This window comes from Zingiber officinale, chromosome 7A (assembly GCF_018446385.1).
Source record: "Zingiber officinale cultivar Zhangliang chromosome 7A, Zo_v1.1, whole genome shotgun sequence".
Taxonomy (NCBI): domain Eukaryota; kingdom Viridiplantae; phylum Streptophyta; class Magnoliopsida; order Zingiberales; family Zingiberaceae; genus Zingiber; species Zingiber officinale.
The window spans coordinates 82,749,616-82,821,343 of record NC_055998.1 but is presented as its reverse complement, the minus strand read 5'-3'; the positions used below and the strand labels follow the sequence as shown (position 1 = coordinate 82,821,343).

Sequence of the window (71,728 nt, the reverse complement as noted above, 5' to 3'; positions counted from 1 at the left end):
TGATTATCTCGGCAAAATCACGACGAACAGGGAAGGAAGTTGTTCGGTTGACCGAAAGGCGTGATCGGTCGACCGAACCATTAAAGACTAGTAAATGCAAAAGATCGAGCCAGCTTCGAACTTCAGCCAGGAAGGAAGGGAGCGGGTTCGGTCGACCGAACAGAGGGATCAGTCGACCGAACCTCCAGTACTCCTATCAAATTAGGCTCAAAGACAGAGGCAAAAATACAACTCTCTGATCAAAAATCGTGTTCTGCAAATGACTTGTCCTCATCAGCTCAGTAAGCTACTGCATCCGGAAGTGTCAACCTAAGCTTCATCTACAATTTACTTGTTGGTATATTTTAATTTCAGCTTGCATTGTAATTTCATTTAAGCAAGATAGTAGGGTGTTACTATCTTGCTCTATTGTACGATCTACTTCTTTCTGAAGAATTTCGAAAAGAAGAGTTATAGTGTTTTTTCCATCGGTGCGGTCAAGGACCGCGGGCCTTCGAGTAGGAGTCGAGCTAGGCTCCGAACAAAGTAAAAGACCTTGTCCCTTTTCTTATTTCCGCTGCACGACTTTGGTTTCAAAAGGTTAAAAGAAAAAGTTTTAAACGCGCGATATTCACCCCCCCCCTTTATCGCTCCAAACGATCTATCAGGTCACACTAGGTCATTGAGCCTTAGATCCTACACTGATTGGCACTAGTGCTAGTGGGAGATTGTTAGTTAGAGCCCTAGAGCCAATCATATGATGGTTGTTGTATGGACTCATTGTATCATATTCTTATGTATGTAAAGGCATTTGTTTTGGTTATTATACTTACTTGTATTGGTGCCAAATAACTAAGTATAATAGCGTCCTTGAGTAGAAGGTTCTTATCTATATCAATCGATTGGTTGAATCGATAGTGAGATGATATAGAGAACACTACTCTTAATCATTCCTAGTCAAGTATTAACATTCAGGGACAATGCTAATGTGACAAGACTAGCATATAGGTCAACTCGATGACTTGATCTCATAAGTCATGGATATAGAGATATCAAGTTGACACATGGGTATGCATTGGAGAATGTATACTGAATGACCCACCATGAGAAAGTATCATGGATCGTTATATGAGTGTCATATACTTTCTCATGTGGCTATTAGTATGACTATTAGTCCTTGGACCTGAAGTCACCATGGTTCCCTACATAAGGAGTTGCATACTTTGGCTTCGTCAAACGTCACCCGTAACTGGGTGGACTATAAAGGCGATTACTGGGTATGTAATAAATTATGCTGAGGGATGTGAGTGATGTAGATGGGATTTATCCCTCCTATATAACGGTAGTGACATCGTTATTCTTGATAGAGTGAGACCACTAAGTGCATGACCATGCACAAATGAGTCAATATGAGATATTGAGCTCATTTGATTATAGTGAGTCTACTTGGAGTTTAAGATTTAGATTGATCAGAGGATGACACCGTCTATACCTCAAATTGATCAATCTAGATGTCAAGGATAGAAGGACATTTGTCATATATTGTGAAGAGTCACAATTAGTAGTCACAAAGGTGATGTTGGATCTCAACATTCTTGTAACTTGGGTAGTAATGATGTGTTGCTAGATACCGCTCATTACTTATGCTTCTAAATGAGTTTAGGAGCATTGCCAACGTTACAAGAACCTATAGGGTCACACACAAAAGGCAATTAGATAGAGATTAGGTTTATTTGATGAACCAAGAGAATTAGGTTCGTGTGATGAACCAAGTTGGATTAAGAGTAATCCAAATTAGACTAATTAAGTTGGACTCAATTTGATTCATGTGTTGAATGAGTCTAATTTAGATTATGACTCATTGAATCAATTTAATTCAATGAATACAGATTCATTAAATTAAGTTGGCATGAATCAAATGGTTGGATTTAATCAACCATGGGAGGTAAGAGGTCAAGTTTGACTTGACTTGAGAAGGAAGATTAAGAGTCAAGTTTGACTTGACCTTGACTTGACCATATGCCTTCATTAGATGACTTGGCATGAGGGCCAACCAATAATGATGTGCCACATCATCAAGACTACTTCATGGTATGCCACCTCATGAGGGAGACCAAGAGTTGTGACCCTTGGTATCCCATGGAGGTTACAAACCACCATAAAGTGGTTGCCCACTTAAAAGGTGAAATTAGTGCATTTGTGTGCTAATTCAAGGCAATTGATTTTCATCTTCTTCCTCCTCTCTTCTTGTTCTCCCTCTCCTCCACCTTGGCCGAAACCTCCTTGAGTGCTAGCACACTTAAGAGGTTTTTTCTCCACCTAATTGTTCGTGTGGATACATATAGAGGGGTGTTCACTTGGCACCCTTGAGATCTGACATTTTCTTGGACGAGCGGGATAAGCGAAGGGATTCGCATCAAAGGTATAAATATCTACCATGTAGATCTAGAGTAGATCTATGTTAGAAAACATGTACACGAATTTTTTTTTTCCTTCACACGGATCCAGTGGCATGGGACTTCGGGGTTTTCGCAACGCAAAAAGCGGTTTTTGCGGCTCGAAAGTCCCAACATCCCCCGCTCTTGATTCGCCTGTGTGATTTCCGAGAGCATTTGGAACAATGCCCGGTGGAATGGTATTGGGGCAAGCAGTGCCTCTCCATGGGTGTCGGTCGACCCTTTGTTTTGTCCCAAGATGGAGAGCTATTCCGACCGGTCCTCGTGTGCCGCTTGACCCCCCGATACCGATGTTGCCTGCTACGCCAGTCGATCGGCTAGCGCCCTTTGTTGTTGTTGCTCGACTATCCTCTGGGCTCTAGCATGTACGAGCATGTCAAGCTCCTCTTGTGAGCGTAATGGTGTGAAGTCGTCTAGCATCTTCCATTTTCTCGGCTCGGATACAGGTTACGTTCCCACAGACGGCGTCAAATTTGATCCTGTCCGAGCGTCAAGGTGATGGATGCTAGGGGAAGTGGCGCTCTTGTCGACCGTTGGTGGACTCCGAGCTGGAGGATCCTACAATCACAGCAGTGTCAGTGTCGAGCCAGGGAGGGGTTCCCCGATGATGGCCCTCTGACGCTCAAGTCAGTCTCCGATGATGTGTAAGCAAGGAAGCGGAGAAACAGAGTAACAGTGTAGCTACAGTAGAAGTTATGCATCCCTCCATCGAAACTTGGGGCCCTTTATATAGGGCTCCGAGGGCACGCGTGCATGCTACTTGAGGCATGCATGCTTCTCAAAGCTTTCCCTGAAAAGAATACATGTTAGGAAAGCTGTAACACCCCACCCTCCTCACTACTAGTAAGTGAGGATGGGGCGCTACTCGACTACTAATTTTTCTTAACTAACTAATATTGCACACATGTAATTATCAATACATAAACTCTCTAAACATGCAACTGATAGCAGCGGAAAACATAAACAACCTATCTCTACATTCTACTCCAGCATATGAACACAACTAAAACTATACATCAATCTAATCATGCTGAAATATATGCATTAATCTGAACATGCATGTAACCATTATACAACTCAGATAATAGGTCTAATGTGCATAACAATAAAAAGAAAGAATTCTAAATACATGGCAATTTAATAAATTCTTATGCTAAATCCCAAGGTTTCTATAGTCCAGGCATCACACATCCATCCGCACCTCCTTGTCGCCTTCCTTTGCTATAGCTTTTCCTTTCCTTTATCTGCAGTAAGAGGAAAATGCATCTATAAGCAAAATTGCTTAGTAAGCGCTATCTAACTCACAAAACTCGAATATGCATGTGAATATACTGAAATCTAAAAACAACTGAATGCTCAAAAGAAGATACTACTCATGCTCATCTAATAGCAAAATAAACTTACTAAAATGCTCAACATGTAAAGCTAACCAGAACAACATGCTAGCATAAAAGAAACTAAACTTACTGAATTTTAAACTTATGTGAAGCTTGTTTTACTTGTTTAAAAACTTATACTTTAATACTTCAAAATAATAATCAATCTCTTCTTGGGCCCAGACTTAGTACCAAAACGCGCTCCCTAATAGAAACTGGGGTAGCGACCCACCAGTCCTATGAGGGTAAAGACCTTGGTCTTACTAGGGCCAAGACCTCGGAATTGGTCACCTGGATTTGTTTAACAACAACCTCGGAAGTCGGGTACTAGCCTCTGAAAAAAATAAAATACTTGTTATCTTTTATTACTTCTAATATATAATGCCTCGGCATTTTAACAAGCACCTTGTGTGCCAAAATCCCTAAAGTCTTGACTTTGGGATCTACTTAAGGCCTTGGCCTTTTTCTTTCTTTTCTTTATCTTTATTATACTTGTTAATACCTCTAATAAAAGAATGCTTCTTTAAAAACTAAAATGTTTAAACAAATTCTAACATTGAAATGCATAAACAAAAATCTGCATACTATGCTAATCAAAATTCTGTATACTATACTAACAAAATTCTGCACTTGTAAGCTTAATAAAATTCTGCACTTGTAAACTTAATAAAATCTGCATTATAAACTTAATAAAATCTGCACTTGTAAGCTTAATAAAATCTTCACTTGTAAACTTAATAAAATCTGCACTTGTAAGCTTAATAAAATCTGCAAATCTAATTAAGCTACTAGAGATCTAATTGGATCTTCCAATACTAAACCATCAAAACTGCAATGCTAAACAAATCAAAATATGTAATGCTACACATAGCTATTCCACACTAAAAATCTGTTAAAGCTTGATGTCTATGTAAAGCTTATACTTTTATAGAGCAATAGAGATCTTTAAGCATGTTACAACATGATCTAAACTGGAATACTAAGCCAAAATCGTAAACTGAAAACTAAATCTGCATACTATACTAATCAAGATTCTGCATTCTATGCTACACAATTTCTGCATACTATGCAAATATAAATTTTGCACTATAATACTTAACCAAACTGCACTATAATCTTTTTTAAAAAAATTACACTATAAGTTCCACCAAAAATCTACACTACAAGTTCCACCAAAAATCTGCACTATAAATTCCACCAAAAATCTGCACTACAAGTTTCACAAAAAATTTGCACTATAAACTTAATTAAAATCTGCACTATAAGCTTAATTAAAATCTGCACTATAAGCTTACATAAAAATCTGCACTATAAGCTTAATTAAAATCTGCACTATAGGCTTAATTAAAATCTGCACTATAATCTTAAATAAAAATCTGCACTATAAGCTTAATTAAAATCTGCATAAAAATCAGAATTTCTGATTACAAGGGAAAAACAAATCTTGTATCTACTCTAAATTCCCAAGCAACCACAATCCTTTACAGCATATTCCGAAAACTAAAAGAAACACTAAATCAAAGCTCGAAACTACCCTTACCGCAGGTGAGTAGCACTTACCTTGGCGTTCTTGGACTCACTACCGAAGAAGAAGGCTCCTAGGGCTTCGGCAAAACTCAAGCTCTCGTCAACTTCTTCGCATCTACTTGTTCTCCTCGCCAAGGTGATCGCGATGGTGGAGGAAGCCCTCAGATTTGGTCCTTGGCCGGTCGCCGGAAACGATGCCCTAGCTTCGGCTTTGTTTCCCGCCCGAGCACCGCCGTCGCGAGCGAGAGGAGAGGAGAGGAGAGGATGGTTTAGGTCACGGGAAAAATAGAACATCAACTTATCCCTCTTTATAACTTAGTATTTCTGTTATGGCTTAAGACTAATTCGTTATTAATTTATTCATGAAATACCTGGTGAACGTTTGGTTATTGCGCTTCACCTAAATCTCTGACCGGGTCAGAGGTTGCGGGTTCAAATCTCGGATGTATCTCTTTTATACTTAATTATTTTCTGTTATTAACTACTACTTAAATAAACTTCATTCTTTCTTTAATCAGCACCGTCCGCTTGGGCACTTGGCTATCGCGCTCCGCTTAAGTTGTGGACTGGGTCGGAGGTTGCGGGTTCGAATCTCAGTCGAAACCTTTTTATTCCTAATTATTTTCTGTTTACTACTACTACTTAAAATATTTCCACTCTTTCTTTAATCAGCACAGCCTGCTTGGGCACTTGGTCAGCTGAGACAACTAAAGGCTTTTCTTAACCAGAGGTCTCCGGTTCGAACCTCGGCTTAACCTCTTCTTTTTTTTTTTTTTTTGCAACTTGTTTCTTTTGGTAAAAATACCAAACAAACTCCAAAATTTACATAAAAATACTCTAAAAATTTCTAAAAATCTCTAGAATATTTCTAAAGCATTTTTAAATATTTTTAAGCACTATTAGGACTCGTAATGAGGAATTTGGGTCGTTATAATTCCTCATACCTTATAAAAAGTTCGTCCTCGAACTTAAAATAATTCTGGATATTTCTGCCTCATGCTGTCCTCACGCTCCCAAGAAATTTCCTTGCGCTTCTGATGTCAAATGACCTTAACTAGTGGTACTTCTTTGTCCCTTAGTCTTCTTAACTTCTCGGTCCACTATCACCCATATTGTATCGTACCCATTAGTGGTCCTTGGAAGACCTGTTATAAAGTCCCTAGAGACCGTAGGTGCATTAGTCACACCAAATGGCAAGACTACAAATTTGTAGTGTCCATATCTGGTCCTGGAAACTGTTCTGGGTGTATCACTTCTTTTCACTTCCAACTGATGGTACCCAGAGCGCAGGTCTATTTTAGAGAACGTTGTTGCCCCCCTTTAGCTGATCAAATAGATCATCTATTCTGGGAAGAGGGTACTTGTCCTTAACTGTTATTTTGTTCAGCGCTCCAAAATCTATGCACATCTGCATAGATCCGTCTTTCTTCTTAACATCTAATCATGTAGAGAGAGAAAATTTGAAATTGTCTCTATACTCTTTAGACATATTAAAAAAAACATAGAAAGACAAACAAGAACTTTTATCTAGCTTAAGCACATATAAACAAATATTTCTAAGAATTTCTCTATACTACAAATAATAAGGAAAAACATACTAAATAAAAGAATTTTAAATACTTTCTTACTTGAAGATGGCAAGGCTGGTGCTGATGTGTGATGCTGGAGAATAGGAACTGCTCTGATACCAACTTGTAACACCCCACCCTCCTCACTACTAGTCTGTGAGGATGGGGCGATACTCGACTACTAAGTTTTCTTAACTAACTAATATTGCGCACATGTAATTATCAATACATAAACTCTCTAAACATGCAACTGATAGCAGCGGAAAACATAAACAACCTATCTCTACATTCTACTCCAGCATATGAACACAACTAAAACTATACATCAATTTAATCATGATGAAATATATGCATTAATCTGAACATGCATGCAACCATTATACAACTCAGATAATAGGTCTAATGTACATAACAATAAAAAGAAAGAATTCTAAATACATGGCAATCTTAATAAATTCTTATGCTAAATCCCAAGGCTTCTATAGTCCAGGCATCACACATCCATCCGCACCTCCTTGTCGCCTTCCTTTGCTATAGTTTTTCCTTTCCTTTATCTGCAGTAAGAGGAAAATACATCTATAAGCAAAATTACTTAGTAAGCGCTATCTAACTCACAAAACTCGAATATACATGTGAATATACTGAAATCTAAAAATAACTGAATGCTCAAAAGAAGATACTACTCATGCTCATCTAATAGCAAAAGAAACTTACTAAAATGCTCAACATGTAAAGCTAACCAGAACAACATGCTAGCATAAAAGAAACTAAACTTGCTGAATTTTAAGCTTATGTGAAGCTTGTTTTACTTGTTTAAAAACTTATACTTTAATACTTTAAAATAATAATCAATCTCTTCTTGGGCCCAGACTTAGTACCAAAGCGCGCTCCCTAATAGAAACTGGGGTAGCAACCCACCAGTCCTACGAGGGTAAAGACCTTGGTCTTACCAGGGCCAAGACCTCGAAATTGGTCACCTGGATTTGTTTAACGACAACCTCGGAAGTCGGGTACTAGCCTCTGAAAAAAATAAAATACTTGTTATCTTTTATTACTTCTAATATATAATGTCTCGGCATTTTAACAAGCACCTTGTGTGCCAAAATCCCTAAAGTCTTGACTTTGGGATCTACTTAAGGCCTTGGCCTTTTTCTTTCTTTTCTTTATCTTTATTATACTTGTTAATACCTCTAATAAAAGAATGCTTCTTTAAAAACTAAAATGTTTAAACAAATTCTAACATTGAAATGCATAAACAAAAATCTACATACTATGCTAATCAAAATTCTGTATACTATACTAACAAAATTCTGCACTTGTAAGCTTAATAAAATTTTGCACTTGTAAACTTAATAAAATCTGCATTATAAACTTAATAAAATCTACACTTGTAAGCTTAATAAAATCTACACTTGTAAACTTAATAAAATATGCACTTGTAAGCTTAATAAAATCTGCAAATCTAATTAAGCTACTAGAGATCTAATTGGATCTTCCAATGCTAAACCATCAAAACTGCAATGTTAAATAAATCAAAATCTGTAATGCTACACATAGCTATTCCACACTAAAAATCTGTTAAAGCTTGATACCTATGTAAAGCTTATACTTTTATAGAGCAATAGAGATCTTTAAGCATGTTACAACATGATCTAAACTGGAATACTAAGCCAAAATCGCAAACTAAAAACTAAATCTGCATACTATACTAATCAAGATTCTGCATTCTATGCTACACAATTTCTGCATACTATGTAAACATAAATTCTGCATTATAATACTTAACCAAACTGCACTATAATCTTTTTTTAAAAAAACTGCACTATAAGTTCCACAAAAAATCTGCACTACAAGTTCCACCAAAAATCTGCACTATAAACTTAATTAAAATCTGCACTATAAGCTTAATTAAAATCTGCACTATAAGCTTACATAAAAATCTGCACTATAAGCTTAATTAAAATCTGCACTATAGGCTTAATTAAAATCTGCACTATAAGCTTAAATAAAAATCTGCACTATAAGCTTAATTAAAATCTGCATAAAAATTTGAATTTCTGATTACAAGGGAAAAACAAATCTTGTATCTACTCTAAATTCCCAAGCAACCACAATCCTTTACAGCATATTCCGAAAACTAAAAGAAACTCTAAATCAAAGCTCGAAACTACCCTTACCGCAGGTGAGTAGCACTTACCTTGGCGTTCTTGGACTCACTACCGAAGAAGAAGGCTCCTAGGGCTTCAGCAAAACTCAAGCTCTCGGCAACTTCTTCGCATTTACTTGTTCTCCTCGCCAAGGTGATCACGATGGTGGAGGAAGCCCTCAGATTTGGTCCTTTGTCGGCCACCGGAAACGATGCCCTAGCTCCGGCTTTGTTTCCCGCCCGAGCATCGCCGTCGCGAGGAAGAGGAGAGGAGAGGATGGTTTAGGTCACGGGAAAAACAGAAGATCAACTTATCCCTCTTTATAACTTAGTATTTCTGTTATGGCTTAAGACTAATTCGTTATTAATTTATTCATGAAATACCTGGTGAACGTTTGGTTATCGCGCTTCGCCTAAATCTCTAACCGGGTCAGAGGTCGCGGGTTCGAATCTCGGCTGCATCTCTTTGATACTTAATTATTTTCTATTATTAACTACTACTTAAATAAATTTCATTCTTTCTTTAATCAGCACCACTCGCTTGGGCACTTGGTTATCGCGCTCCGTTTAAGTTGTGGATTGGGTCGGAGGTTGCGGGTTCGAACCTCAGCCGAAACCTTTTTATTCCTAATTATTTTCTGTTTACTACTACTACTTAAAATATTTCCACTCTTTCTTTAATCAACACCGTCTGCTTGGGCACTTGGTCAGCTGAGACAACTAAAGGCTTTGCTTAACCAGAGGTCTCCGATTCGAACCTCGGCTTAACCTCTTTATTTTTTTGCAACTTGTTTCTTTTGGTAAAAATATCAAACGAACTCCAAAAATTACATAAAAATACTCTAAAAATTTCTAAAAATCTCTAGAATATTTCTAAAGCATTTCTAAATATTTTTAAGCACTATTAGGACTCATAATGAGGAATTTGGGTCGTTACAAAAGTGTCTCTGACACCATACCTCAATGACCCGAGCATATCTCTAACATGACAGTGGAAGCTTCCGTCATACGATCCTCTGCTTGGTCATGCTTCCAACCATGCCGTATGTCAGTGGCACGAGTTCTTACAACGATATCAGCTGATCCTCCTTTTGTCTGTTAGTGGGTCGAACGGGATGGTCATTTAGCCAACCCTCAGCCATCCGGGTGGTCTAGCCTTTGGACCGAATGGAGTGGCCGCTCGGCCAATATTCCACTGTCTGAGCTTCGTTGTTGTGTCGAGCTATATCTGAGTGATTTCTTGGCTACGATCCCATTTCGCCAATTTTGAGGTTCAATGTAAGTCTGAGCGAGCTGGTCGCTCGACATATGCTTCGCCAGCACACGGTTCTCTCAGCATCAGAAGCTCGGTATGTGACCAAGCTGTGATAACATCGGGTTGATATCGGCTTGGCTATCCTTCACCGTGGTCGAGCAAGTGGGTTATGATATAGGGGTGTTGACCGCCAAGACTTTGACTTCCACTATGGCAACGACCCTTTGAAGGGTGGGCCTTTATCACCGGATCAGACTCGATACCAATTGATCAATGAAAGTATTAGTCGACTGCTCCATATGGGTTGAGCGAATAGAGATATTCTATTCGCTGGCAGTTAATTGATGAAAGCATCAGTCGATTGTTATAGTAACTGCTATAGTAATTACTACAGTACTACTGCAGTAACTGCTGCAATAAAATCCTAAACCTAGGATTTTATCATAATTATAATCTCTCATGTACTCGTCCTTTCCTGCACAACCTAAACCTAGTCTTCTAGCCTCCTTCATCAGCCTTGCATCCCTCGGATGCCTTCTTATTCTTCACGCCTTGCCTTCCAGAGCTTCCATCGGGCTTATCGTTGTTGTCAGGTCTTCCTTTGCCAAGAGGTCGCGCCTCCGAGACTTCATCCATTTCCAAGTCACATTTGAACTTATGTTGGCAAGACTACATGCTTGGACTTACACCGCCAAGACTTATCCTTAGACCTTCCTCCTTTGCCAAGATCACACTTGGGCTCTTCTTGTTATACCTGTATCTTGCACACTCAATGCATATCAAATACAACAATAAACATAACTTAAACCTTTGCTTAAACATCAAAACCTAGGGTACCCAAATTGCTCCAACAATTACGGGTGTGCCCTAGGAGTGAGAGGTGAATTTCTCTATTAAGCTGATGTCAGACATTGTACCGGTCTCTAAGTCATCATATCATCTAGCCCCTACAGAAATGAAAGAACTAAAGGACCAGATTCTGGAACTACTGGACAAGAGTTTCATTCGACCGAGCTTTTCTCCTTTGAGGGGTGCTAGTGCTATTTGTAAAGAAAAAAGATGGCAGCATGCAACTCTACATTGATTACCAGGAGTTGAACAGGGTGACAGTCAAGAACAAATATCCACTACCAAGAATCAAAGATTTGTTTAATCAGTTGCAAGGGGCATCAAAGTTCTCCAAGATAAACCTTCATTCAGGATATCACCAGCTGAAGTTGAAAGAAGCAAATGTTCATAAGACTGCCTTCAGAATACAATACGGACATTATGAGTTTTTAGTGATGCCCTTTGGAGTGGCGAATGCTCCAGCAGTCTTCATGGATCTCATGAATCGCATATTCCAGTCGCTCCTTGATCAGTTTGTCATTATTTTCATTGATGACATCTTGGTCTACTCCAAGGACAAAGAGGAGTATGGACAGCATTTGAGAGCCATACTGGAGGTCCCACATAGCCGTAAACTCTATGCCAAGTTTAGCAAGTGTGGGTTCTGGTTAGAGAGGGTGGTCTTCTTGGGTCACATTATTTCGGGCAGATGGGTGGAGGTGGATCCGTCGAAAGTGGAGGTTACGAAGGGTTGGGCAGTGCCTTGAAATGCGTCTAAAGTGCACAGTTTCTTAGGCTTAGCAAGCTATTATCAGGAATTCATCAACGGTTTTCTAGTATTGCAGTGCCCCTAATAGCACTGACAAAGAAAAATGCTAAGAATATGTGGGAAACTGATTGTCAGGAGAGCTTTGACAAGTTGAAACAAGCTCTTACCATCGCTCCGATTCTAGCTATGCCAATGGAATGAAATGACTATGTGCTGTATATGAATGCTTCTAAGTTAGGTTTATGCGCTGTTTTGATACAATAGGAGCGGGTAATTGCTTATACTTCCCTACAATTAAAGGGACATGAGAAGAATTATCAACTCACGACCTTGAGCTAGCAGCGGTGGTATTTACCTTAAAGTTTTAGAGACACTACTTGTATGACAAAAAGTGTAAGATATTTACCGATCACAAGAGTGTAAAGTACTTCGCCACTTAGAAGGAGATAAACATGAGGCAGAGGCGATGGTTAGAACTTGTGAATGACTACAACTGCGATATTGGTTACCACTTGGGGAAAGCTAATCTAGTGGCGGATGCCTTGAGTCGAAAAATAATAGTTATGTTAGTTGATAGTATGCATGCCTCTTCAGATGGAGATTCAGAGGTTTGATCTCAAGATTTATGCTAAAGGCAGTGCTCCTAGATTTTCTAGTTTGACGATGTAGTCTACACTGAGAGAATGAATTGGCAGTGGATAGTTGTCCGACGAGCAACTACAGATGTAGAGACAAAGGGACTAGTCCATGGGATGCAGGTTGTATACCGAAAAAGATGGTGTGGTAAAATATAGAGGTCGTTATTGGGTTCCTAGTACAGACTCTCTCAGGACCGAGATTATGACCGAGGCTTATACTACCCTATACTCCGTTCATCTAGGAAGCATGAAGATGTGCAGGGATTTGCAATTGTTGTATTGGTGGCCTAGTATGAAGCGAGACATAAGGAGGTTTCTGTCTGATTAAGGTGGAACATCAGTGATCAGCCAGGATGCTTAAATTGCTTCCCATTCCGGAATGGAAGTGGGAGAATATCACGATGGATTTTGTAGTAGGGCTGCCAAGGACAGTGAGAGGCCTAAATGTTATATGGGTGATAGTTGACCGTCTCACCAAGTCTGCTCACTTTCTTCCTATAAAGACGACTTTCTCCATGACACAGTATGCGGAGTTGTATATTAGAGAGCAGGTTGCATGGCACAGTATCAGACCAGGACCTGTAATTCACTTCGTCATTTTGGAAGAGCCTCCATTTCGCTATGGGGACAAAGTTGTTGTTTAGCACAATATTCCATCCTCAGACAGATGACCAGTCATAAAGGATGATACATATTCTAGAGGACTTACTGTGGGCTTGTGTGATAGAATTTCCAGGGAGTTGGGAATCGAAGTTACCTCTAGTGGAGTTCACCTATAACAATAGCTACCAGTCAACAATAGGTATGACCCCTTATGAGACATTTTATGAGAGAAAGTGTAGATTGCTCATTCACTGGCATGAGGTTAGAGAGAGAGCAGAGATTGGGTCAGAGAACATGCAACAAATTGTCGAGGTAGTGATCCAGATCCGGGACAGGATAAAGATGACTCAGAACCGACAGAAGAGTTACGCTGACAAGAGGACACGTGATCTCGAGTTCTCAATGGGGGACCATGTCTTTGTAAAGATTGCACTAATGGAAGGGGTCATGAGGTTTAGGAAGAAAGGGAAGTTGAGTCCGAGATTCATTGGGTCATTTGAGATTCTAGACAGAGTGGGAACATTGGCCTATTGAGTGGTGCTACCATCAGATTTTGCGGGGGGTGCACAATGTATTCCATGTATCAATGTTGAGGAAGTAAATTTTTAGCCCCCTCACACATTCTAAGCCATGAGTCTTTGCAGCTCATGCCTAACCTGTCTTTGTTGGTTAGTCCTAGGAAAATCGTACCGGCTCCACTGTACACAAATTTTGTACAAGTGTCGAACCTTTCCTTAAATAACCTATTGTGTTCTTTAGAAGTTAAATTAGGAATCGCAGACGGAACTTAACATCATTGATTCCAAATTTAACTTATCTGTTCTTAATAGTTTAGATTTGAATCGCAAGCGGAACTTAACATTATTGATTCAAATCCACCTATATTATTAATTCCATTAAATATTAATTTCAAAAATTAGCTTCCAGGACTGCATGGTGAGGCATATGACCTTCTTGGATATGGGAGCAACCACCACCGCTTAGACAAAGCCTTTTAAGGAAAGCTAATATTTAATTTCCATAAATAACTCTAGGTTTAACCAAAAAAAAATAATCGAATCACAAACTTGAAAAATAAAACAAAAGAAACACAAATCCGAAACAAATCCGAAAACTCTAGAATCATATGCCTCTTGTGTTTGGTATTTCCAAAAATAACTATACAAAGAAAAACTAGTATGATGTGGAAAACAATTACTAGTTATACCTTTCTTTGTAAGCAAAAATAACCTCTTGATTTTCTACCGTATTCCTCTTCTAACCTCAGACGTTGTGTGGGCAACGATCTTCCGAGATGAGAACCACCAAACACCTTCTTCTTCCTTCTAGGTTTCGGCCACCAAAAGCTCCTCCAAAGATGAAGAGGTTCGGCCACCACCAAGCTCCAAGGGACGCTAGAAATATCGCCTCCTTTTCTCTCCTTCTTCTCCAAGCAAGATCCGGCCACCACAAGGACTCCAAAGATGAGATGAGGTTCGACCACAAGATGGAGAAGAGAGAAAGAGGAGGGGCCGTCCACACCCAAGGAGAAAAAGAGAGGAGAAAAATAATAGAGTCGTTAGCCATTAAGGCACCTCTACCCCCTCTTTTATAATCCTTGGTCTTGGCAAATAAGGAAATTTTAATAAAAACTTCCTTAATTCTTTTTTCATGAAAAATAAAAATTAATTAATTATAAATCAATTTTCTTTTTCCAATTTTCTTGGCCGACCACTTTCTCCCCAAAACAAGGGAAGTTTTAATTAAAACAAGAATTAAAACTTCCTAATTTGTTTTCGAAAATTTATAAAAAATTTCTCCAATAATTTTAATCCCTTCATGATTGGTTAGTAAAAAGGAAATTTTATAAATTAAAATCTTTCTTTTAAACATGTGGATAATTTCCAAAAAGGAAAGTTATCTCTAAAAATTAAAATTTCTTTTCAATCTACAAATAAGGAAAGATATCAAATCTTTTCTTAATCTTTTGTAGAAACTAATAAAAGAGAATATTTAATTTTTAAAACTCTCTTTTAAATTATGATCATGGTTAAAAAGGAAAGTTTTCTCAAAATTAAAATCTCCTTTCAATCTACAAATAAGGAAAGATTTCAAATCTTTTCTTAATCTTTTGTAGAAAGCTATAAAAGGAAAGATTTAAATTTTAAATTCTCTTTTAAAACCATGATATCCACATAAGAAATAATTTTAATAAAAATCCTTTTTAATATTCTTGTGGTCGGCCACCTAAGCTTGGGACCCAAGCTTTGGCCGACCACTAACTTGGCTCATCCACTTGGTCTTGGCCGGCCCTAGCTTGGGTTCCAAGCTAGCTTGGCCGGCCCCATTAGGATGGGTAAGAAGGTGGGTATGTGGTGGGTATAAATCTCTATATACAAGAGGCTACAATAGGGACCGAGAGGAGGAATTGGTTTTGGTCTCCCGACGAAATTAAGCTTCCCGTGTTCGCTCCGAACACACAACTTAACTTCATCAATAATAATTCATACCACTAAAGAATTATTATTGAACTACCGCACCAATCTCAAATTATATTTTTGGGCTCCTTCTTATTATGAGTGTGTTAGTCTTCCTATGTTTAAGATGTCGAATGTCCATTAATTAAGTAAGTTACTGAGAACTCATTTAATTAATATCTTAGTCCAAGAGTAGTACCACTCAACTTTATCGTCATGTCAGACTAAGTCCACCTGCAGGGTTTAACATGACAATCCTTATGAGCTCCTCTTGGAGACATTATCAACGTAGATCACTAGGACACAGTTTCCTTCTATAATCAACAACACACACTATAAGTGATATCATTTCCCAACTTATCGGGCTTATTGATTTATCGAACTAAATCTCACCCATTGATAAATTAAAGAAATAAATATCAAATATATGTGCTTGTTATTATATTAGGATTAAGAGCACACACTTTCATAATAACTGAGGTCTTTGTTCTTTTATAAAGTCAGTATAAAAGAAACGACCTCTAATGGTCCTACTCAATACACTCTAAGTGTACTAGTGTAATTATATAGTTAAGATAAACTAATACCTAATTATACTACAACCTTCCAATGGTTTGTTACTTTCCATCTTGGTCGTGAGCTACTGTTTATAATTTATAAGGTACTGATAACATGATCCTCTGTGTGTGACACCACACACCATGTTATCTACAATATAAATTAATTGAACAACTACATTTATCATAAATGTAGACATTTGACCAATGTGATTTTTATTTCTAGAAAAATGTTTATACCAAAAGCTAGGCTTTTAGTATACATCCTAACAATTTCCCACTTATACTAAAAGACTAAGCTGCCATATCTGCTGCCATACATCTGATTCAACCCTTCAACATGCCCATCAAAAGCTCTTGCCTTAAGAGCCTTAGTGAAAGGATCTTCCAGGTTATCACTTGATGCAATCTAAGCGGCAACAACTTTTCCTCGTTATACGACTTGTCGTATTGGGTAGTACTTACGCTCTATTATGTTTACTTGCCTTATGGACTTATGGTTTCTTCGAGTTTGCTACTGCACCAAATTAGTTTGGGCAAATCAGAAATCATATCTAAGTCTATCTTGAAGTATCTGAGCCATACAACTTCTATGGCTACCTCAGAGGCTGCCATATACTCAACTTCTGTGGTGGAGTCCGAAAAAGCGCCTATGTTTATCACTCTTCCATAGTTATGACTTTACCTCCTAAAGTAAACATAAAACCTCGAGGTCGACTTACTATTGTCCCTATCTGATTGGATGTCAAAATCCATACAACCCACAGAGAACAAATTATCTGCCTTGTAAGCTAGCATATAATCTCTAGTGCCTCTAAGGTACTTCAATATATGTTTTACCGCAGACCAATGTCCTTATCCATGATTACTTTGATTATCTGCTAACCATGCCCACGGCAAAACAGATATCTGATCTCGTGCATAACATACATTAGGCTTTCCAACAGCCAAAGCATAAGGAACTTGCTTTCATGTCCTTTATCTGCTTTGATGTTTTTGGAGACATCTCTTTTAGATAAAGCGAGCAAGGATTGTTTCGATATATGAAGCTTGGGATAAGTAAAATATATTCTTTTCTTGTGATCCCTTTGATCCCAAGAATATATGCATTCTCCCAAGTCCTTCATATCGAATTGTTTGGACAACCATACCCTTACTTATGACAACACTTTGATATTGTTTCCAACTACCAAAAATGTTATCTACGTATAGTACAAGAAATACCACCACGTTTCCATCACACTTCTTGTATACACAAAACTCATTCAGTTATAAAATAAATCCATAGGTCTGGATTACTTTATTAAACCGGATGTACCAAGACCTTGAAGTTTTACTTCAGTCCACAGACTGATTGAGCTTACACACAAGATGCTCTTTACAATGAACCCTTCTGGTTGCTTTATATGGATGTTTTCTTCAAGACTTCTATTAAGGAAAGCTGTCTTGACATCCACTTGCTAAATCTCATAGATAAAAGAATCCGGATAGACTTAAGCATGACTACCGGTAAAAAGTTCCCTTTTTCAACAAGTCTTGCTTTGAAAGTTTCTACTTTCCTGTCTATCCCTCTTTTTCTATTGTAGACTTATTTTTACCCAATGACTTTTACACCATCTGGTGGTTTTACAAGCTTCCAGAATATCTATATTCATTGCTCTTTGCCAAGATGCTGCATCTTTATCTTGGAGTGCTTCATCATGTGTCCGGGATCAGACTCATGTTCATTTGGGATCAAGTCCAAAGACTCTCCCAAAACATGAATCTTTTAAGTTGTTTGACAACCCTCCCACTACGATGAGGTACTATCTATAATTGTGTATCAATTGTGATACGTGTTGCAGTTTCTTGTGATATTTTATCTTGTACAGTTGGTACTAGATTAGACGTGTCCTTTTCTTAAGAACAAATTTACTTATAGGCTTATGGATCATAGTATAATCCTTTTCTAAAATTGGGCATTGGTGCCAACAATGACCTTCCGATTTTAAAGACTATAAACCTCTTTTCATTTTTCTAGGATAACTCAAATAAACTCATGTCCAACTTATCAATGTCTCTCATGTGCTAGACCACCCAAATCCGAATATGCTTCAGACTAGGCTTACGCCCACTCTGCAATTCTATGGGAGTAGAGAGTTCTGACTTAGAAAGTACTATGTTCACTTCCGTTTCCAGTATATATCCTTAAAATGAATTTGGTAATTTTCTGAATAACTCATCATCAATCTAATTAGAGCCTTATACCTTCTTTTAACTACACCATTCTGTTGGGGTGTACCAGGTGCAGTTAGTTGGGATTAAATCCTGACTTCTGATAAGTGACTCCTAAACTCTCCTAAGAGGTACTTGTTACTACAATTTCACCGTAGTGTATTGATACTTTTACTTTGACATTACTCCACATCAGCCTAGTACTCTTTGAACTAATCAAAGCACTTATACTTGTGGCACGTCAAGTAAATGTATCCTTATTTCGAATAGTTGTCTATAAAAGAGACGAAATATTCGAAACAACCTCTTGCCTGGATAGTCAAAGGTCTTCACAAATCAGAATGAACCAATTCCAACATATCTTTGGCTCCATACCCCTTAGACTTAAAAGCTTCTTGGTTATTTTTCGTTCCAAATAAGACTCGCAGGTTGGAAAGATTTCCACTACCAATGAACCCAAGAGTTCATTAGTTATTATCCTTTGAATCCTACTCAAGTTAATATAGCCTAGCCTTAGATGCCAAAAATATGATTGGTTCATCTCCGAAGGTTACTTTCTCTTATTTAGAAAATGTGTTATTAATTTCCATTTATTGCATCATGGGAGTTATTGGATTAATAAATTGTCAACCAACGTACTTGAACAGATATCTTTCCTATTTTCTTAATAACAACTTTGTTATCAAAATAGACACAATATCTATTCTTTAATAGTTTAGGAACTGCAATCAGGTCCTTTCTAAACTTAGTACATAAAGACAATTTCTAAAATCCATATTTTATTCCTATCATAGGATAAGCATCTCCCACTGCAACAGTTACCACTTTTGTAGTAGTGCCCATGTAGAGGGTGACTTCCCCTTCATATAGTTATCGAGTTTCCTGGAACCTCTGCAATGAATTGTAAACATGATCAGTGGCTCCCGTATCTACACACCAGGTCCCAGTAGATAATACCACTAATCATGTATTAACCAATGAATAAAATATACCTATTTTGTTCTTAGTTCTAAGAGGACAGTCTACCTAAATGTCCAAGTCCTATTTCCAATCATTACAATTGAGACTACTAAGTCTATTCTATAGTATAACAACTAGGGGATTGACAAATATTTTAAATCCTAAGAATCACAAAAATATTTGGTCAAGACCAACTCTTTAAAATCCCCATGAATTTTGTATGCCACGATAGTGTGGACGTATACAAAATCAAAGAGGAGATTTTATCCATTAATTTTATTATCTCATCAACTTTACTTTATGACGAATAAAATTAATAGTTAATCTGTCTTTGATCAAATATTTGGTCAAAACTTTGAATTTTAAAATAATATTGATTCCTTAAAATAATATCATTTAAATTCACCAACAATTCAAACACCGTGAATTTTGCATGCCACGATAGTGTGGACGTATACAAAATTGAACATTTGTAAGAGAAGGATTTTACCCATTAATTATCTTGTCAATAAATCTTTATGACAAATAAAATTACCTCAAACACCGTGAATTTTGTATGCAACGATAGTGTGGACGTATACAAAACCAAACATTTGTAAGAGGAGTTTTTCCCATTAATTTTATTTTCTTGTCATCCTAACAAATAAAATTACCTCATACACCGTGAATTTTGTATGCCACGATAGTGTGGACGTATACAAAAACTCGACATTTGTAAGAGGGGGTTTTAATTTTATTATCTTGTCAACTTATCTTTTTGACAAATTAATAGTTGGTTTTCCTTTGGTCACACAAATAATAACAGTGACTCCGATGGGGAGGATACTATTAGACGTGCCTAAGTGTATATCATTACTTGACACTAAGTCCATTAATAAGATTGTGCCCCTTCCGATGGGGAAGATCACACGCTCTTAATTAATTTCCTATAGTCATCCTAAATGGAAGTTTGATCTAGTGATCCATAAACAAACTCATCTGATATGGAAGAAGGCACTCAGAGCCAACGCGCAAGTTTGTTTGCATCACTTACAAACCAATAATGGAGACCGTGGAATTTATTAAAATAAATCCCTCTCCCACTTAGTTATTTAAAGTGAGGAATTTTAAACTATCCTAGCATACATCACATGCATACATATACATCACAGTAAATAAAAGCAATAAATATGGAAATTATTTTCCAACTATTATAGCCTTTTTCTGTTACTGTCCTCCATGTGCACCAACCCTAGCTGTTGCCATCTTTAGCCACCGCCATCAGGTAAGAGTCGTCGCATCCATCTTGCTTCTTATTCCGCTGCGCTTATGGTGCTCCAAAAGTACCACGTCTCGCAAGAATCCGATCCACGACAAAAATAGAATTTTACATATATCGATCCTATATTCCACGAGGGATTGTACATGTAATCTAGATCGAAAATAAAATTCTAAAATCCTAGGGCTAATATAGTGTAATACCCACTAAGCTTGTAAGATAAATATATGAATGTGGGATTTTGCCTTAGAAAAATAATAGGAAGTGAGTTGAACCAAAAAGGAAATAAAAAGAAATAAAAATAGGGAGAGGTCAAGGATTGAACCTTGATCCTCTTATATTATATTTCATAGAATTAATGGGTAATAACCAGTTGGGATAGGAATAATATGTTGATAGCAAAGGAGGGAAACTCATGATAAAGGTAAGAGTAAAAGCTAGCCAAAAGGAAACAAGTAAAGAGCAAGAGAAAGGCAACTTGCCTTCCTCCCTTCCTCTCCCTCTTCCTCTTTGATTTTGCCGAAAATAAAAGAGGTTAATTAAGGGGATTCACTCCCCCTTATTTCACCATGAATGATGAGGATAAATAAACAAATAAAAATAAAAATAAAATAGAAAAAAAGGGGCTAAGGGAGAAGGAAAGCAAAAACTAAGTTTGCTACCTCTTCCCCCTTAACATAAAAGGGAGCAAGAAAAGAGAAAACTATTTTTCTCTCATTTTCTCTCATTCATCCTCTCCCTCACTGAGAACACCACAGTCCCCTCTCCTCCATCTTCAGCCCCAAAGCCAAATTTCTCCCTAAGAAAGCCTAAGATACAAGGAGGAATTAGCAAAGGAATCAAGGGAAAGGAACTAGAAGAAGAGGCTACTTCTTCTTCACCATATCTTAGATCCACAAGCGAAAAAGGATGTAAGCTTCCCCTCACCTGTGGTACAAGGCTTTTATGTGCTTTTCGGATTTTATGAGGATTTTAAAACCTAGAAACAAGTTTGAGAAAATTCGGCCAAGAAGAGCTTTCAAAATCTAATGGTGTTTAAACTAGTCTTCACTACATGATAGATTTTTCTATGCTATGTAAAGGGGTTCTTCTTCATGCTTCTATACCTATATGATGCTTGATCAGAGGAGTACTGAACCCTAGAATTTTGGCCAAAAATATTCTTAAGAGGATAGGGAAATTTATTGTTTTACCCAACTAGTACAAGGTTCTTCCTATGAAATATTAAGGATTATGTATTGGTTTTTCTTCCTTAGAAGATATTTGAAACTAAAAGAAAACCCACTCATATGTTTCGGACAAGAAAGGGTTTAGGGTTAGGAAGACCTTTAAATTTAAATAACCATGCTCATGTGATAGAATACAAAGATCTTAAAGGATTTGTATGCTTGAATATTGCTAGAATTTCATGAACTCCTTCTTAGGGTTTTTGGCCATGATGAGATGGATAGCTTAGAAAAGCTTAAACAAAATTTTAATATACTCAAGACCTCTGTACTGTTTAGATATGAAATTTTTTCAATGCCCTCATGCTTAATTAGGGTGTAGAAAAATTAGTGGCATGACATATAACATGTATGATCACAAGGGGTCCTAGCTTATTCATGAACCAATTTGTATATATGTTTCTTAGTAACTTTTGCCATGAAACTTACTTAGGTTTTTCATGCTTTAGGCCACTTAAAAACCTAGCTAAAGAATGGTAGGTTTCGGCCATGAGAAAAAAATAAAAGAAAAAGAGAAAAAGAAACCTAAAAAGCCTAAGACACAATTCATATGTATACTCATTATGCTTGTCTTTATACATGCTATGAAACTTGTATAAATTCTCATGCTTTTAGGCTATTTGAAGCAAGTTTATATTCTGTGAGTTTCGGCCAAGTAGGGTTTAAAAGACCTAGAGGCCTTAGAAATGAAACCAAATGTGTTAAAAGTACTTCTTATGGAAATAGGATAATGTATTGATTTTGTCACATACTTGTATAATTTTTCCATGATCTAAATGGACCATTGTGAGTCTCGGCCATGAAGGTTTAGATGCCCTAGAAACCCTAGGACTTAAATTAAATATGCTCATGTTACTCTACATGAAATATGATAAGTAGAAAGCCAAGGTTCAATTGCTATATGTTGCTTTATGACCTAAAATGATGCTAGGGTATGTTTCGGCCATAACTATTGGATGATGCCTTGTATGAATTTATACAAAATGTTAGACCAAGTTCACATGCTTGTATGCTTGTTTGTAGCCCTAATGAGAACTTGTTAAATTTCGGCCATGACATATGTTAAGGGCTTAAAGAACTTAGGAACTAATTCAAATGTGTCAAATGTGTTTACCTTGTTCCTTGGTAAAAATGTTATAAATATGATTTAAAGTTGTCCATGCTTTTATGTCATATGGAACCTTGTTTCACACCTTAAGGTTTCGGCCATGTAAAAATTAGGGACTTGAGGAACTTAGAAACTAAGTTAATCATGTTTATAATGCTTCCTATGAAAATGTTATGATGATAATTTAGGTGCCACATGCTTGGATGTTGTGTTTAACCTAAATTGAGCTCTAAAGGGTTTCGGCCACAAGGGTTTAGGAAGCTTAAAACCAAGATAAATATGATACCATGTTTCCTATGATAGGATAATCACAAGATACACCCTTATGCTTAATATGTATGCTTGTGATTTATGATTTATGATATGATATGCATGCTTTTATGATATGATATGCTTTGTGCTTAAAATATGCATGCTTTGATGCTATGTTTAGTGCTTAAAATATGCATGCTTTCATGATATGCTATGTGGTTAAATCATGCATGCTTGATGATATGCTTTATGCTTAAGATATGCATGTTTTTATGATCTATGTCTAAGTGATGCATATTGTTATGACATGATGTATGCCTAAGTGATACATACCTTTATGATATGATGTATGCCTAAGTGATTCATACCTTTATGACATGATGTATGCCTAAGTGATGCATACCTTTATGATATGATGTATGCCTAAGTGATGCATACTTTTATGACATGATGTATGCCTAAGTGATGCATACTTTTATGATATGATGTGTGCCTAAGTGATGCATGCTTTTATGATACATGATATGTATGACATGTACTTTACTTTATATGTGAGTGGCTTGTACCAAGGGTGGGCTCCATAAGCGCCCCGGGGACTAAGGACCTCGTTAGGGATGGGCTCCTAAGTGCCCCTAGGACTAAGGGCCTAGTATATTTGCCTCATAGGGTTCAAGACTTGCTACCTTGGACATACAAGGTTGCGCGTAATATGTAAGTGGTACATAGCCGGGATCCCCCTTATGTTGAGATTATTTTCAAGTATATATGTAAAAGAAAATGGTTTTAAAGATCATGAGACATACACATGTTTTTCGGATACATGTTTTCTAAAATCATACTGCATACACCTTATGATTATGCTATGTTTCATGTTATGCTCTTGATTATGATATGCCATGATAAGGTATGATTATGTTATGTTCATGCTATACCTTATAGACATGTTTCGGCCATGGATTTGTTGATGCTTGATATATAAATTTCGGCCATGGATATGATGATGCATTGATGTACATGTTTCGGCCATAGTATGATGCTTTGATATACATGTTTCGGCCATGCTTTGATATACCATGATACTTGTTTGTTATGCCATGTCTAGCTATGTTTTATGCAATGCACTATGTATATGTTTCGGCCATGGTGATGCTTGATATGCTATGACTAGTTGTGATTATATTATGATGCATAATATGTTTGAATAAAATGCTATGTTATGCCATGATTAGTTGAGATTATGACTTGTTGATGCATTCTTGATTATGTGCTGATTGTTGGTTTTAGTGAGTAGGAAAGGAACTTACTGAGCCATGAGTGCTCATAGCTTACTTTCCTTGTACCACAGATAAAGGAAAAAAGCTGGATGAGTTAGAGGAGCAGCAGGAGGGGCAACGAAGATGTGTGTGGCAGTGGCTAGGCAACCAAATAAATAAGAACCTGCTTAAAGTTTCTTGAAATAACTATGCATTGGTATTTTATGACTTGTGATACCTAAACATGTGTGGCTTGACATTATGGTTCCACTGGATTTGATGTTATGATTTTGATGCCATGTGATAGTATAGTTCAAAAGAAATTTAAAAGAAAAGTTTTATTAAAACTATGAAAATTATTTTAAGTCTTCCGCTGTTTTAAAAAGAAAAATTTATACGTAGAGTATCGTAGCCCCGTCCCTTAGGGTAGCAGGGAGGGCGGGCGTTACATATAGCTCCTGCTGTATTAGTTACATACAATCATGCACACACAAAATAATGCCCTTGACATGTCCAAGGGTCCAATCACACACAACATCTATAAGCCATAATAGTTGGAGCCTGCAACCACAAAGTTAGCACATCCTACTATTATCCTGCCTAAATTATGTATGACATGTGCATAACCTAATTTGAAAACCAAACACACCGAGGCAAACCCTAGCTCTGATACCAATTGTTGGTTAGTCCTAGGAAAATCGTACCGGCTCCACTGTACAAAAATTTTGTACAAGTGTCGAACCTTTCCTTAAATAACCTATTGTGTTCTTTAGAAGTTAAATTAGGAATCGCAAACGGAATTTAACATCATTGATTCCAAATTTAACTTATCTGTTCTTAATGGTTTAGATTTAAATCGTAAGCGGAACTTAACACTATTGATTCAAATCCACTTATGTTATTAATTCCATTAAATATTAATTTCCAAAATTGGTTTTCATGACTGCATGATGAGGCATATGACCTTCTTAGATATGGGAGCAACCACCACCGCCTAGACAAAGCCTTTTAAGGAAAGCTAATATTTAATTTCCATAAATAACTCTAGGTTTAACCAAAAAGAACAATCGAATCACAAATTCGAAAAATAAAACAAAAGAAACACAAATTATAAACAAATCCGAAAACTCTAGAATCATATGCCTCTTGTGTTTGGTATTTCCAAAAATAACTATACAAAGAAAAACTAGTATGATGCGGAAAACAATTACTAGTTATACCTTTCTTTGTAAGCAAAAATAACCTCTTGATCTTCTACCGTATTCCTCTTCTAACCTCGGACGTTGTGTGGGCAACGATCTTCCGAGATGAGAACCACCAAACACCTTCTTCTTCCTTCTAGGTTTCGGCCACCAAAAGCTCCTCCAAAGATGAAGAGGTTCGACCACCACCAAGCTCCAAGGGACGCTAGAAATATCGCCTCCTTTTCTCTCCTTCTTCTCCAAGCAAGATCCGGCCACCACAAGGACTCCAAAGATGAGATGAGGTTCAACCACAAGATGGAGAAGAGAGAAAGAGGAGGGGTCGTCCACACCCAAGGAGAAAAAGAGAGGAGAAAAATAATAGAGTCGTTAGCCATTAAGGCACCTCTATCTCCTCTTTTATAATCCTTGGTCTTGGCAAATAAGGAAATTTTAATAAAAACTTCCTTAATTCTTTTTTCATGAAAAATAAAAATTAATTAATTATAAATCAATTTTCTTTTTCCAATTTTCTTGGCCGACCACTTTCTCCCCAAAACAAGGGAAGTTTTAATTAAAACAAGAATTAAAACTTTCTAATTTGTTTCCGAAAATTTATAAAAAATTTCTCCAATAATTTTAATCCCTTCATGATTGGTTAGTAAAAAGGAAATTTTATAAATTAAAATCTTTCTTTTAAACATGTGGATAATTTCCAAAAAGGAAAGTTATCTCTAAAAATTAAAATATCTTTTCAATCTACAAATAAGGAAAGATATCAAATCTTTTCTTAATCTTTTGTAGAAACTAATAAAAGAGAATATTTAATTTTTAAAACTCTCTTTTAAATTATGATCATGGTTAAAAAGGAAAGTTTTCTCAAAATTAAAATCTCCTTTCAATCTACAAATAAGGAAAGATTTCAAATCTTTTCTTAATCTTTTGTAGAAAGTTATAAAAGGAAAGATTTAAATTTTAAATTCTCTTTTAAAACCATGATATCCACATAAGAAATAATTTTAATAAAAATCCTTTTTAATATTCTTGTGGTCGGCCACCTAAGCTTGGGACCCAAGCTTTGGCCGACCACTAACTTGGCTCATCCACTTGGTCTTGGCCGGCCCTAGCTTGGGTTCCAAGCTAGCTTTGCCGACCCCATTAGGATGGGTAAGAAGGTGGGTATGTGGTGGGTATAAATCTCTATATACAAGAGGCTACGATAGAGACCGAGAGGAGGAATTGGTTTTGGTCTCCCGACGAAATTAAGCTTCCCGTGTTCGCTCCGAACACACAACTTAACTTCATCAATAATAATTCATACCACTAAAGAATTATTATTGAACTACCGCACCAATCCTAAATTACATTTTTGGGCTCCTTCTTATTATGAGTGTGTTAGTCTCCCTGTGTTTAAGATGTCGAATGTCCATTAATTAAGTGAGTTACTGACAACTCTTTTAATTAATATCTTAATACAAGAGTAGTACCACTCAACCTTATCATCATGTCGAACTAAGTCCACCTACAGGGTTTAACATGACAATCCTTATGAGCTCCTCTTGGGGACATTATCAACCTAAATCACTAGGACACAGTTTCCTTCTATAATCAATAGCACACACTATAAGTGATATCATTTCCCAACTTATCGGGCTTATTGATTTATCGAACCAAATTTCACCCATTGATAAATTAAAGAAATAAATATCAAATATATGTGCTTGTTATTATATTAGGATTAAGAGCACACACTTCCATAATAACTGAGGTCTTTGTTCCTTTATAAAGTCAGTATAAAAGAAACGACCTCTAATGGTTCTACTCAATACACTCTAAGTGTACTAGTGTAATTATATAGTTAAAATAAACTAATACCTAATTACACTACGACCTTCCAATGATTTGTTCCTTTCCATCTTGGTCGTGAGCTACTGTTTAAAATTTATAAGGTACTGATAACATGATCCTCTGTGTGTGACACCACACACCATGTTATATACAATATAAATTAATTGAACAACTACATTTATCATAAATGTAGACATTTGACCAATGTGATTTTTATTTCTAGAAAAATGTTTATACCAAAAGCTAGGCTTTTAGTATACATCCTAACAGGCTTATGAGGAGAGACCCATACAGATACTAGGCCGACAAGAGAGGAATAGGACGGTCAAGATGGACAAAGTCAGGTGGCTGAATCACACTTATAAGGAGGCCACTTGGGAGACGGAGGTAAACATGAGAGACTACTACCCGGAGCTACTAGGTAAGTTTTAAATTTTGAGGAAATCCATTAATAAAGGAGGATTTGTAGGCTCTGATTCACTTAGAAATTCAAGGGAGGAGTATGAAACCTAATTATCTAGGAATAATTAATTACTCAAAGGGGTAACTCATTAATATTCCAACAAATGGGTTAACGAGCTCGACCCAATTGATAGTACATGACCTAGAACTAGGATTTAGTTACCTATAAAAAGGGATTTAAAGGGAACGGTGGGGGGAAAACGAAAAAGTGAAAATAGGAGAGGAGGAAAAGGAAGTGGCAGCTGCGGAAAAGAAAGGGAGAAGGATAGGGTTTCGGTGGCAAGAAAGAAGAGGCAAGGAGGCTTCGACCTTAGAAGGAAAGATATTCCAATCATTCACGGTGCTCTTCTACACTACGGCAAGGATTTAAACTTCATCTACGACGTGATATATAGCAATTTTCCTAGGGTTCAATGATTAAAGGTGAGGTTGTTGGATGATGGGAATCATTTTCAATAATTGTGATGATCTAATAATGTCTTACTGATCTTGAGGTAGGTTAAGCTATGCATAGATTTGGGTTTGATAGAAAATTCGGTTAGAGGTTCTTTCGGTTAATCTAGCCAAATGATTAGTGTTGCTAATATTAAATTTTGATTTAAATTTCTTGCTCTCAAGTTATGTAGTGTACTAAGGGATTTTTTCACTTCAATTTGTTAATGAATTCTGGGATTACATCAACGCTCTTAATTTATATCGCATGCGAAGAGTTCTTGTTATATTCTGATGTTGAATTCTATTTTAGAAAAAAATTCCTGCACATGAGATAGGTAGTATACCAAAGGATCCGTGCTTAAGTTTGGTGGTAAATATTGTATTAAACACTCTGCCCTTAACTTAGACAGTGTGTCTAAGGTTTTTACTTAAATCTGATAATAAATTTTGTCTTGATATTTCTGTTCTTAAGTTAGATAGCGCGCTAAGAGACTTTGATTAAATTCCGACCTAGCTACTGGTTTGACTGGTTAAAATAGGTGCTAATCACGATCATGAATCACGGTTTAGGTGTTGGTTTAACAAATGTGTTGCACAGTTTAAATCCTATTTTGAATACTATTTATGGGTTGTATAAAACTCTGTTTTAATTACAGTTAAAAACCATGATTTGGTTCTGTTATAATTACTAGGTTGGCGGGTCAAGAAATTGTTTTAATTTTCTGTTAAGAACCACGATTTATGCTTTAATTTTATCTACTATCTTACACCGTTTAAATTCTATTCAAATACTATTTATGGACTGGTTGAACTTATTTTTATGTACGGTTAAAAGCTTGTTCGAGTTCTATTTGAACTACTATTATACACTGGTTAAAATCAGTTTCGGTTATCATTTTATTTCCGAATTAATATAAGTAGAAATTGTTGGTATGGTCTTGCAATTAAAGAAGGAAGGGTTGGGGGACCACTTAATTGGCATTGATTGAATTAAGGGAATTTCAGATAATGTAAAAGTTAGTGGTACGATTGTACTTAATGCTAAATAAGGTATTAAACCACACCCAACGGGGAGTCCGACTTAGAGGATATTGGAGGCCTCGATCAAGAGGAAGACTCAGACTTAGAGGACAAAGAGACTCTTATCCAGAAATCACAAAGCCCTTAGAGGATACCATATGCGCCAAAGGAAGAGGAAAATGGGAAGGAAGTCGGGCTTAAAAGATATCGGGATTCTTACCTAATTAGAGGAAAAGAAGAGTCCGGCTTAGAGGATACCGGTGCTCATAACCCAATGAATTAAGGACAATTAAGGTAATAACAAGGGCTAAGATTGGATGTTATTTTGCTAAAGGTGGAAGAATTAAATGTGACTTAATGATAACCAGGGCTGATCCCAAGTTCATGGTAGTTACGATATGATGAACTAAATGTTAAAGAAGTAATTTATATATATGTGCTTGATATGAATATTTAAACCTTGCTGAGGTTGTGGACTCAGTAAATCTGTATGTTGCAGGTACCGAGACGACGGATGGGCTTGATGAATGAGCTAGTTCATATCAGCCTGTGCACTCCCATCAGCTCTTGTTTAATTTCTAAGTCTAGTTCACGTCATTTACCGTTAGGGAGTAGATGTCTTGGAGTCCTTTATTTCATTCCTATTATGTGTCTCATTTGTGTCATATAACTGTAGGGAATAGATGTCCTTAGATTTTTATATTTACAATGATTGGGCGTGTCTTGGTTACACTTAAGCTGATTTACTGTCTTGAGTTGCATGGGATTTCCTTATTGCGTTTCTAAACCTTAGTAGTCTTACTTGAGCTATGTAGTTTATTGAATTGAAAGATGAAGGTTTTTAGGGTCCTTGGGCGGGTTTTTCTCTCTAAGATTGGTAATCTATATCAGCCCCGGTCCTAACAATTGGGAGGCCCGTGGCGAAACAATCAAAATAGACCCTTAAATTTTTTTCATAAAGTAAAAATTATTTATTATGACTTCTTCTAGCTTTTCTAGATGCAAAATCATCTATAATATTATTAATTTCAAAATTTTCGAAAATCTTTTTTTTTCAATAGATAAAATTACTAATTCATTCAATCTCTCTTGTGACATTGTTGATCTCATATATGTTTTTAACAATTTTAATTTTGAGAAACTCCTTTCAGCTGATTCTATGGTAACATGCATAGTTAGCAATATTCTATAAGCAATTACAACATTTGGATAAAAATTTATATTTTTCACAAAATTAAGAATATCAATTGCTGACATTATCTCATTTGGTAAAGTCACTTGTAATATTTTTAATTCCGTAAACAAATCATCTAACTCATCATTAAGGTCATGAATTTCATTAGACTCATCGTTAACATCATCTATTTCCTTAAACTCATCTATATTATCCCTATTTAAATTTTCTATATTTTCATTAGAACTTGATCTTTTAATAAAAAATTTATTAAGAGTACCTCTTTGTGATTCACTTAATTGTTCTATTTTTTTTTTTTTCACATCCAGAAATATGTTTTTTAGGCAACATATTATAATGCACAAAATTACAATAATTGTAAAACTCTAATTTAAATAAACGGAATAAAACTATAATTTAAATCAATTGGAATAATTACACCTAGATGAAAAAGATGAGTAGATGACAACCCGTCACCGCCGCAACTCGCAAATCTCCGCACCGTAAGCTCAAAACCTTCAGGTGCAATGTGATGCCGTCGTAGTTTCGCCGGTAGAAAGGAGAGCAAATAAAAAATCCTAGAGAAAATTGAGAAGTAGAGAAAATACAAAAGAGGAGATAGTCGACAGAAATTGGAAGAGCTTGAGTTTGTGGGGCGACGGAAGAACAGGTGCAATAGAAAATAGACAAAGTGTAAGGTTTACAAAACCTAATTCTTAAAACAATTAATATATATATATATATATATATAATCATTCAAAAGTTGTGGACCCCTCCAAGAACTTGAGCCTTGAGCTTGTGCGGCGGCGGAAGAGCAGGTGCAACAATGAAGATTTATAAAACTTAATTTTTAAAACAATTAATATATATATATATATATATATATATATATATATATATATATATATATATATATATATATATATATATATATCATTTATATATATATATACTTTTGCAACTTTTATGAATGCAATCGCTTAGATATAAAACAGACATGTATTGTAATTTATGTGCTAAGGAAAAAAAACTATAGGATGTTTCATTTTGGGTGGCATACCTCATGTATAGGTTGATTTGATGTTACCTCATGTGTAGACGTTGATGGGGATGTCTCTTTTTGATGTATTATGGTAACCTCATGTAGGGGTTGTGGTGTGTAGGTGATACCTCATGTGTAGAGGTTGACACCTAGTGGTTAACTTATGATGTATATTCCTCTTGGATTTTCTTTCTGGGGATTTACCTTGGAAAGTATTTTATACATGTACCTATTTTCATGAAAGGGATCAAATCGAGTCCCCGGGTCAATGGTGCAATGGTTAAGCTTTTCAATGGATAATCAAGAGATCTAAAGTTTAAATCTCAGCTATAGTACATTGTAGAGAATTTTTCCTCCAGTAAAAAGTGAGCCTAAGAATACTAGTCATCTAGATGAGTCTCCATTAGCGTTTCCCAATTTACTTTGGTGACTGATGAAAAACTTATAATTGGTTAAATAGTGACAGACTTATTATAAAGAGTGCAAGGGATCAATTTCTTACGGGACTATGAGAAGCACTTGGAAAAAACGTAATCTCTGACCCCTATAATTTATATCTTTTCATATAACCTAATGCATTGTGAGGGATACTTGAATGAGTCACCTTTTTTTACTTTAAATAAATAAAAGAGGACTTTTATGGTGCCTCTTTAGTACCTAAGTTAGGTCCTCTCTGGGGGATACACTCATATTACATTGAATGTGACTACTTTTAAATCTCATTCTCTTATCAGTCACTACACCAAGTAACAACTTTTGAAAGAGAACATGGAAACGACAGTGTTATACCTTCAATACTTAGCTGAAAACTTTTGAATCTAATTCATTTACCACTAAACAAAATAACTTAGTGCCATGGGATGTCCTGGGCACAACACAGCAGTAAGAGATAGGATAGTACATCCACACATCCAAGATTCGATTTTTATTAGGGCAATTTTACGTTAGCTTAAATTACTAGCTGAGCTACCAAATCAGGAATCGCAGTGCTTTCGGATATCTGAATTAACAACAAACAAAAAAACAAATTGAGTGCCGTGGAATTGATCCATCCAATAGAATGTCTCAAAAAATTATTTTATTTTGTAATCCAAATGCTTGAGTTTCTTCTGAGTAACATGGTCTTCTGATTCATCTGCCCAGTAAATTCGAAGTACAACTCCAAAGCCAAACATGATTAAAACGATCTTCTCCTAATTCATCTATCGAAATGTTTGAGTTTCATCAGCTTAAGATGGTATTCTAATTCACCTACGGAGTAAATTCGAAGTACAACTCCAAAGTCAAACATGATTAAAATCTTTTTTGGAGAAAAAAATTTTATTTGACAATCGATTATAAATTAATTCTATAATTTATTTACTATATCCGTCATGATGAATTTGTATTTTTCGATTTATCTTAACAGTTAGTATTGTAATGTTGAATTGTTGAAAAATTTTTATGAGATATAGAAAATTTTTATGGGTCTAAAATGATTATATTACGATTGATTGGATAGTAAGAATCCGTTGTCTGAATAAATAAATAAATAAATAAACAAATACTCTGATGCTATTATTTCATGGTGACTTGTGTAGGCTTAAAACTGTGTTCGCAGTTAGAAGATGCCAATTATCGCAACCAAAGCTGCACATGCATCTCCATCTTTACAATAAATAAATAGACCCAAAAATGGCAGAGGCGCAGTCAAAGCAGGATCAAGGGGTCCAACCACAGAGAGACTCCGACGAGCTATGCATGCATTTCCATCACTCTGCTCCAAGAAGAACAAGGGACAAGGAGCCACTGTCGTAAAGGGAATGGTGGCCATGGCTGGATGGTGTTTGAGAAAATGTCGATACTGGTTTTGGCCAGGACGCAGTCATCGTGCAGAGCAGTCACTGATCGAGGAGAAGCCAAGCTTCGGGAACAGTGATCGAGTATTAAGATAGAACAAGAGAGCTTGTATGAGCTGAGTTAAGCATGATTATGAGATGATTCTCCTTTTTGATATTTATTTTTCTTTATGCGCTGTGCAGATCAACAATAAGCGGGGTAGCCAGAGACCCAGAAGTCAAGAAGACAAGAACCCTATTTTTTTACTGCAAGTGCTAAAGGCTGCAGATTGTGATCCTGTAAAGCTCGTGGTCGCCGCCGTGCTTCTCTCCGCTCTCGTCGGCGAGTCTCAGGTACCTTTTGATCGCCAACAATGTATATGCACTTGAAGTGAATCGAGATTTGGTGATTGATTTCTGATAAATGCTAATGTACTTTAAGGAGAGGGATCGCTGAAGAACAAGAGAACTCGTATGACCTGAGTTAAGCATGATTATGAGAAGATTCTCGCGCTGTGCAGATCAACACTAGGCGGTATCCAGAGGCCCAAGAACCCTATTTTTTACTGCAATAGCTAAAGATTGCAGCCTGTGATGCTGCAAAGCTCGTGGTCTCCGAAGTGCTTTTCTACGCTCTCGTCTGCGAGTCGCAGGTACCTTTTGATCGCTAACAATGCATATGTTCTTGAAGTGAATCGAGATTTGGTGATTGAATTTTGATAAATGCCGATGGAAAGTGATCATTTTGTGCTACTGTTTAAATCATTTCATAGGAATTCGTTTTGTTTGATTTCAAAATCTCATTGGTGTTAACTGTGTTATCGACTTGTTAGTTTCACAATGTGGCTTCTATTCTGAAAGATTGAGATTTGTTGGTACCCTTTGCTTGAAGTCAATTCAACCATCTGCTGCTGTAGTTAGATGAGTAAAGTTGAATTCGATTGAGGCCGAGTGGGGGCTTAGGCAAGTTGCTTGAGATGATTGTAGTTCGGTCAAGGTGCCTCTTAGGAGGCTGTTGAGTTTGGCCTGTGTAGATGAGATTTCTTTGGGGCAAGGTTATTCACCTGAGCCAGACTTAGTTCTTTCAAGGTGGAAGTTAAGGCTGCATGATGGTGGATTAGGGCTTGTTGTTCTTTTGCCTCTCTTGCTCTTCTAAAAGCTGCCAAACCGACGACTCTGGATAAGTTGATGGAGCTCACATGCCTGGCAATGCTGCTAGAGACGGTCTATTGTACTTAACATTGTCTATCAATAGGCTATTGTTGTGTAATGCCCTTGCTCGAGAATCAACCTCTACTTAGATTTGCCTTTTTCATTGTCGATACTAAGCTTGGAAGAATTAGGGCGAACAGGGTATTTTACCCATATTATTATGTTTTCCAAAGTTCGACATGTAAGTATTTGATAAAAAAAAGGGCAGCCAGCGCATGAAGCCCTTGCCAATTCGGGATCTCGGGGAATGATCTATCGTACGTAACCTTACCTTGTATTGCAAGAAGTTATTTTCGAGACTCGAACCTATGACCTTTAGGTCACACGACAATAACTTTATTGTTACGCCAAGGCTCCCATTCCATGTGAGTATTTGATATAATTAACAATCCAAGAATAGTGCAGATTGAGTGTCATTGTAATTCTTGAAGAAAATCCTCGCCTTTTATATCGTAACAACCTTCTTAGAAATATGAGACCCAGACATCCTATTAAACTTCAAGAAAATTGAGTTTTATCTCTTTTTTTTCTCTTTGCAATTTGCATTGTCTTGATTTGTCGATGTATCAAATCTTGGTCAGCAACTTATTTTGGTATATTGGAAATTCTTGTTTTTTCTTATGTAAGCTGACCCATCTCTTATGCTTCAGCATGTCATTAAATTTACAGTCAAGATGTAGTTTCTGAACAGTTTCAAGCAAGCATGAACATGGAATCTGTCAGCAACTCCATTGTTAGAAGAAGTATACAAGATACAGTTAGGGAAGGACAGCCTATTGACAAATCTCGGTACTTGAAAACTCTGGATTGTGATCTTAGAGAACTAAACCGCAGTTATTCATCATGTCTCCAATACAAAAGCATGCACTCACAAACTCATGGTAGTTGTGATACTGAATTGGTGAAACGAGCTTCCATGTATCAAAGCTCTGAAGAGATAAGGAGAATGAGAAAACTTCGAGATGGAAGGACAGTGGAGAAAGATGAGAATTTTTTAATGTCAAAAATTGTCAACCGTCTGCCTAGGAATGGGGCTAGTACTGAGAACCAGTCGAAGAAGTTTCCGCCTCTTGTTTCATCAAGTGCCAACCTGAAACCTACTTATGACACGGTTAAGCCATCCACAAAAAGCTCCACAGAGTTTCTAGATCTTTCATTTCGTGATCTTCCTGATAAGTCTTTGTGTGTCAAGGATTCAAGCTCAGATTCCATGTCACAAATGTGCAGTATGGTAGATGAATCTTCGGCAATCTGCATTCAGACAGTTGATACGGACATTTATCACGGAAAAAAAGCAGTTAGGAAGCTACTAAAACCAGGATCTCTCAAGGAAGAAAGTTCACTAAAAAGTCGTCCGAAGTGCCTTTCAGAATGCACAAAAGAGTCTCATGCAGTTTCACAGATGGAACATAATTCAGCTGAATATCATGGTCCCAAAACTTTGTTTAGCCCTCTCAAGAAAATTCTCCACCCGATCATGAAATCCAAATCCACTCGAAATTCATCATTCACGAGAATTGGAAATACAATGCCAAAAAAATCTTCGATAAATGAAGTTTCTATAATGGAACAAAAGATGCAACACCATACATGTTTGAAGGAAGAAGGGTCCTTAACTGCTGCAATATCTCGTACTCAGGAAGAAGGGTCCTTAACTGCTGCAATATCTCGTACTCATCTTCATGGCATTCTTCGATTCGAAGTGGATAAAGGGGATGCCTTGTTTAAGTTTTCACTTCAATATCCAGAGGATGTTTTAACTGCAAAGATGTGGAAAACAGATAGTGTATCTAACTGGATTTATACCTTCCATAGGCCTGAATGTAAGATAAACACTGATCGAGGGGCTAAATGCGAGCATACGCGGTCGCTTCCATTAGTTGGGCAGATGCAGATTTCTTGTTATCTATGCCCAGAAGTTGTGGAAAATGGATTTTTGGACAATTCGATAGTTATAGAGTGTGTTTTATATGACCTTGCACGAGAAAAAAAGGACTTGGCTGTTGAAGAAAGATCTAAATGCTCTTTGGACTCCATAGAAAAAACGCTTGAGAGAAAACACACAGTGGAGCTCTCAGGTCCTGTTCGAAATCAATTCTGTAGTTGCAACTTGAGTGCTTCAACTTCCTACCCTTGGTTACCAAAAAATTTGCATCCACGACTTGAAATTGCAGCTATAGAAATAAAAACTCCTTCCAAAGGAAAAAGTTGGAGAGATCATGAAGACTTTAGAGAAGAAAACCAAAGTTTATCAAAACATCCTACAGTCGACCTTTTAAAGAGTAGCAGGAGCAACCTTAATGATGCAATTGTGAGAGTCATGACTCCAAGTGGGATTCATGGGTCGTCGAATGGTGTTGAAGGTGGCCCTACTTCACTTCTAGATCGATGGAGGTGTGGTGGAGGCTGTGATTGTGGTGGCTGGGACACGGCGTGCCCTATTATCATGCTCAACAATCGCAGTTGTGACGATTCAGGAGATCACTTTACACGGAAAAATCAGAAGCCTATCTTACTCTTTGAGCAGGTATGTGCATGTATTAAGCTAGTCAGGGTTGCGCTCACTCTCTACAAGTTTAGTATAGTGTTGTAGTTTCAATCTCTCAAATTGAAATCATTAAGTGCATCTTTCACACCTTGTTTGCCTAAATAGTTGGACAAACATGACTTGATGATGACGATAATGCTGTGAATCTCCGGTGCTCAAGACTTCATCAATGCCCTTTGTATCATGTGTTGGATATTGATATCGACACTCTGAGTGAACACTAGTTTTTCTTGTCTTTTGCAGTTATTTCTTTAACCTGAAACAAGCTCTGTTTCCCTCCTTTTTGGTTCTCTCTTATATTGCATCTGATTCATATCTTTGAATAGGGAAGAAAAGAAAATGTACCTGCCATATCAATTAAGGCTGAAAGGGAAGGACAGTATTCAGTTGATTTTCACACAAGTTTCTCAACGCTTCAGGCATTTTCGATTGGTATCGCGATACTGCATAATGCTAATGTTTCATCAGCACTGGTTCCGGAGAAGATCAGACAGAGGCTGCATTCTAATTCACTGAAGCTACTTTTTGAGGAAGAAGCTAGGCATTTGATTGAGCAAAGAAAAGCAATGGAGGGTGTCCAACAAGTGCCCTCGTTATTTGTAAACCGACCATTGTCTCCTATGGGCAGAGTTTAGATTTGATGATGATGCATTATAAAGTTTGACAGATTTGATGATGGTGCATTATAAAGTTTGACGATCATAATGAATGTAGCAGAAACTAGTAAATTGTGCAACTCAATGTTATGGCAAGGATTGAACGCTGATCATGTCAAGTTCATAACAATAGTAGAGATGAAAGAAATCTCGTCTGGTCATAAAGAATGGCCTTCGTCATGTCAAGCCTCAAATTGGTTATTTAAATTGAACTAAACAAACCAAATAAATAGATAACACAAAATGAGTTGGGTGCACACACGAGATCAATGTAATATTAAGAATCAACAAAAATGGAAGGAAAAAAAAAACTAAAGGAAGAACAAACTGAACATGGAACTCCTCCACATTCTATATTGACAGAACATGACATTTTAAGTGGTCGATAGACATGGAACATGAGAATTTATTACTAATTGTATGACTTTGTTTATGCTCGACTGATGTGCTTGCTTTTTTGCATCCGCAGAATGTATGTTATTGTTCAAAAGTATTGAATCCTTTTCTTACCCATTGTTGTTTGTTCGCTTGGTGTGGCCTTGGGTTGTATTTTCCACCCTTTCTTGCTATTGCAGTCTTCCGTTTGCTCGTTGTAACCTTGTTTGCCGAGTTTCTTGATTCTTTCTCCTTGATTTCATGGTCATCATCTTTGCCTGGCTTGTTACTGGTTCCGGCGGAGGCAGTGGGTGGTATCGTAGGAGGTTCGGCACTGCTTGCTGCAGATGTGATAGGCACCATGGCAACCTCAGGGAGGTACATTCCAGGTAATATTGCAAGATCCTTCTTGGGTTGGATCAGGCCATTTTTGTCACTTTGCAACTTTAGAAGAGTCTCAAAGTGTCGTCTTCTGTTGTTCTCTGACTCGGAATGGAGCAACAATGAAGTATCTTCATCCACTTCTATTCCTGCAAAACCCTAACATCAGCAAAGGAAGTATCATGAGTTCTATCCAGAGGATTAGCTTTGGTGTCTAGAAACAATAAGCTTATTCAATCTAAAGCAAAAGAAGGATATGCAGCTTGTTTTCTACAAATGTTCAATGGTCGCCACCGTTAAATGGTGACGCTACTATGAATAAAATATAAGCTATGCCTATTTATACTGAGATTATTCAACTTTCACTTAGTTTGGAACCAACTCTTATGAATCTCAGCTAATTCAGCTTGCCTGGATTAGATGTTCTGTCACTTGATTCCAGTTAATGTGGAATTCAGGTATAGCTCAGTGTTTCGTCAAAGACAGGAAAAATTAGGGCAGTTGAATTCGAATAAACCGAATCAGCTGGATTACATGACCAGCTAGAAAACAATAGAGAGAAACTAGAAATGGATTTCAAGAAAATGGAGACGAATTTCAGCAAAATTAATGAGAGAGATGAATATACGTCAACTACCAACTTGTATGCTGTAACCAGATAGTGACAATGAAATATAATAATATCATACAAAAAGGAAAAGAATATAACATTATGGTGGGAAGCATACCGAGGACAATGAATCTGTTTCCGGATACTCATGGACATGCACAATATCTTTCTCATCAAAGATCTTCCGACAAACTGGGCAAGTTCCCTTTAGCTGATTCATTTCAACAGACACCCCTGAAGGAATGTTAATATATCATATGTCATTCCATATGTGGAGAAAGAAAACTAGAAGTGAGGGAAATGATCAGTAAAAAACTTGTAACCAAGACCACTTTATTAACCAGCGTTCTAAAGCGACAAAAGACCCAAGACTAGTCCATGTTAGAAGCCTCTTGATTTAATGATGTCAATAAACTAAAAGCTTAAAATCTGTTCAACACCAATGGTCCAACACATTGTAGACAAGGGAGTTGACATATGAGTTGAAGATATCTAACACACTTCAGAATGTATAGTTCAAATCACAAGAGTTCAGCAAATAAAGTTAGGCCGAGTTGGCTCGTAATGTGGATTAGAAAGGGGCTAGAACCCAGAGAGAATTGTGAGCCAGTTCATCGACTCATCAAACATGTTTCACTTGAGCCGTGACAATTGCTAACTCAAATGTAACACATAAAATCCTACACCTACGTCCTAAATAATAATATCCTTTTTACTGATCAAACCTGCACAAAACTTGATTCCCTCTTCACATCCTCTCAACAATCACTTAGCACTTGCATTGGCTGAACATATTGTTGACGGTAAAATCCCCAAGAGAGTAACAAGGTTGGTCCTGCTATACAGTCTGCTTTAGAGCTACACATACTGCTTGTCAGCTTCTTGATAACTTCCACTTAGCAACCATTGAGATTGCTTCACAGTTAACAACTTCTACTTTATAACAGTTGCTTTCGGGATCAAAACACGATGCCAACTCAGCCAAACTAAAGTGTAAACATAACAGTCTACATAATCGTATGATGTATGAAACCATCAAATCCACTTTGTGGAAGGAGCTCTTACGTTGTAAGAATTGGTAATTACCCACAAGCACAGGTGCTCAAGACATCCAAATTAATAACCCACAAGACAGGAGATCTTAAGTATTATTTATCGATAAATAAGTGATGATGATATTATCCTTATCATATTTCTGATGTTCTAGTTCAAACGGGAACTACTATGCCATAGATGCTTAGATTTTTACTCCTTTTCATATAAGGATTGCCAAAATTCCAACGCAAAACATACTTACTGTTACGTAAAATCTAATCTTATGACACAAACATTCAAAAATAGAATTAAACATTCTAAGAATGTTTATTATGTTTCTTAGATATGAGCCAAATACTAACTAAATAATTCAACAAAACCTAGTAGACAATACAAAATGTATAAATGTCTAACAAATTATTAAGTTTTCATCTTCAGTTGATTATCTCAAGTGACTAAGTTTCTGAATTCATTGCAAACTATAACTAAACTAAAGGAAAATATGAGATAATTTACTCGGCTAGAATATTCCTCAAGGACCTCAAGAATGGAAGTATTGAAATATTGAACATCTTTTAACAGCTAAACATCTTCATTGATCCTCTATGCTATTGTTCTACAACGGATGCTCACCAAAAGTATCTCTTTTTCTTTGAGGATTAGAAGATGAAATTTCTGCAATTGCTTCTGAGTCTTCCGTCTGTAACCATTTCCACCACCCGATAATACATTCACTATGTAGCAAAAGTCATAGAACATTTAGTTGATACCAAAAAATTTGGTAGATAAATAGCATGAATAGAAGAGGATAGTTACTTATGGAAGCAGTGATAGCAGGACATCAACTTCATAAATGGCATAGTAGAATCTGACTGATCTTCAGCAACCAAAGGATACAAGCACAATGGGCAGTTTCCTTCAGGATGATTCATGTTAGAAAGAAGATCAACTGCTTCCTAGAAATAAGAAATCAATCAGCTCAAAAATATATGCTAATGTGTGATACTATCTTCGCATAGTATAAACATATATTGCAAGGAAATATTTGGAATTTAAACCGAAATTTTCTTCATATTAACATAACTATGGATAACACTTTAACAGTTGAAAGTCGAACAAAAGAAATGTGCAACCACCTTATACAGCTATACAGACTAGTTTCACAATAAGAATCATTTGGTTTAAAACAATTGGAACTGTGACCAAGTGTTATTTTCTCAAATTCCAACACAATAAACACTTACAGATGCAATTTTTTTAATGCCTGTATGTGTGATTGCTATTACTAATCAATTAGGTATCATTTGGATGATTGTTATTACTACATCAACTTGATTTTTTTTATGATGCTATAATTATGCATTTTTAACCTAAGCACAATACAACTTACTAATATCACCTTTACCGAAGAATATTTTAAAGACACTATTTTCAAATCATTTTAAATTTATGCTTGTTACACTAGTATCGTTTGCCTGATGCAAGAGACCTTGCCACATTAACAGTTATTTGTTGCATTTTTAGATTTTTTTTTTAAGGTCTGAGCTTGGCTGCAAATTGACTTGGTGAATTAATTGCAAGTTGCTACAGCTTGTCTTGCAACGAGTCCACTTGGAACAATAAATACCCTCCAGGGAATTTAAATATATATATATGACTACATGCACAAATTTGCATCAATGCTCAATTAATGAGGAATTATCACTTACCATAAACTCCTAGTCACACAGGGTAGATTTTACAAGTCAAATTCTGCCGATGATTTTATGAGTAACTAAGACCTTGATGTATAATAAAATTAAGAACAAGAATGAATATTTACAAACAGAAAAGATTTTAGATATTTTAAAATACAAGATACATTCCAAGCAAGTTACAACTCATTTACCTCACAAAGTGCTACAAGCATTGAACAAGAACGGAGTTCTATTGCTTTATTCTGCACGCCAGTGATTAAATATGCTTGTCGACTTTCATCAAGTCCCTTCTCATCTATAATGTATATGTGGGGTGGCACACTTGGATACTGCATCAAAATAAAAAAAATAAAAAAAAAAGTGATTACAGGATTTTAAAAACAACGAGATGAATCAATACACACCTATGATCTGTATTGACAAACAAATATGGTAGAGATATACTAGTCTCTCTCAAAACCACTATTAAAATAATACAACAACCAACAACAACAACCAAGCCTTTTCCCACTAGATGGGGTCGGCTGTATGAATCCTTTTACGCCATTGAGCTCTATCTCCTATTATATCATCATCTATATTTAAATAAATTTTATCTTGTTTTATTGTTGCTAACCAAGTCTTTTTTGGTCTTCCTCTTCCTCGTTTGATATGCATGTTTATCATAGTTTCACATCGCCTAACTGGAACATTTATTGGTCGTCTAAGTACATGTCCGTACCATCTTAAACGTGTCTCTCGAAGTTTGTCCTCAATAGATGCAAATCCGACTTTCTCTCTAATGCTCTCATTCCTTATTTTGTCAATCTTCGTATGTCCACACATCCACCTTAACATCCTCATCTCTGCAACTCTCATCTTATGCTCATGTGCTCGAGTCATAGCCCAACATTCAGCTCCATATAACATAGCAGGTCTAACAGCGGTTTTATAGAACTTACCTTTAAGTTTAAGAGGTACTTTACGGTCACATAAAACACCCGACGCTCCCCTCCATTTCACCAATCCTGCTTGTATTCTATGTAAGACATCTCTCTCAATCCCTCCATTTTTACAAAATGATCCTAAATATTTAAATCTCTCGGTTCCGGGCAACTTGTCCTCTCCTATCTTAACAATTGTTTCATTACTTCTAATATTGCTAAACTTAAATTCCATATATTCTGTCTTTAATCTACTAAGCTTAAAACCTTTCCCTTCTAGTGTTTCCCTCCAAGATTCTAGCTTAGCATTTACTCCTTCACGTGTCTCATCTACCAAAATAATATCATCTGCAAACAACATGCACCGTGATGTTGTATCGTGGATGTGTCATAATTAGTGTAAAAGATAGGGACTTAGGGTTGATCCTTGATGTAACCCTATCTTTATTGGAAATGCTTACTCCACAAAGTCTTTACTCTTGTCATTACATCCTCATACATATCCTTAATTAGTTGATATATGTTACGCTAACACCTCTCTTTTCTAAAATTCTCCATATAATTTCTCTTGGGACTCTATCATAAGTTTTTTCTAAGTCAATGAATACCATGTGTAGATCTTGTTTTTGCTCCCGATATTTTTCAATTAATTGTCTAAGGAGATGTATAGCTTCTATTGTCGACCTTCCAGGCATGAACCCAAATTGATTCTCTGTCACTGTGGTCTCCTTCCTTAATCTTTTTTCTATTACTTTTTCCCAAAGTTTCATAGTATGACTCATTAATTTAATACCCCTATAGTTTGCACAATTTTGTATGTCTCCCTTGTTCTTATATAAGGAAACTAAAGTACTTATCCTCCATTGATCAGGCATTCTTTTCGTTTTCAATATCATGTTAAATAAGTTTGTAAGTCATTCAATACCTTGTTTCCCTAAGCACTTCCATACCTCTATCGGAATATCATCTGGTCCAACGACTTTTCCATTGTGCATCTCATTTAAAGTTTGTTTTACTTCTGATGTTTGAATTCTACGATAAAAATTAAAATTTCTATGCTCATTTGACCTAATTAAATTACCTAAGTTAAGTTGGTCACCTAAACCTTCATTAAAAAGTTGATGAAAATATCTCTTCCACCGCTCTTTTATTTCTCCATCATTTACTAATACCCTATTACATTCATGTTTAATACATTTTATTTGGCTAAGATCTTTTGTTTTCCTTTCTCTCACTTTAGCTATTCTATAAATGTCTCTTTCCCCTTCTTTTGTATCCAATTTTCGATATAACCGTTCAAAAGTTTCATTTTTTGCTTCACTCACTACTTTTTTAGCTTCTTTCTTGGCTATTGTATATTTTTTTAAGTTTTCCTCGTTCTTACAAATATATAATTCCTTATAAGCTATTCGTTTTTCCTTCACTTTCTCTTGTACTTTCTCATTCCACCACCAAGATTCTTTACTTAGTGGTGCATGTCCCTTTGACTCACCGAGTATACTCTTAGCTACTATTTTCAACTTTGATACCATCTTATCCCATGTTGTATTAGAGTCATCGTATATTTCACCTAATGCTTGTACTTCTACCTTCTCCTTAAATATATTTTGTTTTCCATCATTTAACTTCCACCACTTAATTCTAGGAATTGTATATATTTTCTTTCTATTGATATTACGTTTGAGGCGTATATCCAACACTACTACCCTATGTTGGGTAGTTAAGCTTTCTCCAGGGATGACTTTGCAATCTTTACAAATCTTTCTATCCTTCTTCCTAATAATAAAAGAAATAAATTGTGTAACAAACCTTGTGAATCATGTGCTTATATCATGGAATACTTGGTCAAATCAATAAACATCAATACATATTTATAGGATAGGAGTGGCTACTGATCTAAACCATTTTCTAAACAGGAATTACGTAGAGTTCATCATCCTACAGTTCATGAGATTTCTACAATGGAAAAAACTTTAGATTAGACACTTGAGTGCTTGAATACTTGAATGCACCCTCAAGAAGAAACCTTCTATTGCAAACTTCTGAGGTTCAATACACTATGGATCACCCGATTTCAGTAATGAAAAATTTACTGTTACTAATCAAGAGATAGAAGTATCAAAAGACAAAAATTGAATTCTCTAGTTGAGACATCTCAAAGTTCACATGAAGTAAAGAGAAACTTTGTAAAAATTGTAACATAAATGCTCTTAGTTTCATGTACCTGAGTAGTTGATTTTATTCCAAGGATAACTTCCACAAACTGCAGAGTGAAAGTGAGGCATTAGTAATAGTGAATCATAACGTTTACAAGAAATTTTTCCAACAATTTGAAAACCAACAGTGAAAAAAGTTATGATACTGAAGCTAGTAACAAGCAGAATTCAAAGAATATGTGAATGAACAATTCAGTCATAAAAACTAATCTGCCACTCAAATAATCAACAAGACACAATTTCTATCTAATATTAATAGAAAATACAGATGCATAAAAAGAATTCAGTAAGACAAAGATGCATGCATGAAAATGTGAGCAAATAACAACATTCAATAGCTTCACCAAAGATATGCTCCATGATGTGAAAGCTTATTATAAGCCTACACATGCAAACCCTTCACTTTGCAATTTGAGAAAGCAAATAATGATTTTAGGGAATCAAATGATTGAGCTTTCGTGTAATAACTTCATAATCCCAATAAGAGGATGATTATACGAGTAACCATTTGTGCATAATTTCAGGAAGCAACTTGCACATAGTATAAAGCAATCTAAGTAGTGAATCAAGTCCTATATGATTAATGTTTGTAGGCAACTATGAGCATACACACTACAAGATAATCCTAGTCTGTTCAGGAACTTGAGTAATCAAGAACATTTTGTGCAGCTACAACTTATCTTGGGTATGAAGGTTTTTATAACTTAATGTGCCATCAAATATTTAGCTTTACAAACAGCCAGAAGATGGAACAGTAATCCAAATATCACACCTCCCAAAAACTGTTTATAAAAGCACTTCACCAAATTCCAGTCTGGAAGCATTTACTAGCATAATAAACGCGAATCCGTGTGTGAACAGCCAGTAACACAGATTGAACTTTATAAGTCAAAGTTGATACTTGTTGTCTCCATGTGAAAAAACTTGAGACAGGGAAGCTAAATCTATGATACTCTTGTCCCCATTGGGTTGAGATTCTGTGACAATTCAGGCAATTGAAACAAACACTAAATGATCTAATGAAGAACTTCAAACCATTATAATCATTCTAGTTGATTTTGAACCTGCGATGTGTCGCTTTCTCCCCCGTGCTCCTCAATTACAATCCCACCCAACCAAAAATCCTACCAGTCAGTAATTGAGACACAGAGAGGAAGAACCCGTACTGACGATCGATCAGAAAAGGGAAAAGGTGGGTGGTCACCTGCTGAGAGGAATCGTCAGCAGTCCGTGGCCGGATGTGGACGGCGAGATGGGGCGGAAACTCGCGGATCACGCGGCAATCACCGCCGTAAACGGCCAAGACGGCCTCCACCTCGAGACGGACGTCGTCCTCCTCCGCCATCGAGCCTCCGCGCGAGGAGGGGCGAAGAGAGAGAGAGAACGGGGGCGGGGCTTCGGTGGCCTTTATCAAGGGCAACGGGCTTGCGATGGCGGCGCCAGGGCCACGGCATTAGTCAAATTGGAAGGCAGATTTTGTTTTTAAATTATTTTTTTAAAAAATTATTAAAGATAATATTATGATTTATTTAATTCTAGAAAATTGATAAGAGTATTTTTCAATTTAAAAGAAATTTTAATATATTGCATTTTATATATTATTTTAGAACAATTTTAAACAACAATAATATTAATATATTGTTTATTTGTTTTACAATATTTTTTTACTGAATTGGCCATATATATTTATTTATTAAAATTAAAAATGCATAGCTAATTTGTTAAAGCATTAAAAAAAATCACAATTGAATTTAAATATCTATGATATTAGATATGTTTAACTTAAATTTAAGATGGTATAATCTGTTCGACATAATATTATTAGAGTTTTTTTAATATATATTATATTTAATAATTAATTTTAAAAAATAATTTCTTAGTGGTTTAAAAAGATATAAATAAGTAATAAAATAACATTTATTGTTTTTTGAAATCGTCCAGCACCAGTGGTCTAGTCGCCCTGCCACGGTACAGACCCGGGTTCGATTCCCGGCTGGTGCAATAAATTTTTTCAAAAAATAATAAAATAAATAAGAACTACTATGTCAATATCGTGGCAGAGACTGGTCTGACCAATGACCATGAGCTTGTGGGCCTCTTACGAGCTTTCTATTTTTTTTTTTTTTCATATATTAAGCTTAAATATGTGATTCCATAAGATATTAGGCCACATACCAAACTAATTGGGCTGATCCCAAAATTTGGTCCCCTTCCGCTTTCGGAGGCGTCGGCCCAGATTACGTACTATAAAAGGAGGATCCCAGTATTAGGGTTTCCTTTCGTCTTGCTCCCTAAGCTGACGCCGACGCCGACGCACACGCAAAGAGAAGGGAGGCTGTGTAGTGCGCATTAGGGCGATGGTAATAATCCTTTAATCCCTTTGCAACTGTCGCCTCGGTTCTGTTCCAGTTTCGCTTGTCTAATTCTCGCGTTCGGGCTTCTTCTTCTTCTACTACTACTTGTTCCGGCAGGGGAAGGGCACGGGGAGCTTCGGAAAGAGGAGGAACAAGACCCACACGCTGTGCGTGCGATGCGGGCGGAGGAGCTTCCACCTCCAGAAGAGCCGGTGCGGTTCCTGCGGCTACCCTGCTGCTCGGATCCGCAAGTGTAAGTTACATCTGAATCTGATTCCGTCATTTTGTTTTCCTTGCTTTGAGGTATTTCGAGGAAATGGAAATGGACTAGTTTGATTAAGAGAAAGTGACGGAGAGTGAGCTAGATTGGTTGAGTTCTCTGAAGTCAACCTAATTTGACAAAATTTAAACTTTCATCATTTTCCACCTTATATTGTACTCGATTTCAATTAATTTCATATATTTCAATACTGGTTTCCATTCGACAACTATTACTTAACAATTAATAAGAACTTTGGCAGTCCAGTAAAATGTAAGATAAAGACTCAAAATGAACATGCATAAATCACACCGCTACTATTTGGTAAACACTGCCACTGCAACAACATGGTATTCACCAATCTTTTGTGGAACATGTACTGGTAGGGTGGTTGGTTTGGTATTTTACTCTTATTGATTTTGCTACTGATAAAACATTAGATGTTCTTCCCTCTCCGCTGCATTTCTTAATTTTGGCATGTCAAATAGTCGGGATTTTCAAAAAAAAAAAAATCTGTAACATTAAGTTTTTTCCTCCTGATTTCTCTTGTTTTTATAGCTTGCACTATTACTCTTACAAGTTTGTTCTTGCAACAGATAATTGGAGTGTGAAGGCGATTAGAAGGAAGACAACTGGTACTGGAAGGATGAGATATCTCCGTCATGTGCCACGAAGGTTCAAGAATAATTTCAGAGAAGGTATTCAATTTTTCTTCTTCCAAATTGTAATATCCTAAACTTGTATAAGAGGGTTGACAAATAGTCAGACAGATTCCACATGTAAGATATTGATGTTAGTACTCCTTTCAGGCACTGAAGCAGCACCAAGAAAGAAGGCAGCAGCTGCAGCAGTTTAAACATAATTGTTACTTTTTAGCTTCTGGAGTCTTGTGGGTTTTTTCTTAAAACTTAATTATTGAACAGCAAGGCTTCTTGGATGTCTTTTGCTTTGTATGTTTCATTGGTCTCTATTTGTTTTCGTTGTTTGGATCAGTGTTCGAAATTTTTTAATGTAATGAACTCATTCCTATCATTAAAGAGAGTGGACTAAATAATGAAATCAATACTATATGATACAGATCATATATCAACAAAATTTATACCATTTACATATCTTCCTCTCTGTAATATAAGACGTTAAACCCGAAAGATGAGCGTGGCAGTACAAAAGTGTTGGAGAACTTTATGTTTCTGTTTCTTACCATTCGTTATCCTTCTTTTTCATTACACTTCTAGCGAACAAGAAGCAGATGATCAAGAAGCCCGCCCCTGCCGTAGCTCCCACGACGATGGCTACTGTCTTCCCTGTTTGACCTGAACTTCGATATCAATTCAAGCTCATCAGCTTTCTCTTGAAAAAAAAACAGCTACAGAAGAGAGACAAAAGACAATTTTGGTGGTATGGTGGCACAGACTACCTTCGCATCAGAACAAAAAGAATCGATCTCGCCATTGTACGTATGTGCGAAGTATGCAATATACGATGGAAGCGACTAGGGTAGGTTTCGACATGCTAATGATAGTGAGTAGTTACCTCCAACGCTGCTCTCGCCACCGCCGTCGCCGTTGGTGGCGACGCCATTGGCGTAGTACCTGTAGCTGATGTAGCACTTGTTGAGGTAGACCTGGCCGGAGGCGGCTCCGCCGCACTCCGCCTTCGACTTCTGGCTCGCCTGCATCACGCAGTCGCTGCAGTCACTGGCGGAGAGGTCGCCCTCGCACTGCGCCAGCGCATACACGGATCCGTAGCTGGTGGCGTAGAACCCTCCTCCGCCCGTGACGCCGCTCTGGAGCTGGGCGAAGGCCGTGTCTCGCCTGCCCTCGAAGTCGTCGCCGCTGCTCCCGGATCCGCACTCTTTATACAGCAACTCGGTACCGGGGACCTGGGGGAATCCCGAGACCTGGTAAAGGGTGTAGCAGCCAGTGAGCTGAACCCGGACCGCGGCGGAGTCGGAGCTGCAGAGAGACGACCACATGGGGAGGATGCGGGCGACGCAAGCGGAGCAATCGGAGGCGGAGAGGTCGCCGCGACACTGGAACAGGCCGAGGAAAGACGGCTCGCTGTCGACGGAGGAGGCAGTGGCCTGGTAGAACTTGGATGAGTCGGCCTGGGAAGTCAGATTGGAGGAGAGAGCGGTGAGCGCCGCGGAGCCGCCGCCGACGGTCTGATTGGAGCAGCCCTTGTAGACGAGTCTGAAGAGGTCGGCGGAGGCGACGGAAGGAAGCGGGAGGAAGGCGACGGTGAGAAGCGCGGCAACGGATAGCGTGAAGAGCGGGAATGATCCGGAAGAGTCTGGAAGCGGAACAGGAGGAGGACGGTGGAGAAGAAAGCGGGCCATCGGCTCTTCTTCCTCTTGCCCTGCAGCCCTCTCTGTAGCTTTAGCTTTAGCTTTCGCTTTCACTCTCAGTCTCACCCTCACTTTCACTTTCATTGCCTTTGTTTGCAATCAGTGGAATGAGGATTAGCGCGATGTTGCCCATCTCTTGCAGATTAAGGAACTAATGAACAGAACTAAATAAGCTTTGAGAAAGTTATCTCCACGAGTAATTTTGTTCCTATCATCAGAAAAGTTATCTTGACTACTGGAGCATTGAAAAACAAAATCATCCTAAACAATTGAGGAGCAAACATAAAATGATTCTTCTACATGCAATGTCATTCCACAAAATAGAAATTATAAATTACACTCCAGAAAAGCAGCATACAAATATACTTGGAATTGCTGAAAAGAAAACATACACCTGGAGACAGCAGTATTTCCCATGTGATGGGAAGCTAACGAAGCTTATCGTTGTTCCGTCTTTGGGAGCTGGAGCGCCTAGTAACCCGTGTCTTGAACTCGTTGAGGATAACCATTTCCTCTGGACCGACTCGTATAGTCCCTTTCGCTATCTTGAGGCCTGCTGCCCCGGCTGAAAATCCTGCCGCCACCACGCCCTCTTGAGGCCTCAGAGGGGTATCCTCTGCCTCTGCCTCTCTCTCTCTCTGAAGGAAAAGAACATTGATAAGGGACTTGGGTTCTGAAACTGAGTCATGCTCTTAATGAATGACGAGGAAAACATTGAATTTGTAAACATGACATAACATTTGCAATGAATCAATATCATCGAATACGTCAGAATTATTCAGCTACTTGAAGTTCTTGTCGTTTAGAAAATAGGTATCTCAGACACATTAGTGGGAAAATGTCAATAAAAAAATTACGGAAAAGGAAGGGAAAAAAATCAGTGACTTACTTCCACGTGAAATACCACTATTAGGTCTTCTTCCCTCAACATGAATCAACCTCCCATTTAGCTGCACTGGAGATGCCTACAAATGAGAAGCCAAATGAGCAATAATTTTGGAGACGGATCTTAAACACTAATAGCTGAAATCTAAGTTGAACCTAACTGCCCGAAATAAAAAAAGCACAATATTTTGTTCAACCGCAATATTCTATTCCAGACAAAAAGCACGCTTCAATGAACTCATGAACACTATTTGTTCAGTCCATATTTTGATCCTGGTTTGATAGTAAATTAAACTTAGACTAGAGGAAGATGGCAAACCTTAAGTGCATTCTGTACACCGATGACATCTTCATATTCAATGAAAGCATAGAAAACATCAGATTCCTGAAAATTTTCATGTATATTAAGTCAGAAACCTAGATATATAGAAGTCGAATTAGCGCAACAAGCTCCAGCACAATCAACCTTGCGGCTTCTAATAGAAACACCATCTGGTCTTAATTTACCAAAGTGCTTGAAGACTTGCTGAAGGTCTGAAATTGAAATAGATGAAGGAAGATTGCCAACATAGACAGATTTTATATCGCCTGAGATGGAAACAAGAACGTATCCCAATATCAGGTAATCATCACATAGCAGTTGCAATTGTCATTTGCAGAGTAAAAAATGGGAGGATGCAATTGTCAAAAAGAAATACAAAAGAAATGAGAGGAGAAACCTTCATCTTCAACTAGTAAAACCTCCTCAATTGACTCAGAGCCAGACTTCTCAGAAATGATAGCCGGCTGTGGTTGCTGGGGAATTGGTTGTGTGGAATGAGCCCGTTCTGAAGTAATTTGAGAGCCCTTGGCAACCGCCAGTTGATGCGTGGGTAAACCAGATTGGCCTTTAGCAAGAAGCTGGAACACAAATAACATCAGCCACCTATGGAATTCCATGCGAGAAGATATAAAAAATAATATTTCAGCATACAATGGAGGCATATGTGTGCTTAGTAGGTTCTCCAGCAGGCTCTTCAGGAGCAGTGGGAGGCGACGGCTCTCTCATTGTCTCCAAGGCAACTGGGTATGAAGCACTATCTTGAGGAGGCTCATCTAATCTTTCGTCAGAAACTGAAAGTTGCTGTGGTGCTTCAACAGTGTTATATTTCTCAGCAGTGGCATTTTCTTCCACATGAATTGGAGGTGCCATATCCTGAGCCTGAACTTCTCCCGGAGTGTAGTCACGAACTGACACTAAGAAAGAAATTGTTAAATGGATAGGCATAGAGGTAATCTTCTTGTGACCCCAAAAAATAGCATAAGATAGAAGTGCTTTCCACGTGAAAACAAAGATGCAGAAAGTATAGGAGGCCTCACTCATTGGTTCATTTGTCTATTGGAATTCAATTTAAAATTTTAGCCTATTCCCACAACATTATGATTTTTTGTTTTAAACCGAGAAGGTGAGAACCATATTAAGAAGGCAGATAAATAAAAATAGAGTTTGAGTTTAGCGAGAGTTCTTATAACTCCCTAAAATAATATCAACAATAAAGATGTAAACTATACTACCTCTATCAAAGTGCAGATGCACCCTCTCAATCTCTCATACAAGCACCTAATAGCTACGCTGCCCTATAGTTTCTAACTAGGCTTTCCAAGATCTCCCTCTGCCTATGCGACTGAAGTCATCAAATTAATACAAGCAGAAAATCTCAGATCCAATTTGTTAACAACTTCATGCTCCCTAAGGTTTTTTTTCCTTCTATTTTAACCTAAACAGGAATTAAGACATAACTGTTGCATACAATTACAATGAAAAGGTGCCCATACACAGAAAGCTCCAAGGGTAAAAAGACTTTTATTTCTTTTCAGAAATTCCACAATATTTTTAATGAAGTAAGCTATTCTTTTCCATAACATGTCATCACAGAAAAACTCGCAGAGAAAAAAATGACTTATGCTAAAAATATTTTTCCAAACTGAAATCTACCTGTTTCTGATGCAGGACTGGACTCCTTCATATCAGTCTCAAATTCACCTTGAGGCATGAGGGCTGCTGGGTGCTGATGAATATGTTCCTCTTCAAGGAAGTGAAAAATGTCATTGAGAACAAAATATCCTTCCTCTTGGGGAGCAAGAAAAAAGGTTTGAACAAATTTCCTCCTAGAGCTATAGTCTTCCAGTTCCACATAACCAGAAACCATCACCAAAACTCCACCATTCCATGACTCCAAGGAGTGGGCTGACTTAATCTCTATCCCCTTAAAATTCAGGCACATGACAAGATGATGAATTTGCTGCAAAAAAGTTAGTGTAATGCTGTTAGCAACATTATTTTAGTACCTTGCTGATCTATAAGTCTTGAGGGAAAAAAAAGAATGAAGATAGATATACTTAAAACTCAACAAACAAATAATGATTATTTTAGAAATATTATTTTTGTAAAACAAATATTACTTTCAAAACAATAGTTTACAATTTATATCAAGAGATCACCATGAAAGAAGATGAAGTAGGAGGCCATTTGAACATCCAAACTATAATCCACATAGAAAACACAGGAAAAGACAACAGCATAAAAGACTATCCAAATTCCAGAACATTAAATAGACTGAAATATATGGATCAAGATCTTTTCTATTTTTTAAAAAAAATAAATCACAGTAAGCTTTAAATCAAAAGCATTTTTCTAGGTATGGTGGAAGAAGGAAGAAGCATAAAGGTTTATGAAGCTGGAGTTTCTATGTCAAAAGGTTAAACATTCATTTTGCTTCTATAACTTGAATAAACAAATGAGCCAAACTTAAATATCAAGGATCATTAATAACAAATGTATTTGTTAAACAGGTAAAGGAATAAAATGTACTACCCTAATAGAAATAAGATGTTCTCTCTAAGAAAGTCCTTTGGGATATGAAAATTTTGCGACAATTAGCTTAATCATTAATCTTAACCTTAATTTTATCCTTGAATTCATTCATAAAAAAAAATTATCTAGGTGGCCGGTGGAAAATTTCCGTAGGGCCGGGCTGGCCACCCCTAGGATTAGTTGAGCTAAAGGCTTGGATACCTGGTGCCAACTAAAAATAATAATAATAATAATAACAATAAAAGATAAAAAGAAAAAAAAATTCTTTTAGAATTTGCATTGATGCATGTACTTCTTATATTTTGGAATTGGGATGCAATAGTCGATTTGAAGTTCTTATCTCATTATATCAGGCCTAATAGAAACAGATGTTCACAAAAATTCTACTTTTCTCACTACTCATAATTTGGGCCGGTATTCACACAGATAACTGTTTGGTTAAATAAAGTAGGGATTCATGTCTCTCTGTGAGGATATCAATGGAATAGAGTAATATAAATTAGTGAAAACTCTCAAGACAAAAGATCTACATGATATAAATTTAGTTAAGCTTCTTAAGTAATCAAGTTGATTTCTAAAACAATAAAGAGTTCAAAAATCAATGTAGGATTCCAGCCAATTTCCTTCTTATCCTATTTTTCCCTATAAATTTTGGTTACTATATAGATAGTGTTCTGCATATCATTCTGGTTGCATTATCATCTTATATCTTAACATTCTAGAAGTGAAAATACAACAATGTCCAAGGTACTGCCGGCTTTGTTTATGAATAAAGTCTCAGAGGTTAATGATTATATGTCAGTAACTACAACTCTCAATACTAAAGATTGTTGGAATAATTCATTTGAGAAATTTAACTATTTTAACACAATATGAAAGTGAATCACATAGATGTATATCTATATGTAAAGAATGCAACTTTTGTTTAAAAAGAAAACTTTATCCAGAAGAATACTTCATTCAAAAGAAATAAAGAATACAAAATACTGAAATAAATAGAAGATGATGCATAATTGTATGCCTGAGCCTCACTTTGCACAACATAAAGAGAATTGCAATCACCATTTTGATTAGTATGGAGAAGCATGGACAAAGAAATAGGCCGTTTGGGTACATCAGAAACATTAGCATACACAAATCTGGTTGTCTGTTTTGATAAGGTTACCACACTTTGTTATCTTGAACATAAAGAAGAACAGAAAATACTTGAGGTTATGTCTATATATGTGATGATACTTTGCACAAAATCAGTATTTAGTTGTAGAAAGATAATGCACTTGTTTTAAATAGGAAAATTGCACATTGCTGGAAGTTTTTTTTTTGCATTCCAAGGTACCGAGTCATTAACAATACATACACTTGCAACATTGCATACTGTCACAGATCACTAAAAATAATCCCGTGATAATACGCTCACATTTTTTTTAATAATGGTAGATTAATATTTGAGATGGCATGTACGAGATAAAATATAGAACGATATTTATCCAAAAAAAAAAAAGGAAAATAACTTAGATTCGCTAACAGTACCACCATCCCGGTTGCTGATTCTGTTGCAGTCCCATCAAATCGCACCATGGAGCTCAATTCCGTGTAGAACTGGTGCACTAGCTCTGGCTGTTGTTGAAGAATCGGGTAGTAATTCTTCAAAAAAAAAGCGCCAACCTGCATCAATAAAAGAAGGTAGAGAAAAAGGAAAAGGGAAAAATATCAAGCGGAGACTCAAAGAAGCAGGGGAGAAACACTTCATAGCCCCTTTTATACCCCCAAACGCACTCGATGCGCTCGATTCATTTACCTGGACCGCATCGACGTGAGCCGGATACACAGAAGCCATCGCTTCGAATGCAACGAGATCGATCCGCCACCCTTGACGAAAGAACGAGGCGACCGATCCGAGAAACCACTACTGGACTCAGCAGCACCGAATCCTTAGAGCAAAAAGACAGAATGACGGCGATTGCTTTCGGCTTCGATCCCTCCTCTCTCGAATTCCTCCGATCCCGCTTCTTCGTCCTCGATGGCGATTTCCTCCTCGTCGATTGCTTTCAGCCTTTCCCCCGATCTATCTCCAATTCGCCGCAAGTGTGCAGAGAGCGAGAGCGAGAGCGAGATCTGGAGGCGCAACGCGAGTTTAAAAGAAGGGGATTCGTGACACGTTTTGAGGGAGCCAGTTCGTGATAGGGCGACGCCAGCCGTTGGATCATGTTGGCCTTTTAATCCCACGTGCGACTCATGTGATTTTCCTTTTAAAGCCACGCGGCCGAAAAAGTGACGAGGCCCGGCCCAAAAGCGAGATTTTTCATTTTAGTCAATAAATAATGGGAAATTTGATGGTCAGCTTAAAATATTGGCCATTTTATCAAAAGACGCCCGTGGATATTTGACATTTATCAGAATGCGCCCTGATAGTTTTCTTTAATTACAAGACGCTCATGTGCTGTGTGATATACACAAAGAATGGCACATGCTGTAACTAAATAATAACATTTTATTGGACTAAATTATGAAACTTGTTGAACTAAATACTGTTGTGTATGGATGCAAACCAAAATACAAATACAATATAGATGAGTGGTTGGTTAGAGTTTTTACTAAGGATAACTATAAGTTTTTTGATTCGCATTAGAATATCAAAAGTAATATTTTAAATCATGTTGTTTCCATATAGTATCAAGAGATAAACAATCAAGTTCGACGATTAGAAGAAACGATGTTGATTCTATATAATGTCAAGAGATAGACAATAACATTTGACGATTGGAAAGAAACGATGCGGTTATAAATTCCTATTAATAAAAAAGTAATTTCAAAACAATTAAATAGACTTTAAAGACTCCTAAATATATAAGAAAAATCTAAAAAATCCGACTCGGTAAAATTAAAAAAAATTAAATTATTCTTTCATTCCCCGTATCATTGATGGAGAAAATTTATCCTTGAATTATTGATTATATCTTTCTTCGGATTCCGTATATACGGAAGCTTTGTACATCTTACTATCTTTTATCATCAAATCATCATAGAAAGAAATTTAATGTTTCACATTAAAAATATCGACAATGCAAATATGACTAAATTACTTTAAACGATATACATTGAAATTTATCTTCTCAACCATCTAGACAGGATCACTATTTTTAACTTACATTTTGGTGTGTACTGTTCGACACTTAATCTCCTGGAAAATCCATCCTCTCTCATGCATTTTTGCACAATCCCAGTTGATGCAATCCTTTCCTCCATCATCTCAGCTTCCAAGCTTGGCAATATTTTATCAAGTACTCTATCTGATATAATCAAGCGAACAATATTGAATAAACCACTATTACCTTATTTCCCATAAGATAAGGGTTGAAGCATGCACATCTTGAATAATTCTTCATCTTTCTTTGCAATAGGCAAAATAGCATTATCAATATCCTCATTGATAAGGGGTAATCAGCAAAGGTCGCATAGCTAAAAAGTCAAAAGTCTTACGATAGTCAAAATCAGGAAACTCGTATTATCAACTCCCGACTATCAATTCTAGGCTCTCGACTCTCAACTTCTGACTCTCGGCTCTAGGCTACTGATTCCCAGCTCCAGTCTCTCGATTATTTGTTAGTTAGTCCTAGGAAAACGTATCAATTTTACTGTACAAAAATTTTTTGTACAAGTGTCGAACCTTTCCTTAAATAACTTATTGTGTTCTTTAGAAGTTAAATTAGGAATCGCAGACGAAACTTAACATCATTGATTCCAAATTTAACTTATCTGTTCTTAATGGTTTAGATTTGAATCGTAAGCGGAACTTAACACTATTGATTTAAATCCACCTATGTTATTAATTCCATTAAATATTAATTTCCAAAATTGGCTTCCAGGACTGCATGGCGAGGCACATGACCTTCTTGGATATGGGAGCAACCACCACCACCTAGACAAAGCCTTTTAAGGAAAGCTAATATTTAATTTCCTTAAATAACTCTAGGTTAACAAAAAAGAACAATCGAATCACAAATTCGAAAACAAAGAAAATACAAATTCAAAAAACTAATTCGAAATACTAGATCTAATTGTCTCTTGTATTTGGAATTCTTACAAAAGAAATACAACTAGTATGATGCGGAAATTAATTACTAATTATACCTTCCTTTGTAAACTTTAATGACCTCTTGATCTTCTACCGTATTCCTCTTCTAACCTCGGACGTTGTGTGGGCAACGATCTACCGAGATGAGAACCACCTAAGCCCTTCTTCTTCCTTCCTAGTTTCGGCCACCAAAATCTCCTCCAAGGATGAAGATATTCGGCCACCACCAAGCTCCAAGGGATGCTAGAAATATCGCCTCCTTTTCTCTCCTTCTTCTCCAAGCAAGATCCGGCCACCACAAGGACACCAACTCTCTTTTAAATCATGAACATGGTTAAAAAGGAAAGTTTTCTCAAAATTTAAATCTACCTTTCAATCTACAAATAAGGAAAGATTTCAAATCTTTTCTTAATCTTTTGTAGAAAACTATAAAAGGAAAGATTTAAATTTCAAACTCTCTTTTAAAACCATGATATCGACATAAGAAATAATTTTAATAAAAATCCCTTTTTAATATGATGTGGCCGGCCACCTAAGCTTGGGCTCCAAGCAATTGGCCGGCCACCTTAAGGCTCAACCTTTAGGCTTGGTCGGCCCTAAGCTTGAGCTTCAAGCTTGGCTTGGCCGACCCCTATAAGTTGGGTAAGAAGGTGGGTATAGGTGGGTATAATTTTCTATATACAAGAGGCTACGATAGGGACCGAGAGAAGGAATTGGTTTTGGTCTCCCAGTGAAATTAAGCTTTCCGTGTTCACCCCGAACACACAACTTAATTTCATCAATAATAATTCATTCCACTAAAGAACTATTATTGAACTACCGCACCAATCCCAAATTACATTTTGGGCTCCTTCTTATTATGAGTGTGTTAGTTTCCCTGTGTTTAAGATGTCAAATGACCACTAATTAAATGAGTTACTGACAACTCACTTAATTAATATCTTAGTCCAAGAGTAGTACCACTCAACCTTATCGCCATGTCGGACTAAGTCCACCTGCAGGGTTTAACATAACAATCCTTATGAACTCCTCTTGGAGTCATTCTCAACCTAGATTACTAGAACACAATTTTCTTCTATAATCAACAACACACACTATAAGTAATATCATTTCGCAACTTATCGGGCTTATTGATTTATCGAACTAAATCTCACCCATTGATAAATTAAAGAAATAAATATCAAATATATGTGCTTGTTATTATATTAAGATTAAGAGCACACACTTCCATAATAACTGAGGTCTTTGTTCCTTTATAAAATCAGTATAAAAGAAACGACCTCTAATGGTCCTACTTAATACACTCTAAGTGTCCTAGTGTAATTATATAGTTAAGATAAACTAATACCTAATTACACTACGACCTTCCAATGGTTTGTTCCTTTCCATCTTGATCATGAGCTACTGTTTATAATTTATAAGGTACTGATAACATGATCCTCTGTTTGTGACTCCACACACCATGTTATCTACAATGTAAATTAATTGAACAACTACATTTATCATAAATGTAGACATTTGACTAATGTGATTTTTATTTCTAGATAAATGTTTATACCAAAAGCTAGGCTTTTAGTATACATCCTAACACTATCAACTCCAGGCTTCCGACTCTCGACTCTTGGCTCTAGGCTATCGACTCTCGACTCTTGGCTCCGGGCTAACAACTCTCGACTACCAACTACCGATTCTCGACTCACGTTTCAGGCTCCCTCACACTAAACTTAAATGGTCCCAACTATCAAGAATTAAAATAACAAATAGTTATTCTGTGAGGACATTAATAATGTAGTCATTATGGTAAGAAAGGTAGAAAACATAATTATTTATCCCGACATAAATGGGTCGTGATCCTGTCCAAAAGTCGAGGAGATGGAAAGATGGGGATGTGGCGTTCATGCTTACCTCCTATGGACTCCGCGCGGACCTGTAACACAGACTACATCAGTACCGAGCCAGGGAAAGGGTCTCCGTCGTTGGCCCTCCGATGCTCAAGTCAGTCATCGGCGATGAAGTGGAGAGCGGAGCAACAAGAAGACTACTGTAGCGTAAACAGTGAATATCGCATACCTCTCCCGATGCTTGGACCCCCTTTATATAGAGCTCCGGTAGCCCGCGTGCACACTTTCCAAGATGAGCACGCTTCTCAAAGCTTTCTCTAAAAAGACGTGTCAGTAAAGTGTCCCTAACATAGTACCTTAACAGGTCGAGCATATCTCTGAAGTGACAGTGGAAGCTTCTGTCGTACGATCTTCTGGTAGCCCATGCCCGGTGTCGGCGACACCAACTCCCAAACGGATATCACTAGATATCATCAGAAGTGTACTACTGGGGCGAGCGGTTTGACCGCTCGACCTGAATTCCGCCGCCCTAGTGCCCCGTCTAGTCGGCCAGAACCTCACTGGCCCTCGTGGGTGTCTGCTCAAACAAAGGTCTACTTTGTTATTGCCAAAGTTGATACCGGGCCGAGCGGGGTAGTTGCTCGGCTAGGCTTCTGCACATTGTCTAAGTGTCGGTTGTTTCCTGTTGCCAGGTCGAGTGGGGTAGCTGCTCGGTCGTAGTTGAACTCTGCACCTCAAGCTTTGCTGTCTGGCCGAGTGGAGTAGCCGCTCGGCTCAACTTCTGCACATTGTCTCCCTTGAGTATCGGTTGTTTGACTGTTCCCCGCGTCGAAGGCGACGTTGATCGGGTCCGAGCCTTCTCCTCGGTCGGGGCATACTTCGCTTGATCGGGCGATATTATTTATGCGTTGATCGCCGTGACTTTGACCTCCTTTGACCTCCACCGTGGTAACGAGGTGGGGCCCTTTATCATTACCGCATCACATAAGCCTTTCCGTCAAGTCTAGTCGAAGGAGGCTATAAGTCCGACTGACTAAACCTCTCGATCGACCTTCGATACTATGTGGTTTCTAATCGGGATGTGACTGTTCCTTGCCGATCGACCTGTTGAAGTTTGTTGTTTGGACGTAGGTATGCTCCCTAAATCCGATCGTCACGATGAAGGTCTGTACTTGTGCAATTTTTTCTTGGGTTGTCCTGGACGAGCCCGAGCGCGGCTTACGTCACCTAGATTTCTAGGAATTTGTGCAAATCTTTTCACATTAAGGCTAAGCACGCTCCCATGCCATTATTAAATGTCGACCTATGGCGATGCACCACGAGTCCTACCCACTGCCGCTGCACGCCTGATGTGATAGGGTATTGATGTGATGTTTGGAGATTTGAATTTAACAGTCCGATCTTTGCCTAGGTTTCTGTGACCTAGATTGACGGCTCCGATCAGTCGCCCCCAGGCTTATAAGCCTGTGGGCATCGCTGCATTGGCGCACTTCGTCTTCGTGCTCTTCGACGCCAGGTTCTTTGTGCTCTAGCGACCTTTGTCCTTCTTGCTCCTCCGGCGATTTTTCCAATAAGCTCTCCCCCACGCCCTTTCTTTCTCGCCTCTCGGCGTCTGTCCTTCCTTGTCTTTCGAGTTTTTCGGCGTCTTAGTGTTCTGACGATAATCCCACCAGTAGGTTTTCTGTCCTTCGAATCTCCACCTTGTTTTGCAATGGCAAGTTCATCACAACCTTCCGCCGGCATCCCGGGGCTATGGTACACTTTTACTGAGTCCCGGTTCGACACCGACGACGCTGAGAGTCTGAAAGCCACTTTCGAACTTCCTTCCGAATATGAAGTCATCCTTCCTTCTCCTTTCAATCGGCCGAATTCTCCACCGCTCGACTCTATCACCTTCTTTTGAGATCATTTCACGGCTAGTACCGAACTCCTTTCGGCTGCTGTACGGGGTGGTTGTTCTTTTTCGCCTGCACGACATTCCCCTCACTCCCTGGCTCTTCCATTACTTTTACTATCCCAAGTCGTCCGAGCCGAGGACTTTTCTCTTCCAAGCTCGAGTGGGCTTGGTTTTCTTTGATAAAATGCCTACTTCTAACAAACACTAGAAAGATTACTTCTTTTTCATGTGTTTTCTCGAGCGACTAGATTTTCCCACCTCCTGGCAGCTCGACGTGGCAGCTCAGCCTCCATTGAAGTAGTACAAGAGCCAATTGGACTACCTCAATGTAGCTACGATGTTGTCCTGTCAGAAGTATGACATCTACAAGCTGCTGCTGGAGGGTGTCCTTTATATCTTCGGCTTGAGTCCGATCCGTACCTGGCTCCCTTTCAGCCTAGGTATGCGATCATTTTACTCCTTTCTTTGATTCTAACTGATTTTTCTTCCTTTCGTGCAGTTGAAGTCATGCTATGTGCATGTCTGGCCGGCAAGGTGAAGCTCCCAGACGCCGCGATCAACGCGGCCGCCGTTGAAGAACTTGGGAGCCGAGGAATCTGTTGATTATAGAAGGAATCTGTGTCCTAATTATTTAGACTAATGATGCCCCCTTGAGGAGTTCATAAGGATTATCATGTAAACCTTGCAGGTGGATTTAGTCCGACATGGTTGAGTGGTACTACTTTTGGAATCAGATGTTAATTAATTGAGTTGTTAATAACTCATTTAATTAACGGACATACAATATCTTAAACATAGGGAAATTAACGCACTCATGATAAGAAGGAGTTCATATTGTAATATGGGATTGGTGCGGTAATTCAATAATAACCCTTTAGTGGTATGAGTTATTATTGATGGACTTGAGTTGGGTGTTCGGGACGAACATAGGAAATCCAAGCCCATTAGGAGGCCTAAACTAATTCTTCCTTTAGGTCCCTGTTGTAGCCTCTATATAAAGCCTCGCATGCACTCATCCACAGTTTGGTTTTGGTTTAGTTTTTCTCTACCTTCCTAGGGCCAGCGGCAAGGGCTATAAAAAGGAGTAAGTGGTGCCTCCTAAAACCTAATTTTTCCACAATTCTCTTCTCTCCCTTGCTAGGGATGGCGGCCTCTCCTTGGTGGCCAGTGCCTTCTCCTCCTTGGTGGTCGGCACCTCCTCCTCCTTGGTGGGCGGCGCGCGCCTCCTCCTCCTTGGTGGGCGGCGCCTCCTCCTCTACTCCTTGGTGGACGACGATTTTGGAAAGAAGCGAAGGGAAGGGTGTTTGTTGCCTTGGTAGATCATCGCCCACACAACATCCAAGAAGATGAGAGGAATACAGCAGAAGATCAAGAGGTCTTTAACTACAAAGGAAAGGTACAACTAGTTCTTTAATTTCACTGCGTAATTAGTTTAGTTTTCTTTGTATCGATTTTGAATACCAACACAAGAGGCCAACGATCTTGTACTTCGATCAAGGTGTGCTTTGATCCGTCAAGAACTTGCTTGATTGATCAAACACATGTCTGATCGAACATGTGAGTTGCTAGGAAAAGTTCTGTACTTATACAATTTTTGTACAGGGAAATTTAAAAAGAACAGAATTCCAGCGCCTTCAAGTGGTATCAAGAAGGCGCCGACCACCAAGGAGGAGAAGGCGTCGGCCACCAAGGAGAGGTGGCCGGTCCTAGCAAGGGAGAGAAGAGAATTGTGGAAAAATTAGGTTTTAGGGGGCACCACTTACTCATTTTTATAGCCCTTACCGCTTGCACTAGGAAGATAGAGTAAAACCAAACCAAAACCAAACTATGGATGAGTGGATGTGAGGCTTTATATAGAGGCTACAACATAGACCTAGAGGAGGAATTGGTTTAGACCTCCTGATGGTCTTAGGCTTCCTGTGTTCGGCCTAAACACCCAACTCAAGTTCATCAATAATAACCCATACCACTAAAGGGTTATTATTGAACTACAGCACCAATCTCATATTACAATATGGGCTCCTTCTTATCATGAGTGCGTTAATCTCCCTATATTTAAGATATCGTATGTTCGTTAATTAAATGAGTTACTGACAACTCAATAAATTAACATCTGATTCCAAGAGTAGTACCACTCAACTTTATTATCATGCCGGACTAAGTCCACCTGTAAGGTTTACATGATAATCCTTATGAGCTCCTTAAGGGGACATCATCAACCTAAATAATTAGGACACATATTCTTTCTATAATCAACATCACACCATATAAATAATTCTATCTCCCAACTCATCGGGCCTATTGATTTAACGAATAAATCTCACCCATTGATAAGTTAAAGAAATAAATACTAAGTATACGTGCTTGTTATTAATTAGGGATTAAGAGGACGCACATCCATAATAATAGAGGTTCTGTTCTTTTATATAATCAGTACAAATCAAACAACCTCAAACGATCCTGCTCAATACACACATAGTGTACTAGTGTAATTTTATAGTCAAGATAGACTAATACCAAATTACACTACAATCGTTCCAATGGTTTGTCCCAATCCATCTTGGTTGTGACCTACTATTTATAATTTATAAGGAACCGATAACATGATCTTCTGTGTGGCACCACACACTATGTTATCTACAATATAAATTAAATGGATAATTGTATTGGCAAATATATAAATATAAAATGCAAATATTTAACCAAAGTGATTCTCATTTTAAAATATTTTAAAACAGATGTTCATACAAAAGCTAGGCTTATAGTATACATTCCAATAATCTCCCACTTATACTAAAAGACTATGCTGCCATAAATACTGCCATACATTTGATTCCCATCCCCTCAACATGCCTATCAAAAGCTCTCGCCGGAAGGGCCTTAGTGAAAGGATCTGTCAGGTTATCTGCTGATGTAATCTTGGCGACAACAAGCTCTCCTCGTTTTATGATGCCTCGTATTAGGTGGTACTTGCGCTCAATGTGTTTACTTGTCTTATAGGCTTATGGTTCCTTCGAGTTTGCTACTGCACCCTGTTATCACAATAAATTGTGATAATTTTGGGCAAAACAGGAATCACATCTAAGTCCATCAAGAAGTTTCTAAGCCATACAGCTTCTTCGGCTACCTCAGAGGCTGCCACAAACTTAGCTTCCATGGTGGAGTCTGAAACGTATTTCTGCTTAACACTCTTCCATGCTATGGCTCCACCTCCCAAAGTAAACACATACCCCGAGGTTGATTTACTACTGTCCCTATCTGATTGGAAGTCCAAATCCGTGTAACCCACAGGGAGCAAATCATTTGTCTGGTAAACTAGAATATAATCTCTAGTCCTTTTTAGGTACTTTAATATATGCTTTACGACAGTCCAATGTCCCAGTCCTGGGTTACTTTGATATCTGCTAACCATGCCCACGACAAAACAGATATCCGATCTCGTACATATCATCGCATACATTAGGCTTCCTACAACCGAAGCATAAGGAACTGCCTTCATCTCCTCTATCTCCTTTGGTGTCTTAGGACACATTTCTTTAGATAAAGGTACTCCATGCCGAAAAGGTAGAAAACCTTTCTTGGAGTTTTGCATGCTAAAACGAGCTAGGATAATATTGATGTATGAAGCTTGGGATAAGCACAACATCCTTTTCTTACGATTCCTTATTACTTTGATCCCAAGAATATGTCCACATTCTCCCAAATCCTTCATATCAAACTGCTTGGACATCTATACCCTTACGTCTGACAATACTTTGACATTGTTGCCAATGAGCAAAATGTCATCTACGTATAGTATAAGAAATATCACTATGTTTCCGTCACTTTTCTTGTATACACAAGACTCATCCGGACATTGAATGAATCCATGAGACTAGATCACTTCATTAAACTGGATGTTCCAAGATCTTGCAGCTTGCTTCAGTCCATAAATGGACCGATTGAGCTTACATACAAGATGCTCTTTGCCCTTCACAATGAATCCCTCTGGTTGTTTTATATAGATGTTTTCTTTAAGACTTCCGTTAAGGAAAGTTGTCTTGACATCCATTTGCCAAAACTCATAATCCATATGAGCAGCAATAGATAAAAAAATCCGGATAGACTTAAGCATGACTACCGGTAAAAAAATTTCCTCATAATCGATTCCCTCTTTTTGAGTATACCCCTTTGCAACAAGTCTCGCTTTAAAGGTTTCCACCTTCCCGTCTGTTCCTATTTTTTCTTTTGTAGACCCATTTACATCCAATGGCTTTTACAACATTTGGTGGTTCTACAAGCTCCCAGACCTAATTAGAATACATAGATTCTATTTCAGAGTTCATTGCACTTTGCCAAGATGCTGCATCTTTATCTTGGAGTGCTTCATCATATGTCCAGGGATCAACTTCATATTCACCAGGGATCAAGTCTGAATACTCTCCCAAAAATATGAATCGTTCAGGTTGTTTAACAACCCTCTCACTATGACGAGGTACTACCTGTAATTGTGCACTATTTGTGACACGTGTTATAGTTACTTGTGGTATCTCATCTTGTACCATTGGTACTAAAGTAGAAGTGTCCTCTTTTATTTCCTCAAGAACAATTTTACTCATGGGCTTGTGGTTCATTACATAGTCCTCTTCTAAAAATCGGCATTGGTGCTAACAATGGCCTTCTGATCTTTAGGACTATAAAATAAATCACCTTTCATTTCTCTAGGATATCCCATGAACAAGCGAACTTCTGTACGTGATTCCAACTTATCACGTCTCCCTTTAGCACATGTATTAGACTACCCCAAATCCGAATGTGTTTCAAACTAGGCTTACGCCCATTCCACAATTCTGTGAGAGTAGAGGGTACTGACTTAGAAGGTACCAAGTTCAGAATGTACGCCGCCGTTTCCAGAGCATATCCCCAAAACGAATTTGGTAATTATGAATAACTCATCATTGATCTAACCATTTCCATAAGAGTCTTATTCCTTCGTTCCGACACACCATTTTGTTGGGGTGTACTAGGTGCAGACAATTGGGATTGAATCCCGACCTCTGATAAGTAACTCTTAAACTCTCCTAAGAGGTACTCTCCACCACGATCAGATCGTAGTGTCTTGATACTTTTACCATGACACTTCTCCACATCAGCCTTGTACTCTTTAAACTTATCAAAGCACTCAGACTTATGACGCATCAAGTAAATGTATCCATATCTCGAATAGTCATCTATAAAAGAGACAAAATATTTGAAATCACCTCTTGCTTGGATAGTCAAAGGCCCACACAAATAAGAATAAACCAATTCCAATACTTCTTTAGCTCTATACCCCTTTGGCTTAAAAGGCCTCTTGGTCAATTTTTCTTCCAAGCAAGACTTGCAGGTCAGAAAGTTTTCCACTACCAATGAACCCAAAGGTCCATCGACTATTAACCTTTGAATCCTACTCAAGTTAATATGACCCAACCTTAGATGCTAAAGATATGTTTGGTTCATTTCCGAAGGTTGCTTTCTCTTATTAGAATTAGAAGATGTGTTATTAATTTCCATTTGCTGCATTATGGGAGTTATTGGATTAAGAGTATACAAATTGCCAACCAACGCACCAGAACAGATAACCACCATATTTTTCTTGACAACCACTTTGTCATCAAAAGAAATAGAATATCTATCCATAAATAATTTAGAAACTGAAATCAAATTCTTTTTGAAACATGGTACGTAAAGACAATTTTTCAAAATCAAAGTTTTATTCCTATCAAAAAATAAATAAACATCTCCCACTGCAACAGCCGCTATTCTCGTAGCATTGCCCATGTAGACGGTGATCTCCCCTTCATGTAGTCGTCTGGTTTCCTGGAACCCCTGCAATGAATTGCACACATGATCAGTGGCTCCCGTATCTACACACCAGATACTAGTAGATAACACCGTTAAATATGTTTCAACAACTAATGAATAAGATATACTTTTATTATTCTCCTTTTTGCGAGGACAGTCCACCTTCCAATGTCCAGACTGCTTGCATATGAAGCACTTGCCTTTCGGCTTCTTTACACCTGCCTGCAGCCCAGTCCCTTGAGGTTGAATCACTTTTTTTGTCGAACCAACTTGTTTCTTCTTCTTCTTCTTTCCGCCTTTCGGCTTAGAGGCAGAAACATTTTCAGCAATGTGAACTTGAGAACTTTGACGAAATAGCCCTTCTGTCGCTTGGAGTTCTGTCAAAAGTTCTGTCAACAAATAAACCCTTTTATTCATGTTGTAATTCAGGTGGAACTACTCAAAACTCTTGGGCAGCGTTTGGAGAATGATATCCACCTAGGGTCCCCCATCGATTTTAGCTCCAAGGACTTCCATCTCATTCAAATGAGTCATCATCTTGAGGATATGATCCCTCATGGGTGTCTCTTCAGTCATGACTGTCGTCATTAAGTTTCTCATGGCTTCCTGCCTGGCAGCCCGATTTTGGTGTCCGAAGAGTTCCTTGAGATTGAGCATCATGTCATAGGCAGTGGGTAGGGCCTGATGCTGATGTTGCAGCACATTTGACATATAAGCCAAAATGTAACACCGCGCCATCTCATTTGCCTTGACCCATTTCCTATGTCTCTCTATTTTCTCTTCACTAGAATCCTTATTAGGCACGCTAGGACAGACCTCAAGAAGTACGAACTTGTATTCTTCAGCAGTTAAGACAATGTCCAAGTTCCGTTTCCAATCAATATAATTTGGACCAGTAAGTTTGTTTTCTTTTAAAATAACACCAAGAGAATTGAAATCCATTTTGAAATCCTAAGAATCACAAAATAAAATATTTGGTCAAAACTTTAGAATTTAAAATAATATTGATTCCTCAAACAATATAATTTAAATTCACCAACACCTTAAAACACCGTGAATTTCGTATGCCACGATAGTGTGGACGTATACTAATTCAAACATTTGTAAGAGGAGGTTTTATCCATTAATTTTATTATCTTGTCAACCTAACTTTATGACAAATAAAATTAATAGTTGGTTCATCTTCGATCACACAAATAATAGCAGTGACTCTGACGGGGAGAATACTATTAAATGTGCTTAAGTATATATCATTACTTGATACTTAGTTCATTAATTAGGATTGTACCCCTTCAGATGGAGAAAATCACACATACCTAAATAATTTCCTATAATCATCCATAGAGGAAGTTTGATCTAGTGATCTACAAACAAACTCATCCGATATGGAGGAAGGCACTTAAAGTCAACGTGCAAGTTTGAATTCATCACTTACAAACCAGTAATGGAGACCGTGAAATTTATTTAAATAATCTCTCTCCTACTTAGTTATTTAAATTGAGGAATTTTAACATGCACACACATCACAACACATAAAACCATCATCACAACACATAAAAACAACATATAAAGGAAATAAATATGAAAATAAAATTTGCAACTATTATGACCTCATCCAACACTGTCCTCCAATATGCCGCCAATGGATCAAGCCGTCGCATCTATCTTGCTTCCTTCTTCGCCGCGCCTCCGGTCCTCAAAATAGCACCACGTATAGCAAGGATACAAGCCACAACAAAAGAAATAAAAATTTACATTTATCGATCCTATATTCCACAAAGGAATTTACATGTAATTTAGATCGAACAAAATGTAAAAAAATAATATGATAACCGGCCGTATTTAATTATTACAATCATGCGCACAAAACAACCTTGACATGCCCAAGGGTTTAAATCATACACAAACACACAAAGCTATAATAGTTGGATCTAGGATGTCTGCAACCACAGAGTGAATCTTTCTAGCACATCCTACTATTATCCTGCTTAAACTTATATATGAGTAGTGCATAATTTAACCGAAAACCAATCACACAGAACCAGAAAACTCACTCTAATACCACTTGTAGGATCGAAAAGAATTTAGATATCTCCATAATGACATGATATTATCCACTTTGGGTTTAAACCCTCATGATTTTGCTCTTGGGCTCTACCCAAAAGGCCTCATACCAATGGAGATATCTTTCTCTTATAAACCCATGATCCTTCCCATGTGTTTTCAATGTGAGACTATGTTTGCAACTTTGCAACCCCAACACCCCCTTCATCCTCCAGATAGTAAGCGCCCGAACAGAGCTTCTGCACGACCTTAAAAGGCCCTGCCCATGAGGTTTCGAGCTTGGTGACATCGCCGACCAGCTTCACTTTCTTCTAGATGAGATCGCCAACCTAGAAGGACCTCAGGGTTACTCTCCGATTGTAGTTTCATTTCATCCGTTGCCGATACGCTGTTAGCCGAACTACTGCTTTTGCCCACGTTTCGTCCACCAAGTCGAGCTCCATAAGCCTCCGTTCGGTGTTTCCTTCATCGAAGAGCTGCACTCGATTGGATTCTACTCTGACCTCCACGGGGACAACTGCTTCACTGCCATATACCAAATGGAAGGGGGTTATGTCGGTCACCTCCTTTGGAGTCGTGCGGAGAGCCCACAGCATACTGGGAGCTCGTCGACCCAGCTACCTCCAACGTGGTCGAGCCGAGCGCGTAAGATTCTGAGGATCTCCCGATTGGATACCTCAGCTTGCCCGTTACCTTGTGGGTCTGCCACTGAGGTGAAGGCTTGTTGGATGTCATAACCCTCACACCATTCTCTAAGCTTTTGGCCGGTGAACTATCTTCCATTGTCGGATACGAGTCGGTGTGGGATGCCAAACCGGCAAATGATGTTTTACCAAATAAATTTAATGACCATTTGCTCGGTGATTCTTGCCAGCGGTTCGACTTTCACCCACTTAGAGAAGTAATCGACCACGACGAGCATAAATTTTTGCTGATCAGTCGCTATGGGGAAAGGCCCAACGATATCTATGCCCCCATTAGTCGAACGAGCATGATACTGTGGACACTTCCATTTTCACAGTTGGTCTGTACGACATGTTGTGAGACTTCTGGTAGGACAAGTAGGTGGCCACCATCCGAGCAGCATCCTCCTAGAGGGTCAGCCAGAAATATCCGACCAAGAGTATCTTACGGGCTAATGCACGGCCGCTCAGATGCCCTCCGGAAGATCCTTGGTGCACCTCCTGCAGAATGTACTCAACATCCTCCGATCCGATGCATTTGAGGAGGGGCCTAGAGAAGGCTCTCTTGTAAAGCTGGTCCCCGATCAAGGTGAACCACGTGGCCCTCTTCTTCAATAAGCGGGCTCCTTCCGGATCAGTAAGTGTAGCTCCAGACCGTAAAAACTCTGTTAGGACAGTCCTCCAGTCGTTCGGGAAGGTGACTCCTTCCATTCGGTCGACATGCGCCACTAGCGAGACTTGTTCGATCGACTGCCCTATGACGATTGGGGACAGTGAACTAGCTAATTTTGCCAACTCATCTGCTACCTAGTTCTTTGATCGAGGGATCTTCTATATAATAACCTCCTGGAAGTGGGCATTCATCTTCTCGAAAGTGTTAGAACGTATACTAAAACCCTAACTTTTTGTAAACATTTATTTTGAAATAAAAAATTACATTGGTCAAATGTCTACATTTATATGCTAAGTGTAGTTGTTCAATTAATTTATATTGTCGATAACATGGTGTATGATGTAACACACAGAAAATTATGTTATTAGTTCCTTATAAATTATAAATAGTAGCTCACGACTAAGATGGATAGGAACAAACCATTGGAATAGTCGTAGTGTAATTTGGTATTAGTTTATCTTGACTATAAAATTATACTAGTACACTCTAAGTGTATTGAGTAGGACCATTTAAGGTAGTTTTTTTTTTTATATTGACTACATAAAAGTATAAGACCTTTGTTATTATGGAAGTGTGTGCTCTTAATCCTGATATAATAACAAGCGCATATATTTAATATTTATTTTTTTAATTTATCAGTGGGTGAGATTTAGTTCGATAAATTAAGAGGCCCAATAAGTTGAGAAATAATATTATTTATAGTGTGTATTGTTGATTATAGAAGGAAACTGTGTCCTAGCTATCTAGGTTGATGATGTCCCCAAGAGGAGCTCATAAGGATTGTCATGTAAACCCTATAGGTGGACTTAGTCCGACATGACAATAAGGTTGAGTGTTACTACTCTTAGAGTTAGATATTAATTAAGTGAGTTGTCAGTAACTCATTTAATTAGTGGACATTTCGATATCTTA

The 71,728-nt window shown here is 37.7% G+C and overlaps 5 protein-coding genes across 10 annotated transcripts; 2 read left to right on the top strand and 3 right to left on the bottom strand.

Annotated features, from left to right (window-relative positions):
- Positions 1-33,187: 33,187 nt before the first annotated feature.
- Positions 33,188-37,904, top strand: LOC122001640. 2 transcript variants are annotated; one of them, XM_042556500.1, is made up of 6 exons: positions 33,188-33,538; positions 33,613-33,762; positions 33,851-34,061; positions 35,271-36,228; positions 36,268-37,147; positions 37,495-37,904. In XM_042556500.1, the coding sequence occupies exons 4-6, from the start codon at positions 35,324-35,326 to the stop codon at positions 37,801-37,803; spliced, it is 2,094 nt and encodes a 697-aa protein (XP_042412434.1). In that variant the 5' UTR covers positions 33,188-33,538; positions 33,613-33,762; positions 33,851-34,061; positions 35,271-35,323; the 3' UTR covers positions 37,804-37,904. The 2 variants fall into 2 exon arrangements, with proteins under 2 accessions (XP_042412434.1, XP_042412433.1); XM_042556499.1 differs by having other exon boundaries at positions 35,271-37,147.
- A 127-nt stretch (positions 37,905-38,031) lies between these two features.
- Positions 38,032-46,481, bottom strand: LOC122001639. Of its 2 annotated transcripts, none has more exons than XM_042556497.1 (7): positions 46,266-46,481; positions 45,070-45,108; positions 42,114-42,251; positions 41,042-41,181; positions 40,859-40,959; positions 39,309-39,424; positions 38,032-38,739 (listed from the first exon to the last, which is right to left on the bottom strand). In XM_042556497.1, the coding sequence occupies exons 1-7, from the start codon at positions 46,404-46,406 to the stop codon at positions 38,302-38,304; spliced, it is 1,113 nt and encodes a 370-aa protein (XP_042412431.1). In that variant the 5' UTR covers positions 46,407-46,481; the 3' UTR covers positions 38,032-38,301. The 2 variants fall into 2 exon arrangements, with proteins under 2 accessions (XP_042412431.1, XP_042412432.1); XM_042556498.1 differs by having other exon boundaries at positions 38,633-38,729; positions 46,266-46,480.
- Positions 46,482-47,270: 789 nt separating this feature from the next.
- Positions 47,271-48,627, top strand: LOC122001638 (60S ribosomal protein L37-3-like). The gene is made up of 4 exons (XM_042556495.1): positions 47,271-47,421; positions 47,533-47,668; positions 48,271-48,372; positions 48,484-48,627. Exons 1-4 carry the CDS (start codon positions 47,419-47,421, stop codon positions 48,528-48,530), a joined length of 288 nt encoding a protein of 95 aa, XP_042412429.1. The 5' UTR covers positions 47,271-47,418; the 3' UTR covers positions 48,531-48,627.
- A 94-nt stretch (positions 48,628-48,721) lies between these two features.
- Positions 48,722-50,126, bottom strand: LOC122001637 (plasmodesmata-located protein 3-like). 2 transcript variants are annotated; one of them, XM_042556493.1, is made up of 2 exons: positions 49,208-50,126; positions 48,722-48,987 (listed from the first exon to the last, which is right to left on the bottom strand). In XM_042556493.1, the coding sequence occupies exons 1-2, from the start codon at positions 50,103-50,105 to the stop codon at positions 48,872-48,874; spliced, it is 1,014 nt and encodes a 337-aa protein (XP_042412427.1). In that variant the 5' UTR covers positions 50,106-50,126; the 3' UTR covers positions 48,722-48,871. The 2 variants fall into 2 exon arrangements, with proteins under 2 accessions (XP_042412427.1, XP_042412428.1); XM_042556494.1 differs by having other exon boundaries at positions 48,898-48,992.
- A 138-nt stretch (positions 50,127-50,264) lies between these two features.
- Positions 50,265-55,888, bottom strand: LOC122001635 (nuclear transport factor 2-like). Of its 3 annotated transcripts, none has more exons than XM_042556491.1 (9): positions 55,559-55,888; positions 55,294-55,425; positions 52,882-53,188; positions 51,880-52,142; positions 51,626-51,806; positions 51,373-51,494; positions 51,226-51,291; positions 50,911-50,986; positions 50,265-50,659 (listed from the first exon to the last, which is right to left on the bottom strand). In XM_042556491.1, exons 1-9 carry the CDS (start codon positions 55,595-55,597, stop codon positions 50,493-50,495), a joined length of 1,353 nt encoding a protein of 450 aa, XP_042412425.1. In that variant the 5' UTR covers positions 55,598-55,888; the 3' UTR covers positions 50,265-50,492. The 3 variants fall into 3 exon arrangements, with proteins under 3 accessions (XP_042412425.1, XP_042412424.1, XP_042412426.1); XM_042556490.1 differs by having other exon boundaries at positions 55,291-55,425; positions 55,559-55,887; XM_042556492.1 differs by having other exon boundaries at positions 51,880-52,136; positions 55,291-55,425; positions 55,559-55,887.
- Positions 55,889-71,728: the final 15,840 nt, after the last annotated feature.

Bases quoted from the DNA above. Each gene is read 5' to 3' on its own strand.
- LOC122001640 (XM_042556499.1), top strand. From the start codon at position 35,324: ATGAACATGGAATCTGTCAGCAACTCCATTGTTAGAAGAAGTATACAA. The intron at 37,148-37,494 runs GTATGTGCATGT...ATCTTTGAATAG, and splicing joins CTATCTTACTCTTTGAGCAG to GGAAGAAAAGAAAATGTACC.
- LOC122001639 (XM_042556497.1), bottom strand. From the start codon at position 46,406: ATGGCGGAGGAGGACGACGTCCGTCTCGAGGTGGAGGCCGTCTTGGCC. The intron at 40,960-41,041 runs GTAACTATCCTC...TTTGCTACATAG, and splicing joins TGCTATCACTGCTTCCATAA to TGAATGTATTATCGGGTGGT. The intron at 38,740-39,308 runs GTATGCTTCCCA...TGCTGATGTTAG, and splicing joins AAACAGATTCATTGTCCTCG to GGTTTTGCAGGAATAGAAGT.
- LOC122001638 (XM_042556495.1), top strand. The intron at 47,669-48,270 runs GTAAGTTACATC...TTCTTGCAACAG, and splicing joins TGCTGCTCGGATCCGCAAGT to ATAATTGGAGTGTGAAGGCG. The intron at 48,373-48,483 runs GTATTCAATTTT...TACTCCTTTCAG, and splicing joins CAAGAATAATTTCAGAGAAG to GCACTGAAGCAGCACCAAGA.
- LOC122001637 (XM_042556493.1), bottom strand. From the start codon at position 50,105: ATGAAAGTGAAAGTGAGGGTGAGACTGAGAGTGAAAGCGAAAGCTAAA. The intron at 48,988-49,207 runs GTAACTACTCAC...ATCGAAGTTCAG, and splicing joins TGGCGAGAGCAGCGTTGGAG to GTCAAACAGGGAAGACAGTA.
- LOC122001635 (XM_042556490.1), bottom strand. From the start codon at position 55,597: ATGGCTTCTGTGTATCCGGCTCACGTCGATGCGGTCCAG. The intron at 51,807-51,879 runs GTATGCTGAAAT...TTTGTGTTCCAG, and splicing joins AGCACACATATGCCTCCATT to CTTCTTGCTAAAGGCCAATC. The intron at 50,660-50,910 runs GTAAGTCACTGA...CTTTTCCTTCAG, and splicing joins TAGTGGTATTTCACGTGGAA to AGAGAGAGAGAGGCAGAGGC.